The sequence below is a fragment of the Puma concolor genome, chromosome B1 (genome assembly GCF_028749965.1).
Source record: "Puma concolor isolate L17-30 chromosome B1, mPumCon1.1.hap2, whole genome shotgun sequence".
Classification (NCBI taxonomy): Eukaryota; Metazoa; Chordata; class Mammalia; order Carnivora; family Felidae; genus Puma; species Puma concolor.
This window is the reverse complement of record NC_141670.1, coordinates 147,681,304-147,743,139: the sequence shown is the minus strand read 5'-3', so window position 1 is coordinate 147,743,139 and position 61,836 is coordinate 147,681,304. Positions and strand designations below refer to the sequence as shown.

At 37.9% G+C, this 61,836-nt stretch overlaps 2 protein-coding genes across 2 annotated transcripts; both read left to right on the top strand.

Annotated features, from left to right (window-relative positions):
• The first annotated feature begins 8,324 nt into the window (after positions 1 to 8,324).
• AFP (alpha fetoprotein) lies at positions 8,325 to 29,048 on the top strand. Its single transcript, XM_025922043.2, has 15 exons — positions 8,325 to 8,456; positions 9,238 to 9,289; positions 10,220 to 10,352; positions 12,136 to 12,347; positions 13,211 to 13,343; positions 14,277 to 14,374; positions 16,989 to 17,118; positions 18,826 to 19,040; positions 20,643 to 20,775; positions 21,547 to 21,644; positions 22,460 to 22,598; positions 25,011 to 25,234; positions 26,824 to 26,956; positions 28,501 to 28,555; positions 28,901 to 29,048. The coding sequence occupies exons 1-14, from the start codon at positions 8,372 to 8,374 to the stop codon at positions 28,543 to 28,545; spliced, it is 1,830 nt and encodes a 609-aa protein (XP_025777828.1). The 5' UTR covers positions 8,325 to 8,371; the 3' UTR covers positions 28,546 to 28,555; positions 28,901 to 29,048.
• Positions 29,049 to 38,723: 9,675 nt separating this feature from the next.
• On the top strand, positions 38,724 to 61,337 carry AFM (afamin). Its single transcript, XM_025922292.2, has 15 exons — positions 38,724 to 38,883; positions 42,171 to 42,219; positions 42,749 to 42,881; positions 43,585 to 43,796; positions 44,592 to 44,724; positions 45,329 to 45,426; positions 46,191 to 46,320; positions 48,897 to 49,111; positions 52,595 to 52,727; positions 55,437 to 55,534; positions 56,786 to 56,918; positions 57,696 to 57,919; positions 58,766 to 58,898; positions 60,050 to 60,111; positions 61,181 to 61,337. Exons 1-14 carry the CDS (start codon positions 38,796 to 38,798, stop codon positions 60,074 to 60,076), a joined length of 1,806 nt encoding a protein of 601 aa, XP_025778077.1. The 5' UTR covers positions 38,724 to 38,795; the 3' UTR covers positions 60,077 to 60,111; positions 61,181 to 61,337.
• The last annotated feature ends 499 nt before the right edge of the window (positions 61,338 to 61,836 follow it).

The following is a 61,836-nucleotide window of genomic DNA, read 5'->3' as shown; positions in this document are numbered from 1 at the left end:
AAAATCCAGATATTTGATCCATTGCTTTCTTTCAGTGATGAAAGAATGGCTCTTCTATATTCAGAACAGTCTTGCGTAAGAGAGCTAGCCTTTCTAAGTTTGTGATGGGGTGGACCACAGATTTATTGTTTGAAACAAAGCTGATGCAATGCAAGAATGATTGTGAGGTATTGAGGATGGAAATAGAGGTATGCTCTGGCCCATTTTATTACTTTTCTCGTGACAGAAATTGTGGGGCCACAGTTTAAACCACTACAAACTTCTTATCTCCCACACAATACTAGAAACACGTAGCTCTTATGCTTTTTTAGGAACATCAAAAGCAAGAAGCATTTCCCTAAATAAAGAGGACTTGTTTAGAAATATAAAGTCTATGTTCTGAGAAGTAGTGTGATTTGCTTAAGAATAATAGATAATAATTCTAGTTTTTTTATTCCATGTATTAAAAAAATTTTTTTTTACATTCATTCATTTTTGAGAGACAGAGAGAGACAGAGTACAAGCAGGCAGGGGAGGGGAAGAGAGAGAGGGAGACACAGAATCTGAAGCAGGCTCCAGGCTCTGAGCTGTCAACCCAGAGCCCGATGCGGGGCTCGAACTCACAAACCACGAGATTATGACCTGAGCCAAAGTAGGACACTTAACCGACCGAGCCACCCAGGCTTCCCGTATTCCATGTATTTTCCAGGAGAAGAATGTATATTTACAGGGATTTGTGTGTGTGTGTGTGTGTGTGTGTGTGTGTGTGTGTGTTTTAGTCCACCTTAGCTGACATACAAAATACCATATAAAACTTAACTTGGGTGGCTTAAATAGAAATTTATTTTCCCATTGTTCTGGAGGCTGGGAAGTCCAAGGTTCAGTTTCAGGTGAACGCTCACCTACTGGCTTGCAGATGGCTACCTTCTTGCAATGTCCTCACATGGCAGGGAGAGAGAGGAAAAAAAAAGAGAACAAAGCTCTCTTGTGTCTTTTCTCATGAGGACACTATTCCCATGATGAATGTCCTACCCTCATAAACTTGTCTAAACCTAATTATTTCCCAAAGGCCTGTCTCCAAATATCATCACATTGGGGTGTAGGACTTCAACACATGAATTTTGAGAGGGCACAAACGTTCAGTCCATAAGAATTATATGAAATCTCTGGATCATGTAGGGGATATTTTCTAAATTTCCTATGAAAATAAGCCATCTCACAACCTTGCAAAGGAAAGAGAGTATCCAGTAATGACACTGATGAGGGTGTAAGGCTAAAGGCTCCCTTTGTTATGTCTCATAACCCGTCATTGCTATCGCAGGCAGGAAAAGAGGGGTCAGAAGTATTTCCTCATCAGAGAAAGTGTATGTCATTGCACAAAAAGTATTTAGAAAATGTTTTTTTCAACGTTTTTTATTTATTTTTGGGACAGAGAGAGACAGAGCATGAGCGGGGGAGGGGCAGAGAGAGAGGGAGACACAGAATCGGAAACAGGCTCCAGGCTCTGAGCCATCAGCCCAGAGCCTGACGCGGGGCTCGAACTCACGGAGCGCGAGATCGTGACCTGGCTGAAGTCGGACGCTTAACCGACTGCGCCACCCAGGCGCCCCGAAAATGTTTTTTTCTATACAAGTTATTGTATAGGACTTTTTGGAGATGCTCACAAAGTATGATTGTTTTCCTCAAGTAGTATCATCTGTTTGAGTATGTGGTCCAGTTCAGCTGTTTTAAGGACCTGTGCTGAACCTACCAGAAACAGCCGATCCATATAAGGAGAAATTCTGTTAATGGAACATAGGTTTCTACGAAATGTATTTCCAATCGACCCTTAACTGACTTCACCCTATCTGTGCTTGACTCATACTGATGTCTTCCTTCACCTTGCTGACTGACCTCATGACACTGCCGTCCTTTCAAGTTTGACAGGCAGATTGCCTGCCTTTTCTGATTCTGACCCCTCTCACTTTGTTCTTTGTGTAGGAGGAAGGAAAAAAATCCCCTCTAAAAACCAGAGGCAAAATCTCTTTGATAAAGGAATGAAGGAAAAAACTTTGATAGCTTCTTGGGGAGGGAGGGTGGGCAAATGTGAAAGCTGGCCTCTTCCCTCCAAAGCATAATTTAGACAGGCTCAAATTAAGCAAAGGGAGAGATGATATGCTCTGCCTGAAAACAGTAATAGGAAGGGGAGTGTAGGAGACAGAACAAGATAAGAAAAGATAAGAAATGAGGACTGAAGAGAGAACAAGAAAGGAGGAGGTTAGTCAGGGCTCAACGAGGAATCAGGTGGTATTGATAGAGCTGAAAAGGCCTTTTCATGTTTGATTTCAAGTTCTTTGATACAAACTTGTGTTGGGGGCTCTTTGAAAAAGTGATTGGGGGACATGCAACATGGGGTTCAGGGTTGGGAAGAGGCAAATGTACAGCAGAAAAGAGAAAGCACAGGTAAAGAGAATTTAGCAGCACCAGGAAATAAGAACCAGAGATGTTAAGGATAAATGCAAGCAGTAGTCCCCAGGGGGACTCAAGTGTAAGACTCCAGAGCTTTAGAAAACTGGGGAGGGCAGCAGTGGTAATTCTGGTTGCTCTCTGTAGGTGGGATCAACATGGGACTAAATATAATTAAATCTAAAGGGGCAAGAGGACCCAACTGGGGCTAGAGGACTTTGAAGACATTCATCCTACTGGAATGTGGGTTATGTCTTCTCTGTAGAGTTTGTTTCAATCTACAGGACTTGCAACCAGACTTATCAGCTTCCTCCCAAGACCCTCAGTATTATCGTCTTCTCAGATCTGTCCCAGGGCTTTTAGACTCCAAATATCAGAGAAAATATAAATGTAAACATGAGAAGGGTATTTGACTCAAACGAATGAGTGAGGGCAGTTAGTTCATAAATCCTGACGATGACAGTCTGACTCACTGCCTTTCATTTCATACTTATAAAGGTTCTGCTCTGTGCCGGACAATATGCTAAGCATTGCAGGAGTGACAAAGATGAGTTCTTGAATCCAAGAAGTCAACTATGCAGGAAGAATCGCGTAAACTTACCAACATGATATAAGGTAGAAAGAAGTACCATGTGAAAACAGTCTAAAGGGTGTTATAAGTTGTCAAACGTGAGAGAGTTCTTTTCTAGTTAGGGGTCATGGAAAATTATTTTATATAGACTTTAAAAGATAGATAAAGTTTTTACAAGCATTGGTGAGGAAGGGAAAGTGATATAAAAGATAAAAGCCAAATGTTCAAACAACTAGCCACTCAAACCAACAAATATGAAAATTATCCCAGAAGAATAAGAGAAGGCATTTTTCTAGTAAACACACATACAGTTTAACTGCTTGGAAGAAGAGTACGTCTCACACTTAACACTAGTAGCAATGGTAATCATGATGGTATTTATTGTTATTTAAAAAATGTCTTTTAGGTATCAGATACTTTAAGTACGTTACTTCTCTCTCTCTCTATATATATATATGTATAGTTCATATATGTGTATATATGTATGTATATATAATATATATAGAGAATATATATTATATAGAGAGATTTATATGATATATAAATATATATAAAAATTCAGGGTAAATATTATCATTTCATTATATATGTAAGAAAATTAAGGATCAGAGAAAGCAAATTATTTGCCAAATGTTATATGTCTAATAATTGGCACAATCAAGATTGGAATCTGATACCAAAATCCCATTTACCATGTTGCGTTGCTTCTGAGCAGTTTCACAAATTTATAAAAAGTAAACAGAATCAGAATCAAACCAATGGAAACGTGTTTGATGTGAACTGTGTACTTAGGGCTAAACTTTGAACAATGACATATAGATCAAGGATTGTTTGCAGTTAGTAGGCAAACTGTGGTTCAAAGCTCTTCTTTGAAACTTGGTGTTCCTCAGGGTACTTTTCACGACGGTCTCTCTTTCTCCTCCGATCACATGGCTACAATGACCCTCTACAAATTGACGATTCCTGAACCTCCATCTCCAGCCTTGATATTGTTCCAAAGGACAAGGAGTACTATTCAACCGCCCATCAACTTCTCCACTTGGAGGTCTTAAAGATACTTCGACATGCAAAACCAAGGTGCTCTGCTTAATAATTACACTAAGTCAACAGGGTAACACAAGGACTATTTGAGTAAACCGGCCACTCTATCTTAAGCTCGATATATCCCAAACTGATATATTTCATCTCACTCATATCACTTGACTTTACCTGCAACTGTCATTTCCCATTAGCACTACTCTTATCCAGGCTGCTTACTGGACCACTTTATTGCAAAAACCTCCTAAGTGGTCTTCACAATCGTGTTCCCATTTATGTTAAGACAGATGGTTTCAAAACACAAATGTGATTTGTATCAGCTCCCTTTTTAGTCTGCCATTCTCTTAGGAGGAGGTGTAAACTTGATGTAAAAAGTCTTTGAGACATGGCCTCTGATAACTGTGTCAGACATTCTCTTTAGAGAGCAAGTTGCCTCATCATCAAACTTTGTATTTCATTGAAATTGCATTTCTTCCAGTTCCTTAAATATGCCATGCTCCTACCTCTGGGCCTTTGCACTGTTCTGTACATTTGCCCAGCACACTCTTCCCTCTATTTGGTCCACCTCCACTTTTTAGTCTGGTTTCCACTGAGAGGTTACTTATTCCAGGAAGCCTTCCCTAACCCCCTTGAAAAATGTCACATGTTCCTCCTGACCCCACTTATCACTGCATCCATCATGCCATGTTGTGATTGTGAGCATAACTGTCTGTCTCCTGTTAGATGTAAGCTCCGTGAGAGCAGGGATGGTGCCTGTTACTTGTCAAGTAAAATTCCCATTCACTTGATGATTTCTGTTCATTTTCCACTATGTGTGGCCACCCTAGTTTCATTTCCTAAGGAACATGCTAACAGGAACAGTCCTTGCTCTTTACTCCCAAGTGAGAGGTTTTGCTGATTATTCCCATCAAAGCACAGTGTCTCGTATGCAGACTTCAACTTTTTGAATGAATAAATAAAACTTCCATCTATTAAGTGCTACTCTGCCCAAGACCTTATTCTGAGCCATTCACATTCATTAATTTATTTTATCCTCGTCTAATCATGAATGAGGTATTATCACTATCCTCATTTTATAGATGATGACAATAAAGGTCGGAAAAATTAGCTAACTCACTCAAAGTCATGTAGGGCTAAGTGGTTGGGCAGAAATTCAAACGTGGTGCCTGAGCTCACATGTTGAACAGTGACACTTTACTGCCTTTCTGATCACAGGGCAGGGAATATCAGAGACTTGCTCCATAATGGAGAATATGGAAGGAGATCAAAGGATGGCACAAAGCCAATTTATTATCAGAGGAAAGATTCAAATAGGACCTGGGCTGATGAGACAGGTTGTTACTCCTGGTTTAGGCTTGTCAGCAGCCTGATCAATTGGTGGCTGACACAACACGCCTCAGCCTGATGTGCACACAGTATTTGTAGTTATGTGACTATTTATCGTATTGAAATAATTACACTTTAGTAAATGCCTACTACTTGCCAGGCATTTTGCATATGACCCTTCTAACCTTTTGATGAAATAATGACATTAGATTGTCCAGCCATGCAGAATATATGCACACACACACACACACACACACACACACACCCCAGCATAAAACTTGAAATATGGTTTGTAAAGTTACAACGATCTCAGAGCTTATAGAATCTGAGATTTCCCAAATGCACTGTCTTCCTCCACCTTAAATTCCTCTCTGAACAAATACATTCAGCATTCATTCAGTTAATGTTACTAAGGGTTAACTATGGATCTGACGCTGTGAAAGGTTTTGGGATATTTTGCCGCTGCCTAGCAACACTGTTTACAGTTTGTTCCATAAAATGGGGTTAGTTCTTCATAATTAATGCTGTTGTTTTCGTATATTTGAGTTAAGATTCCTCATCAGGGATAGTAGGAGAGTGGTGACCCACCCATACTCAAATGGGCAGGCAAGGTCAGCAATGCCTCTCACTATGGAGTGAGGAACGAGGTTTGTTCCCATTAGTGTGTTCCTTAGGAGGCAAAACCTAGTGTAGCCACACGTGGCAGAAAATAAACAAACATTATCAAAAAAATGGGAATTTTACTTGACCAGCAAGCAATAAAGAACTTGTCGATGCTATGCCAAATCTCCCAGAAGGGCTAGAAGTTTATGTAAAAAGGCATTGATAAACCTTTGCCTAAATGGTTGCCCTAGTGAGTTGCATTGTAATTCATTTATTTATTTTTTAAAGTTTTTATTTTAATTCCAGGTAGTTGACTTACAGTGTAATATTAGTTTCTGGTGTACAATACAGAGATTCATCACTTCCATACATCATCCAGTGCTCATCACGACAAGTGCACTCCTTAATCCCCATCACCTGTTTAACCCATTTCCCCACCCACCTCCCCTCTGGCAGCCAGCAGTTTGTTCTCTACAGTTAAGAGTCTGTTTCTCCACTTGCCTCTTTCTGTCTTCTTTTCCCTTTGCTCACTTGTTTTGTTTCTTAAATCCCACAGATGAGTGAAATCATATAGTATGTGTCTTTCTCTGACTTAAGCCGTATTATTTATTTTTAAAAAATACACTCAATTAGGGGCGCCTGGGTGGCGCAGTCGGTTAAGCGTCCGACTTCAGCCAGGTCACAATCTCGCGGTCCCTGAGTTCGAGCCCCGCGTCAGGCTCTGGGCTGATGGCTCGGAGCCTGGAGCCTGTTTCCGATTCTGTGTCTCCCTCTCACTCTGCCCCTCCCCCGTTCATGCTCTGTCTCTCTCTGTCCCAAAAATAAATAAAAAACGTTGAAAAAAAAATTAAAAAAAAATACACTCAATTAGTATTTTAAATTTTATTTTTAAATCACATATTCAAACTTTCATTGAACAAGTTTTGAAAGAGAGAGGGAAAGCGAGGGAGACAAATTCACTTGCAATCCCACCACCCAGAGAAATCCAGTGTTGTAACTTTGTCATCGACTATTCCTGTCTTCTACTTTTTTTTTTTTTTGAGCAGGAAGGAGGAATTACAAAAACTGAGTAATTTTACACCTGTTTTTTTACTTTGTGACTTACTATGAGCATATTTCCATATCATTAAGTATTCTGCCACAAAATTACTAGGGTGGGTGAATATCACTCCACTTAATGAATGCACCATATCAGGGTGTCCAGGTGGCTCAGTCGGTTGAGCGTCCGACTTGGGCTCAGGTCATGATCTTGCAGTTTGAGAGTTCAAGCCCCACATCGGGCTCTGTGCTAACAGTTTGGAGCCTGGAGCCTGCTTCGGATTCTGTGTCTCCTTCTCTCTCTGCCCCTTCCCCACTCATGCTCTGTCTCTCAAAAATGAATAAATGTTAAAAAAAAATTTTTTAAATGAATGCACCATATCTATTTATTTCCTACAGTAATTAATTTATTTTTAATCTTAACTTTAGAATAGTGAATAATCTGTGAAGATTTTAGAAAATAGTGATGCCTAGATCCCACCTGCAAAGATTCTGATTTAATTAGTATGGGGTTCAGTCAAAGCAACAGGAATTTTAAAAGTTCCTCCAGTGGTTTAACAAGGTGAACCCCTCCTAGAATCAGGTGGCATTTGTAAGTGCTCCTTTGTTAGTGTTAACAAAATCATTTTGAGTTGCTGAATGAAGAGTGCAACTGACCCACTTCAGTTTGGCATACATGCAAAATTATTTTGTAACAAACAAAATTATTATAGGGCTTGGTTCATCAGAGTTTGTGCTCTAAGTTTTCTGTTAAGCCATACACAGCATACTAAATACTTAACAATGGACTGTAGTGGCATGAAATTAGGTGAAAAGGATTTTTGAGTTAATCCATATAATAATCAAGCAATGAATGTATTCTTCAGTGAAGTTTGATTTGGTCAAATACTGTGTCCAGTGCCTGGCATATTATAGGCATTCAATTAATATTTTTTAAAGGAATTAATGCATTTAGCTGAATTTCATACAAAGTCTGGAGTCTTCATCTTTATGGCGCCATTAAATTTTTAATTTGAAATATATTCATTATTGTGCAATTCAGGAAAAAAAACATTTCTTTGAATACTCTGTAGATTGAGAAGAGTATTTGTTAACACTTGCAACATGGGATGAATTTGCAAATTTTTTCCCCCTTTTTTCCTTTGAAAAGAGGTCTGTGTCCTTGGACATAAAATGCAAATAATCCCTGTGCTGTTAATTATCGACAAGTTGTCCCATTTGCAACCTAAGGAAATAAGGTAACACATATACTGATATACTAACAGAAGATTACTAATTAACAGGCGTTGCTTGAGAAGGGTATAAAAGAATTTCAGCATGATTTTCAATACTCTCCCCCCATCATTGCCAAAGAAAAAATAACTAACAACCATGAAGTGGGTCATATCAATTTTTTTAACTTTCCTACTAAATTTTTCTGAACCCCGAACAATGCACAGAAATGCATATGGAATAGGTAAGATATTTTGTTTTCTTTTTTGTCTTTTCTCTACATCAAAATTCTTACATTTGAATTTATTCATTTGTCCTGATTTATTTATACTTCCTGCTCCACACAGAAGAAAAATATTTAATGGGGAATATCTTTAAATGTATGATAAACTTGTAGCTTTACAAGAGGTTTACAAAATCACGGCAGTGCTCCAGATTATCTACGAATGACTTATACATTCCATGTTGAATTAATGTTTTGTACATTATTTATGTAATTGGCATACATGCTAACTTTGAAATATATTTATATTATATCTCTATATATGAGTGTATAATCCTGGCTCCTTCACATATAAAACCCCCTCAGACTGATAAAATAAGTAACATCTTTATCTTTACTTCAGAAAAAATGGATCATTATTTGACTAAAGAAGAAACTGGGATATAAATAAGCTGGGATATAAATAAGCAAGCAAACTGTGATGCAATCATGTTCAAAAGGAGGTCTGAAACGTATTTTTAATCCTTTGATTTCCAAGCCAATTAGAGCATCACAGTACAGGGGGAAACCAAACAATTGAATTTTAGTGCTAGGTCTACTATAAATTATTCTTGTTATCTTAGCTATTCCTTAGTTTCCTAGCTTTCTCAAGTACAAAGTTAAGATGTTTGGATAGATGCTCCCTAATGTCTTCTCAGTTGTGCAGTTCTAAATTAAACATACACATTTACATGTAAGAACGATCACTTTCCTGGTTGCAGTTGAAAACACCATTTCTCATGGAGTTTCTTTTGCTTTCCAGCTTCCATATTGGATTCTTCCCAATGTTCTGCAGAGATGAATTTCGTTGACCTGTAAGTTTTGCTCATAAATGCATTCAAATATGCAAAGCAATCATCATTTTAGTTAGGTAATTAAATGAGGCTGGATAGCCCTATGGGTTTTGAAAAGTACAAAAGCTAATTGAAGAAGTTATTTATATTGGATATCAAATGGATATTGAAGAGGTTGAAATGTTGGTCCATGCCTTAGATTAAATTAACCTCTAGAGTCCTTGAAATTCCATGGGAAAAACCAAATCATATTTTAGAAACTGAAGATTAGTATCAGATCAGTGGTAACCACAATATATAAATGCAGGAGTTTTTCACATCAATACCAATAGGATGATATTACAATATTCTGTATTCTGAATACTATGTAAATCCTAGTAGCAAATAATAGGAGGTAAAATATTCTACTTTGTTATTTGTAGAGAGTATGTTTTTCTTTTGAGTTCTGTCTATTCTATGCTTCTGAAGTTTCTAATAAGGAATTTAAAATAGTGTTTTATTGCTACTGCTTGTACCCAGAACCCTATTAAGACGATTCTTTGGTCAATCCATGAATACCATCTTGGATCAGATCTTGATCAACTAAGAGTAGATACAGGCAGACGTCTAATGACCAATTCTTTGCTTAAATTTGAAAGGCACTATAGAATATAGATACCCTCAGCTGTAGGTTCACTGCAGTGGATGGGTGACCACAAAAGCAGGAACCACTCTTAAGGAAAATCCACTTTGAGTTCTTTAATAGATATATGTATACTTTGGGGGTACGGGGCAAGAAGACGGACGTTTTTTCTGGATGACTAGAATCTAATTTCACATAATTTTTTTTTAGCAAAAGTCATCCCCTAAACAAGTCACATAACAGAAAACAAAAACAAACGAAAACTACATTTGAAGAAAAGCAGCTTGACATGTCTATTCCTTAAGCATTCATATGTATTTTTGTTCCAGAGCTACCATATTTTTTGCTCAGTTTGTTCAAGAAGCCACTTACAAAGAAGTAAGCAAAATGGTGAAAGATATACTGACTGTAATTGAGAAATCCCCGGGCAGTGAGCAGCCTGTAGGGTGTTTAGAAAATCAGGTGAGTGAATAATGATAATAATAATAATATTATCCCACTATAGTATTTGACCAAAGTTTAGCAGGCAAAAGAGCAGATACAGGGATGCCATGAGAAATACACTTAAATATTTGAACGCTTGTTGGATGAAAGACGAATTGGATTAATTCTGAATTGTTGAAGAAACAGCAGCGAGTACCTGTTGTAAAGAGACAATATAAACATGGTGACTAAGAGCGAAGGTTCTGAAAGCTGAATATCTGGGTGACCATGAGCATGGTACTTAACTTCTTCGAGATTTAGTTTCCTTATCCGTAAAAAAAGGAATAATAGTAGCTTTCAGTTCAGGTTTGTCATAAAGACCGATATAATAATAACAGAAGAAGTCACTTTTTATTAATCACACAATGTGACAGACATTATCCTAGGGAGTGTTACATACTCATCGATAATAAAAATATTTTATGACATGGAGCATAGCACTGATGACTCAGATGGATGTCCAAGTGAGCCAAGAAGAACCCCTCACTGGGGTTACTGGTTACTGTTAGAATATCAGCTTTGCTTACAAACATTAGTTTATTAAATACTTACAATAATCCTAGGAGGTAAATGCTATTCTTCCAGTTGAGGAAGCTGAGGCACAGAGAGTTTGAGTAACTTTTTTTGAGGGAGTCCAGAACAAGGATTTAAACTAGGCCGTCAGGCTTTAAAATTAACACCCTTATTGGCTTCATTACACTATACTCTACACTGTAGTGAAATTGAGGCACATACTGAGGGTTGCCAGATTTAACAAACAATAACAAAATATGAAACTCATTTATAATTGCGTTTCAGTTAAACAATGAATAGTTTTTTTTAAATATACCTTAATGTAGAAGATCAATAAATAATAGTTATTATTGCTTATTTTATTTCAATAGAAAAAAAAAAACCTAGGAACTTTGTAATGATTAGAGTTACCCAATTATGGAACAAAATGCCCAGAGAATCTTCTCCCATGGTGGGATTGATGAATGGCCAAAAGTCAATGTGTTTGGAATATTTTAGAGGAGATGCCCTTTTAAAGATATAAAATACTTTGCAACTCTGAAATTGATGATTTCATAAAACTCTCTGTTTTGCATCTCTATTTTTGGCTTGTCCTGCTAATGTAAAAATTAAGCAAAATACATTCCATATTGCAACTTTACGTCCAGTGAGAGGTTCACGTTAATGTTACAGATTGGCGGTTTATCACTGTAAACTTAAAGGCATGATTTTTATGTGGATTGAGAATTCAAAGTCTTGCTTAAGAGCTGTAGGATTCTCTAAATATTAGCAGTTATAGAAGCTATATAAAATTTGCTGAGATGAATGAAACATGTATTTCTAAGGCATTCTTAGGACTATCGGTCTCATCATCCGATGTTGGTAAAATTAAGGCAACAAAAAAAGTGGCTTACGTATTTTTAAAAGGCTCATAGATATCATGGAGCCAAACTGTTGATAAAATAAGAGGGGAAAATGAAATATTTCAAATATTTTTTTCTGGGGGGGGATAAAATATTGCATGGTGTTTTCCCGTTTAAGATAAAGTAATTTAATAGTCATGTGTATTTCTCAAGGTTGGACACAAAAATTCCACTTCCCAAAAGACATGAGAGAAAACTCTCATCTGGCTGAAACTAAATAAAGTATATTGGAATTTGTATTTTTAATTTGTAGTTCTGATTTTGGGTATTAGAAAACTTCTCATGTGTTTCACAGAATTTCAAAATACAGTTAGTTGTCTTTCTTTAAAAACAAATATTTCCTATAGCTATCTGCCTTTCTGGACGAAATTTGCCATGAGAAGGAAATTTCTGAAAAGTATGGACTCTCAGATTGTTGCAGCCAAAGTGAAGAGGAAAGACATAACTGTTTACTGGCACACAAAAAGGCTACTCCGTCATCCATCCCACCCTTCCAAGTTCCAGAACCTGTCACCAGTTGTAAAGCATATGAAGAAAACAGGGACATGTTCCTGAACAGGTAAGGATCCAATTTAAAGGTAGATTAAAACCCCAGAAGGAGAGTAGCACCAAGCGTTATCTAGTATCTCTGCAATTTACAGAGGTACTCTAAAAGGCAGAGAAGTGGCAATAATTTTGCACCAGCTGAGGTCCTGCACTAGGAAATCAGGCGGACCATTTGGAGTGCAACTTTGTTTCCATAGCATGCTAGGTAGATGAGTACACAACACTCACGGGACCCAACAGTTGTGAGATACACCTTGTTGTGTTTTGTTTTGTTTTGTTTTGTTTTGTTTTTCCTTCCTTCTAATCTCTCCATTTTAGTTTGCCCAGGAATATTTTAGTACCGCACAAAGTGGTTCCTTCTGGAGCCAAATACTTGGTGTTTCGTGTTCACTGAATTACCTGGAAATAAAAAAAAATTAGAGATTCAGGAATGTTTAAGATACGTTAAACATGGCTAGCAGCTATTGAACACTTAGGATTTTGTAGGACCATGTTGTGCTTGGCATGCGTGATCAGATTAGTGCTCACTACCTGCCTTTGAAGCCTGTCCTTTTTCACTTCATTCTTCTTCACATTTTGCAGACTAGGAAATTGAAGTTTAGAAAGTTGAGATAATTGGCTGAGGGCACAGTGCTAGTACATTCCGAAGCAGGGATTTGAACACAGGTTCTCTGTTAGGGGATCCTATATCTAACTCTCAATCACTTCTGCCTTGCATGCTGCTGTCTTGCATGTCTAAGCCAGAGAAATAGAGAGCCTGCCCTTAGACCATCTTTGCCATGGGGACTGTCAAGGTGGATGATTCCAGATTCCAGTTCTAATGGTTGTCCTAGTTTTATATGTTTGTAAATCTTACAGTGCCTTTTCATTTCATAGGTACATCTATGAGATAGCAAGAAGGCACCCCTTTCTGTATGCACCCACAATTCTTTCTTTGGCTACCCACTATGGCAAAATAATTCCACCCTGCTGCAAAACTGAAAATGCAGTCGAATGCTTCCAAACAAAGGTATTATATTTGTACAGATATCTGAACCAACCCTTTAATCTGGCTATGGCTCATTAAAACGAAACAAAGTTAAAAATGGAAATACGCTTTGTATGCAGACTACCATTTTCAGAATAGAGCATATGTTAGCAGTCTGATATTCTTTGGGCTAAAACAGCTGGATTTGCTGTTTTGTATTCATTCCTTTGGCCAACAAGTGTTATATGACTAAGGACATGAGTCTGGGGTGGGATAAAGGAAGACAGAGGTACGGGTCATAACATAAATGAAAGAGAGGAATAGGAGGTGGAAGGAGGTGCGGTAGAAGGAGCAGGAGGAGAAAAGGAGGCACAGAAAGAGAGAGGAAAAAGAGAAAGAAAACCATGACAAATACTTTACGTTCATTATTTCTTTTGATGCTAAGAACAAATTTGAGGTGTAAACATCATCATCACCTAATGAAAGGAAATGTAGGTTTGGAGACGTGAGCAGCTTTTTTGGGTTTGGAGAATGAGAATAACGTCCACAATTAATTACTTGCCACAACAAAAGTCATACAACAAAAATTTCCTAAGGACTGTGACTATTCCCAGAACGTCAGTCTGTGACGCGATCTTATCGTTTCTTTACTTTTGTGTGTGTGACAGAGCAGACGTTTAAGAAATCGTCAGGTTTCAATTAGTTTAATAAAAGTACAGTTGTGCACTCAGTATCCCAAGTATGAAAGTTATAATGTTCTTGTTTTAGAGTATTTTTAATAAATCTGTCTGGCATAGATGTATATAAACCAACCTAAAAGAAAGAGTAAATGAAGTTCTGTAAAAATGTATCATGTTTGCAATTTTCATAATATTCCTTATGGTCTCATGCTTTCCTTGAAGCTGTTGGTTTTCTAATTAGCACCTGCAAAGGAAAATACATCCTTTCTTGACAACTTGTTTCTTGTATATCTAGACAGCCCTGATTACAAAAGAATTAAGAGAAAGCAGTTTGTTAAATCAACATATATGTGCAGTGATGAGAAATTTTGGACCCCGAACCTTCCGAGCCATGTAAGTTTACGCCCTATAAGTAGGGAAGAGGGTGATATGTGCAAAACCACTATTTTTCAGTTTGAGCTCATTTTTCTCATTGTTTCTGTTGTTGAGAATGAAGTTTCCTTTGATGAGAGCTGATGCGATTAGAATCCTGAAATCCCAGGAGTGGAAGGAAGCTAACCCATAGTCTGCTGCTTAACTCTTTGTAAAGCACACTTAATTTACCTCTGTCTCATATTCTGTCTTTGCTGTAAGGATACTGAGGAAGACAGTCCAACCTCTTCATTTGTACATGGGAATAAACTGAGACCCAGAGAGATTAAAGCAATTTACCCAGGACCCCACTGTGAGTCTTCAGAGCCCAGTGTTTCTACGTCCTGATCGTGATTTATTTTCCTGATTCCTATTCGTCTACTAGGCCAGTGATCTCGAATTGTCTGTATCCTGACAGTTGAGACTTTGGCATCAGATGTAAGAATCAGAATTACCAAGGGGTTAAGGCTGTGCTACAGGGCAAGGCTGCTACTGGCCTCATGTAGCTCCTGACCGTTTCCAAAATTGGCTGATGTGAATGAGGAACTGTGCTCCCAGTGTACAGACTGAGTATGAAAAAGAGAATGTATAATATCTTCTTAATTGGTTTTTATGTTAACTGCATATTAAAATATTTTTTTAAATTTTTTTAACATTTATTTATTTTTGAGACAGAGAGAGACCATGAGCAGGGGAGGGTCAGAGAGAGAGGGAGACACAGAATCTGAAACAGGCTCCAGGCTCTGAGCTGTCAGCACAGAGCCAGATGCGGGGCTCAAACTCACAGACCATGAGATCAGAACCTGGGCCGAAGTTGGATGCCTAACCGACTGAGCTACCCAGGCGCCCCTAAAATATTTTTTTAAATAATTTTTTTTTATTTGCATGTAGTTGACACACAATGTTGCACCAGGTTCAGGTGCCCGACATAGTGATTCAACTTCACTATACATTTTGCTGCGCTCACCTATAGAGATGTAGTTACCACCTGTCACCACACAACGCTATTATAATATCATTGAATATACTCCCTATGCTGTGCCTTTTATTCCCTGTGACTTATTCATTCCATAACTGGAAGCCTGTATTTCCCTCTGCCTTCACCCATTTTGCCCATCCTCCAACCCTCCTTTCCTCTGGCAGCCACCAGTTTGTTCCCCGTTTTTATAGGTCTGATTCTGCTTTTCTGTTGGTTGATTCATTTGTTTCCTTTTTTAGATTCCGCATATGAATGAAATCCTATGTTGAAATGGCATCATTTTTTATATATTGGGTTAAAAACATGTTATTAAAGTGAATTTAACTTTTTCCTCTTTACCTTTTAATGTGGCTACTAGAAAATTTTAAACTACATGACTGGTTTAAAGTGCTCTTCAACCTTTACAATGAAGCATTTCTAGTGTAGGAAAATATTTGAGATGCTAATTGACGAGTATCAAATACATGCATTCAAAGTTCATTAGTTTGTGTGCTTGTTAAATGACACATTTAAAAATTATTATACATAGTGGAGACCTAGGTTAAAGTTAGTCATGGAGTTAGTTCTAAAATGTTTTCTTAGAATAGGTCAGATTTTGCTATAACTACCTTCCAACTCTAGTTATTAGAAGCTTAGACTGATTCGTGAATTGCTTCAATTTTTTCTTACTAATAAAATATAAATTAAGTTATTATTATAATGGTTGTATTTATTATTTGCTATCCGTAAGTGATTAAGCTTAAATGTTATAAATTTATAAAGAAAATCTATCCTTATCAGAAGCAGCAACACCAGTTGCTCTAGGGGGTAGTGGTTTCATCTAGACGTCTCTTAACACTTAAGGAAATATGTAGAAGGAACAAGCTTTTTTACTTCTTATTTCCCTTCTGGCCACACTCCATTCTTGGTATGCTGACATGTCTGAATGTTCAGTGGGCTCTACTTTCTTGTCTTGTTTCATGTATTTGCACATATATGCCCCTTCTGTATTCTCAGAGTATTTTTTTTCTCCCAAGTAAAAAAAAAAAAATGATTATTATTTTCATGGAATTTTCCATTTCTTAATTGTTTGTCCTTTTAATTTTTTCCCACCCACTCACTATGGTGATTATAAGCACTCAGCATCACGGATGAGCAGCAAAAAGATAGATTTCATCCCAATTCACAGGAAAGGTTTTAAAGACAAATAAATCATATCCAAAGTATTTGTGGGGACGGGTCACTTTATAGAACCATCGCCTTCAAAGATTGGTTGGAATTGACAAGACTTCTAATGCTTTCCCTTTTATTTTTCTTTTATTTTTTTATGTTTGTTTATTTATTTTGAGATAGACAGAGTGCAATCAGGGGAGGGGCAGAGAGAGAGAGAGAGAGAGTGACATGGAATCCCAAGTAGGCTCTGGGCTTGATCTCATGAACTGTGAGATCATGACCTGAGCCTAAAGCAAGACCTGAGCCTAAAGCAACCACACAGGCACCCCTCCCTTTTCTTTTCAAACAGCGAAAGCATTTCAATTCTTTCTTTTTGGAACTGCAACTATATTAATATTCTCTCTGTATTATTTAATTTTGGTAGATAATCAGGATTGATTTCTAATTCCTTTCCTTCCCCTTTAGAACTGTTACTAAATTGAGTCAAAAGTTTTCCAAAGCGAATTTTACCGAAATTCAGAAACTGGTCCTGGATGTGGCCCACATACATGAGGAATGTTGCAGAGGAAACGTGCTGGAGTGTCTGCAGGATGGGGTAAAGAGTCTTGCTTCCCAAAACAGAGATAATTCCACTTCATTTTCTTTCTTTGGCTCTCCTTCTACATGGGAGAAGGCTGTTGGAGTTGGTCACAGGGTAGGGTAGCTAGCTGGCTGAGTCAAGTCACAGACTTCTTGACAGTAAAACTGAAACTGTGTTTTGTTAACCCTGCCTTTCACTTAAGAGATACTCTCCTCTCGTGACACCAGGGCCCATTCTTTCTTCTGAAAATGATCATAAACTCCACATAGAATCTTGGGGGAGAGACTCTTTACTTTTAACCAATTGGTTTTTCTAGCCATTTATCATTTCATTTGGCACATATATACGGAATACTTTCTGTGTGCTAGACACTATGAAGAACACTAAGGCAGAAGCTTCGCTCAGGGAATTTACAGTCTGATGGGAGAGATGAGGCATGTAGGGCCTGTCTTCTGTTTGCTGTTATCTCCACAGGCCGGCTGCACGACGCCTGGGCCACAGAAGGGGCTCTATTATATTTATGATATGAATACAACAAAATGACACAAAAAACAACAAAAACAACACCAGAAACTGTTCCACAAGATACAAAGCCACAGAGAGAGGCGTGGATAAAGGGCTCTAGGAGAATTAAAAACCAAAAGAAAATCCCCCAAACAGAATCCTCAAACGTGCCATAGTTAGTCGCCATTTTAGCAGCATGGCATTCATCTATTCTGGGCCAACTTTAGGCTTCCTGGATACTGTACAAGAGGCCTATCTATCCCCAAATTCCTTCCTCTCTGGTCCCTGGTGATACACCGTCTTCTCCAAGAAGGCTTCAAACCATTACTCTTAGATATTCAAAAGGCTTAGAAACTCAGGCTTGAACCTGGTTTCCAAAGGGTTGGATGTGGAGATAAAATGCTCATTTAAGTCAGTCCCATGGCAGTTTGGCTGAAAGAGGCAATCTCTGAGCAAAGGCAGAGGTCCTGGTGTGAAGAGCTGGGGAAGATTCCCAAAGACAGATTTCCTATTTCATTTATTTTTCCTTTTACAAATTTTTACTTGCATATTAGAAAAATTACTTTGTTTTTCTTTGAAGTTAGTTGTCTTGGTTTTAATAGACGATTTTACTGATTTCTATAGGCACTTAAATTATTTTTCCATTTTTGGAACTCATTACCACCCTTTTCCTTTAAAGTGGAAAAATTAATTTCAACATGGTATGTCAATTGGTTTTAATGGCTGAATGATGGGTTCTAATTGTTCTTACTGAGAAGGCTTGGATTTTTAGTCCCGTGACAGGGATATGGAAGTTCTGTTCCATTCTTAGATGTGCTGAAATTTCATCATCTATAGCCTGCCCTCTGGAGGTCATAGTGGGTCACTGCAGATTGATCTGTTAACATGGAGCAGAAAGTTTGCTCTCCATGATTAGGACATCAACAGCAAACGTTGTCCAGTAGCCCATTTTAATAGGAATAGAAAGATATATACCTATGTGCATGTCATTTGGTTTGAAGAGTATATTTCTATCTTGTTTTTAAAATCTTCCTAATACAAAATAGATTTTAGCTGACAACTATGAAAAGAAGAATTGAACAAATGGGTAGGTAGAAAGGAGTAAGGAAAAGCAAAGTAGGGAGAAAGCACTAACATTAGAGACAAGGTACAATGTCTTCTATTTCTTTTTTTTCTCTCCTTCTCTCCCTTCCTTCCTCCCTCATCTTCCTATTACAGGAAAAAATTATGTCCTACCTATGTTCTCGGCAAGATATTCTGTCAAGCAAAATAGCAGAATGCTGCAAATTGCCCATACTTGAACTTGGTCAATGCATAATTCATGCAGAAAATGATGACACACCTGAAGGATTATCTCCGAATCTAAATAGATTTTTAGGAGACAGAGATTTCAACCAATTTTCTTCAAGGGAAAAAGATCTTTTCATGGCAAGGTAACACACTCTGTAAATGTATGTTCACATGAGTAAAGATTAGTATGTAGCTGACAGTTTTGTGTTGCTGAAATGGGGAGTGATGGTTACAGGTTTTGAACTCAGTATGTTTGGGTGATGCTAGAATGTTCTGAACCAAAATCTATTTAAGCAGATAAGTAGGGAATAAGGAAATGAAATCTATCTTACACTGATGAGACTTTCACTATTGCTGCTACTAACTGAAGCTATATTTTATTTTGTATCAATTTCTCTGGGATCAGAAGCACTGTCGTCTTTGTATGGATTACTCGTATGAAGACTACTACTGAGCTTCCAAATAGGATATGGATATTTTGTGATAATAAGGGCTAATGGTTATGAATGTGCTTTTTCACTGTGCATGTTTTCAAAACTTTCCGAAGTATAACTCAATAGATAATGGTAGATAGAAGGGCTTTTATTAGAACAGTTTATTTGCTATTTATTTAATATGTGTTTTATTTTTGTAAGAAAATAAAAATGTGTAGAGATACTTGCAGTATAGTACTTTATTGTAATATAACTGATAGGAAGCAAGCAGCCAAGTTAATACATTTTCCTTTATTGTACAGTGTATATCTATGGACACTATTCGAGGAGGGATTTGTGTAGCTCTTAGGATTTCAGGCTTAATGATCTCCAAGGGTCTTTATAAAATTAAAAGCCTGATTCTAATGTAATAATGAAAATAATGGCCCAGTTTTCTCTTTCATATTCCCTAAGGATATCACTCTATACTTGTATTCAGATTGGACATACATAATTTGCATTCAGATTGGACACACATAATTTGCACTGCTAAATAAAATTACACACACAAGAACAAAGTCCAAATTGAAGAAACCCACACTGACAATTTATTGGTGGCAGAACTAAATATTACTTATATCTATGACTTGGAAATACAATTAGTAAATTCAAGAATTATCTTTAAACTTACCCACCCACACATCCAACAATAATTGTTTATCTAATAGAAGCACTTCTTCAATTAGAAAGGTTCTTTGCAGTAGAAATTTTCTCAGCTGAGAATGATCTTCCTCCAGGTACTTGTGTAGCTTCCTTCACTCAGGGTTCTGTTCCAAAAGAGCCACCCAAAGAGACATTTCTTGACCAATGCTCTAAATTAAGACTCACTCCCCCCACATTCTGTCTTCCTTTATTTCTCTTCACTCATTTATCACCACCTGAATTCGATGACCTAGTTTTGTTTATTCATTTCTGTCTCCCTGTAATGTATGCTTTTGAGAGGTCAGGCATTTTATCTTATACCTTACTGAATCCTTACTGCTGAAAGAAATGCTTGCATAGAGTAGGCACTGGAAAAATATTTGTTGAATAAATGACTGTAAAGCTCATAATTGAAAAACCCAAGTGAAGAGTGCAAAAGAAAACAAAATAGCATTTTAGAACAATTGGATGGATTATAATTTGTATTAATAGTTTTACTGTGCATATAGTTCAAGTCATATTTGATTTCCAGGCTTATGCATTTGAATTTTAACATTTGCATGCCATATAACACAGGAATAAATCGTCTCTTAATTGCAACAACATGATATTTTTTCACACTCATTTCAGATTTACCTATGAATATTCCAGAAGACATACTAAACTTGCTGTCCCAGTAATTCTAAGAGTGGCTAAAGGATACCAGGAGTTATTGGAGAAGTGTTCCCAGTCTGAAAACCCTCTTGAATGCCAGGATAAAGGGGTGAATTGCTCTTACTTTTTAGGGAGAGTCTGAAAAACTGCATAGAAATTATCCATTAAAAATGCTGTGTCTATGAAAGCATCTAGTTATTAACTAGTAGTTAGCTAGTTACATCTACTAAGTAGTCATCTAGATATTAAGTAGTTATTAACTAGTAGTCAACAACCAGTGGCCTACTGTAGGAAGAAAAATGGCAACCAAAAGTTCTTTGACACACAGAATAACAATAATACTCATTTTTGAACAGCTCCAGGAAAGCAAGAATTTGTACAGAAAGAACTGTAATCCTTTATCCAAACATTGAATTCTGTCATCACATAGCTTGGTGATTCACAGTTTTAAGCTTAATCTCCCCAAAGTCCATTTGTTTTTATTTTTATTTTTTTAATGTTTATTTATTTTTGAGAGAGAGAGAGAGAGTGCAAGCAGGGGAGGGGCAGAAAGAAAGGGAGACACAGAATCTGAAGCTGTGGTTCTAGGCTCTGAGCTGTCAGCACAGAGTCAGATGCGGGGCTTGAACTTGTGAACCATGACATCATGCCCTGGGCCAAAGTCAGACACCTAACTGACTGAGCCACCCAGGCGCCCCGGTCCATTTGTTTTAATTGTCACAAGTCACACTCTCATTATCTTTAGTATTACAAAAAAACCCTCTAAAATTGGTTTTTCTAAGATTGGTGTCAGAATAATATATTATTGGTCAATTTTTACATACAAAGTTATGTGTCCCGGAAGAGAAGAAAATGTACATAATAATGCTTGTATTTTCAGGAAGAAGAATTGGAGAAATATATCCAGGAAAGTCAAGCATTGGCAAAGCGAAGCTGTGGCCTCTTCCAGAAACTAGGAGAATATTACTTACAAAATGCGTACGTTTTTAAAAATTTTTTCTAATGTTTACTTATTTTTGAGAGAAAGACAGAGTATGAGTGGGGGTGGGGCAGAGAGAGAAGGAGACACAGAATGTGAAGCAGGTTCCAGCCTCTGAGCTGTCCGCACAGAGCCCGACTTGGGGCTGGAACTCATGAACCATGAGATCATGACCTGAGCCGAATTCCGACACTTAACCGACTGAGCCACCCAGGTGCCCCAACGTGTATGTTTTTTTAAACAGCACTTTTAGTGATTTCAAATTTTGTAGTGTGAGGGAAATATAAACCTAAATTAGTCACCCAGGGCTACTCTAATTTCAGCCCCTATTTCATATTGGAAATCAGTGTAATCCGATCACCCAATTTCCCTTGGGAGAAGGTACTCATCCCCATTCCCCTCTTCTAGAGAGCAAGAAGAATGGCTTATAAAAGTCTGATATTGGTACTTCTCTGGGTTCCCCAAATCATGCAGATTTTTGCAGAAAAGATATTTATTCTGTTGCAGTCTGTCAGAGTGGAATCACTGAATAGATCAAAGCTAGTATCAGTGAAACTTCGGAGGTTGGAATAGGTGTCAGTCTACTCTCCAGAGTTTGTTTCCCCATTGTGATATGTCGCTATAATAGAAGTATAGGGAGTGGTGGTTAGAGCAAATGCATCTTGAAAGGTGGTCCAAATACCTTGTTGGTAATACAAATGAGCTGACATCAGGGCTTCTGATACCAAGAGAGGATCTTCGAGAACGAGTGAGGAGTCAAAAACTCATGAATGGCTCAGCAGGATTTGGTGAAAAAAAAAATTGTTTCTTTCAGGTTTCTTGTTGCTTACACAAAGAAAGCCCCTCAGCTGACCCCACCTGAGCTGATGGCCTTCACTAGGAAAATGGCAACCGCAGCAGCCACTTGTTGCCAACTCAGTGAGGACAAGCAATTGGCCTGTGGTGAGGGAGCGGTGAGTGTTTTGTTTAGTCCCATTGTGTTTCTGCCCCGTTTGACTTGAAATGGTCTCATAATTCCCATTTAGGAGAAATGGTAAAAACCACTGTGGAGATGGTTTTACTAGACTTGTTTGATTAGTTACAGTTGGAGAGGGCATGAACTCAGCTCTGAACAGTTGGGCATGTGGCCAGGCTTCTGGTCCTTCTAGAAAGGCTGGGGGAGTGCAACCAGTTTATCCAAAGATGTCTAAGCAAGCTTTATGAACCGGAAAGAGAATAACCAACACATCATTCAATTCAATGATTTCCTCTTTTTGCTCACGAAATACTTTAATGTTAAAAAAAGAAGACAAAGAAAATCAATTTTGAAATGCCCCGTTACCGTCTTCATTTTATAGCAAAATGAGGCTCAAAGAAATTACATTAGTAATTACTGATTAGTAATTAGTAATTACTACCAACATGTCCCAGGTAGTAAATGGTGAGGCTGATATTTGAATGCATATGCAGCTCTTCCCAGAGCCCAGGCTCCAACACCCAATGCCATACCTTCTTCACAATTTCCTTTCTGGTTGCACATGCCTCTACTGCTGCTGTGCTATTATCCCACTGCATCTAGTTCACACATAGATCTTAGTTACTCCACTGTGCATCCATAAGCATTGAGTTTGGTCTAATGGACACAAGGGAAAAAAATGTGAATTGAGTTAAAAAAAAACTTCACTTTTGATAGATGAAAGTAAGTCATTTTATTTATTAAAATTTTTCTTTTTCAATGTTTGTTTATTTTTGAGAGAGAGAGAGAGAGAGACAGAGCATGAGCAGGGAAGGGGGAGAGAGAGAGAGAGAGAGAGAGAGACAGAATCCGAAGCAGGCTCTGTGCTCTGAGCTGTCAACACAGAACCTGACTGGGTGCTCAAACACACGAACTGTGAGATCATGACCTAAGCCGAAGTTGGGCACTCAACTGACAGAGTCACCCAGGTGCCCCTATAAGTCATTTTATTTTTAGTATACTTATATTTTTGCCTTTTGTAGTATAATCATCTTATCATATTAGGGACATTCCCCCTCACCCCTTTAACAGGGTAAAGAGTTTAGAACAGGGTAAGCTGAATAAGAAAATGACTTTCTCGTTAGTAATGCCAATCATCTTTACTTTCTAATGTCACTAGTGTCATAAAATGACAGGCTGATTTTTTTCATTATTTTTTCCCTTAAGATCATAATTGTGAACCAAATTGTACATTTATCGTTTCCCCTTTCCTCTTTCGGATGCCAAGGACTTATTTGCTAGCTAGTCTTCATGTCTTGGAATTTTCCACAAAAGGTAAGAGTGGAAGGAGAATTCCTGTGATTAAGCATCACCTTTATCATTGATTGAATCCCACGTGCTGAGAGACTGCAGGGACAGGGGCTGTTGTAGCAGATTGGGAGTGTAGGTTCTGGAGGCCTCCTGCCTGCATCCCCGTCCACTGTCACCACTGAAAAGCTAGTTATAGCACTTGGCTTGAGCTTTCTCATCTGACATTTGGGAATAAGAATTGTACCACCCACATAGGATGACTGTCTTAAATGAGGTAATCCCTGTAACTCGTTCAGAACTGGCTGGATACATAGTATGCACACAAAACATATTGGCCATTATTACAAGTTATTACCAGGTATTTAAGAAATATCTTTGAAGTGTGGAAGGTAGGAGGACTCTACAAGAGGAAAGCCTTAAAAGACACACACACGTGCACACATACACATGCTGGCCTTGTTTCTTTTCAATTAGGATTATCCACACACATATACATATACATATGTATATGTATATACACATATGTATATACATATATACATATGTATACACATGTATACATATATACATATATGTATACATATATACATATATACATATATACATACATATACATATATGTATACATATATACAGGTATACATATGTATACCTGTATGCATGTATGACGTGTGCAAGTATGTATGTATATGAAAGGATGAGGCTTGTGAAATTGTACCTTCAGAAAGCGATTCTCTGGGTCCCAAAAGGAAAATGGAAAGTTCCACTAGATAGATATACATGAAAAATTTAAACCATGGATTTAAGCCATCAGGGCAGATAATTTTTTGCCTTTGGAAGTATGTATGTGACTGGAAGCGTATTTCAAATAACTGAAGGGACTGACTATCTTTGACATTACCTATGAAATATTTGCCACTAAATGTGAAGTTTATCCCCAACAATGAGTGAAAAAAGAATCCACAATGTGGCAACATATGATCCCAGGGAGCAGATTTTTTTGGTAATACTGATTATAAATTACTGCCTTAAAAACTGCAAGAATTTTCTGGAAGCCTGAGTCAACATAGCGGCTCATGCTGAATCTCCTTGCTTTCTTCTTTCCTGTTGTCCTAACCAGGCTGATCTTATTATTGGGCAATTATGCATCAGGCATGAAGAGACTCCTGTAAACCCCGGTGTTGGCCTGTGCTGCACTTCTTCGTATGCCAACAGGAGGCCGTGTTTCAGCAGCTTAGTGGTGGATGAAACATATGTCCCTTCGCCATTCTCTGCTGACAGATTCATCTTCCATAAGGATCTGTGCCGAGCTCAGGGTGTAGCACTGCAAACAATGAAGCAGCAGTAAGAAATGGTTCTTTGCTAACAGGGAGAAGACCAACAACACCAAATAGGAGTGGAGATTTCTACCTTACATACCCAACAATCTTGGGTTTATTAGGAGAATGTTATTGCCCCAAAGCACTTACAGTGGCTTTTAAAATAGTTTTGTCTCAGTGCCTTCACAGCCTCATGGGAGCATAGGCCTGGAAAAATTCACTAGGGCAGACAAGTTTTTGTTTGTAAAAACAGTATCCTCTCTGTTGTGATACATGTTGGGACTGAGAAAAATGGCAATCTACTTTGGGGAATTAGGATATGTCCTTGCAGTAAGTTTGGGTACCTCCATTCCAAAACACTGGGAAAACACTATTGAAACTTTTTTTCGCACTGTTTACTTCTTGAAGAGAGTAACCATAATATTTGAGTCAACCATGAAGTATGGGTGTTATGAGATGGAATGCACATTTCAATTCATTGTGGGAGGCATTCTGTAATAGTGATGTTAACACACGCCAGTGGAACTTATGTTCTCCAAATTCCCATGCATTTTAGTACTCACTTGCTTTGTTTTAATATTTGTTTTTTTGTGTATTTATTTATTTATTTTGAGAGAAAGAGAGAGAGAGAGCAGGGGAGGGGCAGAGAGAGAGGGAGAGAGAATCCTCACAGCACACAGCCTGACGCAGGGCTCAATCTCACCAACGAACCATGAGATCATGACCTGAGCCAGAATGAAGAGTGGGTTGCTTAATCGACCGAGCCACCCAGGTGCTCCTACTCGCTTGCTTTGTAAATTGTCTTCCTGCATTTTGGGAAACCTGTCCTTCCCTTTTTTGCTGTCACAATCTGTGTCATGCTTCAAAGTACAGTAAGAATGCTGCCTCCTCTGGCAAGTCTTCCCTAGTCCCCGGTCAACATTGGTTCCAACATGAAAGTGCTGCTAGGGGCGCCTGGGTGGCGCAGTCGGTTAAGCGTCCGACTTCAGCCAGGTCACGATCTCGCGGTCCGTGAGTTCGAGCCCCGCGTCAGGCTCTGGGCTGATGGCTCAGAGCCTGGAGCCTGTTTCCGATTCTGTGTCTCCCTCTCTCTCTGCCCCTCCCCCGTTCATGCTCTGTCTCTCTCTGTCCCTAAAATAAATAAATGTTTGAAAAAAAAATTAAAAAAAAAAAAAGAAAGTGCTGCTAAATGAGTAGTGCAGGTGATTGGTGGGACCGATGCTCAGGTATGGGTGTGGTAATTATGAATGGCAGGAGCTTGGAATTCTGGGTCTTTGAGTATTGATAGGATATACGTTAGACTGCAGAACTGGAAGCATATTCCAGGCAAGTAAGAAAAAGACTGTATCTTACTACATATCAGTATGGTGGCACTATAAAATCATGTTTCATCAATCATCTGCACAAATCCAGACTAGTGGGATATCTACCCATTTCTAGCCTCAGTATTTCTGATGAAGGCGTTAGACAGAGTGCATGTTGTAAATCTGGTGATGGGTTGATGGAGTGAGGATTTAGGGGGAGGGTTGCTAGGACTCTCAAGACTCTGCTAGGAAGTCTTTAGAAAAATACCTTTGCATAACAGATTTCTCTTTTATTTTGTTTAAATTATAGATTTCTCATTAACCTTGTGAAGCAAAAGCCTCAAATAACAGAAGAACAACTTGAGGCTGTCATTGCAGATTTCTCTGGTCTACTGGAAAAGTGCTGCCAAGGCCAAGAGCAGGAAGCCTGCTTTGCAGAAGAGGTATGTGAAGCTCATTTTCACACTCAAAATACTTGGGATGGAGTTTTCTGTAATGAATAACAGAAAGAATATTCCACTCATCTAAAACTTTAAAATAATGCCAGAGAGATTTAAATGTATTTAGAAATAGGTTGAAGGAATTTATGACATTTAAGAAATAATCAGTTTTCTCACTAGTATTAGAATGAAGCATAATTTTAGAATATGTTAAGAAAATTAGTAAATTCAACTTATTTCCTGATAGAGGGAACTATAAACTGAATATATAACTAATTGATGATAATTTAGACAGTTTCTGGCCTAGAACTGATCGCTTCAGCTAAATGGAGTAAAAGGACTTAACAGCAAGTTAATTGTGCAAACAAGATATAGGGGGAATATTTCTTTTTTTTTTTAATATATGAAATTTATTGTCAAATTGGTTTCCATAGGACACCCAGTGCTCATCCCAAAAGGTGCCCTCCTCAATACCCATCCCCCACCCTCCCCTCCCTCCCACCCGCCATCAACCCTCATTGGGGGAATATTTCTTTTTTTTTTTTATTTTTAAAAAAATTTTTTTTTCAACGTTTATTTATTTATTTGGGACAGAGAGAGACAGAGCATGAACGGGGGAGGGGCAGAGAGAGAGGGAGACACAGAATCGGAAACAGGCTCCAGGCTCTGAGCCATCAGCCCAGAGCCTGACGCGGGGCTCGAACTCACGGACCGCGAGATCGTGACCTGGCTGAAGTCGGACGCTTAACCGACCGCGCCACCCAGGCACCCCGGGGGAATATTTCTAAAAAATATTTTTGAACTCATTTGGGATCATGCCTTTGTATATCAACAGACTAGTAATTAGGAATTATCTTAAACTTATTATTTAATAATTTTAAATGGGTTTGTAATTGCCTACATTTTATAGGCCTTTAGTTTAGGTTACTAAATATATTTGAATATAGCATCATTACAATTTTGAAAGATATTTTATAATTCAGCCTTTTTGCCAGGTGTACACTTATCAATATGTGTCTGTGCTTTTAGTAGAGAGGGTGGAACACAGATAACCAAATCAGATAAAACAAAACTGATAAAATAGTTTTGATGTAAACCTTTTCTGATGAACATGATACAAAAAGATAAATGTCGCTTGATATGGGAAGACATTCATTTAGATGTAGAGAACATTAACACGTAGCAGCTATACTTTCTCTGCAGACCTTCCAATTTCTATGAGTGATTTGTGGAGGAAGGTGAGGGGTGTGGTGGGGCTTGGTAACAATTTGGAGATTGGTGTAGGAGAACAAGCTATGTCTACTATTGGTACAGGTGGATTTTTGTGTTCTCTGGCTTCCATGGTCCCAGCTTGCTAGCATCAGAGGTGTACTTGAAATTTGAAAACAAGTAAGCGTGCAAGTCAATCTTGGCTCAGGTTATGATCTCACGGTTCATGAGTTTGAGCCCCATGTGAGTTCACCCCTAGATGGTGGAGAGTTAATGGCAAAAATGGCAGAGTCATCCAACTCTTCATCTGATGATTCTTATTTGCTTTTAATTTTCAGGGTCCAAAACTGATTTCAAAAACCCGTGCTGCCTTGGGAGTTTAAATTACTGCAGGTAACAGAAAATTCAGACAAGGATAAATCTAATGGTCATTCTCCCAAAATATTGATCCATAGCAAAATACATCCTGAGACCTACCATTAAAATGCTTTTTTAAAAAATAAATGCAATTTAATACAGAGTTTATTTTAGAAATGCTGGAACAAAATTGTGTCCACAATGTTTAATCAGTGACTCAACAAACTCAAAATTCTCTTAGGTTTTTTCTAAGGTTTCAGAGAATGCCATCAGAAGATCTTCCCATCTATTTAGTACTTCCCCGATGCAAAATAATAGAACCAGTTACCTGCTGCACCATTCACTTAATTAGTACTTAACATATTTTTGTTTGTATTACAGGGGGAAGAAGAAGACAAAATAAGTCTTCATGGTTTGGTGTGCATCTTTTCCTTTAATTCTAACTGAGATAGTGCTTTTTGTGAATTAATGAAATAACGACTTTATTATGAGATTTCTCTGTCATATAAATAAAGTATCTTCAAATGTTTCCTTTTTCCTAGCCTGCTTATTTATGAAAGTTTATAAATGATTTTAAAAAACAATTATGTATACCACTGTCTGAAGCAGATTCTGATAAAAAAGCGGTGAGTCTTAGTTGTTGTAGGAGATTAAAACAACTCAAGGGTGGATTTACAACACTGAAGGCTATGGGGTGCCTGGGTGGCTCAGTCAGTTAAGCATCCGACTCTTGATCTTGGCTCAGGTCATGATCTCATGGGTTCGTGGGTTTATGCTCTAGGTTGTTAGCACTCCCCATCCTCCCTCTCTCTCTGCCCCCACTACCTCCCTCCCTCTCTCTCTCTCTCTCTCTCTCTCTCTAAATAAATAAATAAATGAACATTAAAAAAAATGAAGGCTAGATTACTTGGTGCCCTAAAAAGTGTTCAAGTTAAGCCCTGTGTTGCTGCCAGGAACCATTGTTCATTAAATGAACACCTAAGTATTCTAACAGATACACTGGAAATGAAAAAGAAATTCTTATGTTTTTTGGGGAACCATCCAGGATGATGCTACTCAAAATTTAACATCTACTTTTTTCTCTCAATGCTGTTCAGTTCTCTATTCACAGACATTTAAAAATGCAAGTGTTTATTGTAGTTATTTTGATTGAATATAATTAATATTTTTAACAGTTGATTTTTCCTTATTTCACAAGTATTTATTGAGCACTCACTGGGTACCAGGTCCCGTTCTGGGTGCAGTCACTGTCCTCCAGTAGAGAAGGACACAACTAATAGCAATGCAACAAGATTATGGACACTATAGAGGTGGCAACAAATTATGGAGTGAGTCAATGGGTAGATGAAGCCTATTCTGACTGGGGGAAATGTTCACCCTGAAAGAGGCAGACATTAAAGAAGAGCCTGAGAAGATGAGTGGACATTCATTAGTTCAAGTAAAGAAGTCCAATTCATTAAAGAGGAAAACATAGCCTATGACAAAACATGATGAATGGCTTGGGGGTGTACAGGGTGAGTAGGGAGGGTATAGATACAGAAGATGAAGCCAGATATAAAAACTATGAAGAATTGAGCAGGTTCTCATGAGTTTTATTCCAAAGGGTGTGGACAATATCTTATAACAGAATACCAAAGTGAGATCTGAGCAGAGAAGAGTCATCATGGTTAGTTTTTAGGAGGATTAACTCATGAGATAAGGAGTATGGGGAGTGTGCTCAGGGGAAAGCAGAGGGGCAAGATCAGCAAGTGATGCAAAAAGATCAGCCCACCAGTAGGGGGCCTGTTTATCATATTAGCTTTGAATAGAAATCTAAAAATTACATTCATGCTTTGCCCTCTGCTCCAGGGCAAAACAATTGCTCCAGAGCAATAAAATGAGCTTTCAGGTCTAACTCAGTTGTTTTGCACTTTACATTTTTTTCTTCAATTCTGTTGTAACATCTGGGGACCTTGTCTGATTTTGGTGTAATTCTAAAAGGTAACACAGAGATCACAATAAGATAAAATAGAATTCAGTATAAAAGCATTAAATGGTAAAAAACATTTTTTATTATTAAGAGGAAAGTTTAATGAAGATGAAACTATTAGTAAAATCTATGAGTCAAATGACATTTCCCTGATATATATAAAGAACAAAAATGATCGGAAACACAAGGATAGAGTATCACAAATATAATAGTACATTGGGGATGTTAGAGCATTTCTACTTTGAAAAAACAAGTTACGCAAACATTAAAGTGGAAGCTTCTCTAGTCCAGTTTATGGATGACTTCCATACTGAAATCCAGGGGTCAAGTCTCAGTCCTTAGCTTACCTGGATTCTCTCAGCACAGTTGACACAATCGATCACTCCTTTCTCCTTGAAACATTTTCCCATTTGGCATTTACATTTTCCTCCAACATTACTGGCTGTATCTCCTTGGTCTTCACTGCATTTTCCGCAACTCTTTAACCTCTAAATGTTGGAGTGTCTCAGAGCAGCTTTACCTGAATCTAAATTCGCTCTCCAGGGGATCTCATCTGGACTTAGCTCATTGATACCATTTAGGAGTTGACAACACATATTTATATCCCCACCCTGGATTTCTTCCTTAAGCTCCAGGCTCCCATGTCAGTTTCTCTCTGACATATTCATGTTGATAATGCAGACACAATTCAAACATAGCACTTCCAAACTGAACTCTGTCCTGCCCCAACTTGTGTCTCCTTCTGTCTTGTCCATCCTTCTTGTTGCTCAAACCAGAAGACTTAGAGCCATCTATGGCTTCTCTCTTCCATATCACCCCTACATTCAACCAATGAGCAAAGCCTGTTGGTTCTATTTCAGAGGATATCCAGAAGACGACTCTTTCTCCATACCCTTAGTACAGGCCGCAATAATACCACACATGGATTATTGCAATATCTTCCTAATTGGTCTCCTTCAAGTACCCTTGCCCCATCCCCAGCTCTGGTTTCAACCTAGTAATTGAAATCATCCTTTACATCTAAGTACATTACACCACTTTTCCACTTAAAACCTCTAATGGCTTCCCATCTTGCTCAGAGTAAAAATCAGTCTGTGCAATGACCCTACATGATGATACCTTTCTGCCCTCTTCTCTTGCCTCTTTTCCATTGGATTTTTTTCCATAGGCACAATGGCCTCTTTGCTATTCTTCAAATTACCAATTAATTTCCTGCCCAGAGTTTTGCCCTTGTGATTCTTCTTGCTTGGAAAACTGCCCTCAGATATGTGGGGCTCACTCAATCACCCCCTTATGCTTCTATTCATTATCATCTGCTTGATGGTGTCTTCCTTGACTGACCTATTTTATTTTTATTTATTTCTTTTTTTAATATGAAATTTATTGCCAAATTGGTTTCCATACAACACCCAGTGCTCATCCCAACAGGTACCCTCCTCAATACCTATCACTCACCCCCCCCTCCCTCCCACCCCCCCATCAACCCTCAATTTGTTCTCAGTTTTTAAGAGTCTCTTGTGTTTTGGCTCCCTCCCTCTCTAACCTTTTTTTTCCTTTCCCCTCCCCCATGGTTTTCTGTTAAGTTTCTCAGGATCCACATAGGAGTGAAAACATATGGTATCTGTCTTTCTCTGTATGAGTTATTTCACTTAGCATGATGCTCTCCAGTTCCATCCATGTTGCTACAAAGGGCCATATTTCATTCTTTCTCATTGCCACGTAGTATTCCATTGTGTATATAAACCACAATTTCTTTTTCCATTCATCAGTTGATGGACATTTAGGCTCTTTCTATAATTTGGCTTTTGTTGAAAGTGCTTCTATAAACATTGGGGTACAAGTGCCCCTATGCATCAGCAGTCCTGTATCCCTTGGGTAAATTCCTAGCAGTGCTATTGCTGGGTCATAGGGTAGATCTATTTTAAATTTTTTGAGGAACCTCCACACTATTTCAGAGCGGCTGCACCAGTTTGCACTCCCACCAACAGTGCAAGAGGGTTCCCGTTTCTCCACATCCTCTCCAGCATCTATAGTCTCCTGATTTGTTCATTTTAGCTACTCTGACTGGCGTGAGGTGGTGTCTGAGTATGGTTTTGACCCCGAATAGCCAAAGTAATTTTGAAGAAGAAGACCAAAGCAGGAGGCATCACAATCCCAGACTTTAGCCTCTACTAAAAAGCTGTCATCATCAAGACAGCACGGTATTGGCACAAAAACAGACACATAGACCAATGGAATAGAATAGAAACCCCAGAATTAGACCCACAAAAGTATGGCCAACTAATCTTTGACAAAGCAGGAAAGAACATCCAATGGAAAAAAGACAGTCTCTTTAACAAATGGTGCTGGGAGAACAGGACAGCAACATGCAGAAGGTTGAAACTAGACCACTTTCTCACACCATTCACAAAAATAAACTCAAAATGGATAAAGGACCTGAATGTGAGACAGGAAACCATCAAAACCCTAGAGAAGAAAGCAGGAAAAAACCTCTCTGACCTTAGCCGCAGCAATTTCTTACTTGACACATCCCCAAAGGCAAGGGAATTAAAAGCAAAAATGAACTATTGGGACCTCATGAAGATAAAAAGCTTCTGCACAGCAAAGGAAACAATCAACAAAACTAAAAGGCAACCAACAGAATGGGAAAAGATATTTGCAAATGGCATATCGGACAAAGGGCTAGTATCCAAAATCTACAAAGAACTCCCCAAACTCCACACCCGAAAAACAAATAATCCAGTGAAGAAATGGGCAGAAAACACGAATAGACACTTCTCTAAAGAAGACATCCGGATGGCCAACAGGCACATGAAAAGATGCTGAACGTCACTCCTCATCAGGGAAATACAAATCAAAACCACACTTAGACTTACCTATTTTAAATTGTATCCCTTTACCCATGTTCCACACCACTTATCACCATCTGATATACACTAGATTTTACTTGTTTATTTTCTGTCTATCCCCCTCTTGTAAGCCCCTGAGGAGAGGGATTTTTGTCTGTTTTGTTCACTTCTGTTATCCTCAGTATACAGAACGGTGCCTAGAAAATAATAAGCATTCTATAAATATTCCTTGGATATGTGGGTGAATCTCACATGTCACAGGCTATATTTTTATTATAAGGTGGTGAACAAGAGAGGTTGCTAGCTTCATCTTCTCCAAGTCACATCAGAAAGAGGGAGAAACATAGATCTGAGAAATTTACATAAAAACATGAGAAACCTCTGAGGAAGTTAAAGACTCTTAAGATCTGGTGTGTGGGGGGGCACCTAGGTGGTTCAGTCAGTTGAGCATCTGACTCTTGATTTTGGCTCAGGTCATGATCTCATGGTCGTGGGATTGAGCCTTGTGTTGGGCTCCATGCTGGGCATGGAGCCTGGTTAGGATTCTCTCCCTCCCTCATGGGCACACTTTCTTTCCCTCTCTCTCTCAAAACAAACAAAAACAAACAAACAAACAAACAACAAGAACAACAACAAAAACAAAAAAAAGAAAAGAAAAGAAGAAAAAAGATATGGTGTGAGTGGTAGTCCAAGGTAGCTATCTTTCATGAGAGTTTATAGGTATTGGGAGGGATAGATTGTATTTATTTATTTATTCTTCATATTTTTATTTAAATTCCAGTTAGTTCACATACAGTGTAATATTAGTTTCAGGTGTAGAATTCAGTGATTCAACACTTACATACAACACCTGGTACTCATCACAGCAAGTGCACTCCTTAATTCCCATCACCTATTTAACTCATCCCCCATCCACCTCCCCTCTGGTAGCCATCAGTTTGTTCTTTATAGTTAAGAATCTGTTTCTTGGTTTGCCTCTCTTTCTTTCCCCTTTGTTCATTTGTTTTGTTTCGTAAATTCCACTTATGAGTGAAATCATATGGTATTAATCTTTCTCTGATGGACTTATTTTGCTTAGCAGAATACTCTTTAGTTCCATCTACGTTATTGCAAATGGAAGGATTTCATTCTTTTTTATAATGAGTAATATATATATTGGATATTTATATGTATAAATATGTATTTCTAATACATAATAGGTACATATAAATATTTATATGTATAAAAATATATACATCTTCTTTATCCATTCATCAGACAAGGACATTTGGGCTCTTCCCATATTTTGGTTATTGTTGATAATGCTGCTATAAACTTCAGGGTGCATGTGTTTTTTTGAATTAGTATTTTTGTATCCTTCGGGTAAATACCTGGTAGTGCAATTGCTGGATCATACGGTAGTTCTATTTTTAACTTTTTGAGGAATCTCTATACTGTTTTCCAGGGTTGCTGCACCAGTTTGCATTCCCACCAAGAGTGTAAGAAGGTTCAGGGAGGATAGATTTTAACTCGTGCTTTTGTCTGTACACTAAATTGCAAAGAAGTCTCGCTTGCCTCATCGCCATAAATCAGAAGCAGTAACCCAGACTGCCTGTTGTCCATAGCAGAATATCAAGATAGGCCTAAATTCCTGTTGGGATGACAAACTGTTGAAAGCAGGTGAGCACAGGCCAGTCTGAATTAGAGATAAGGGAGATTCCGGAAAATTGCTTGATAGTATGGAATTATATTGGTAATGGATAATAATAAGATCTCTGGAAATACCAAAATGCTCATGAGCTAAATAATACACTTCTAAAGAACTCATGAATAAAAGAAGGAACTAAAAGGGAATTTAAAAATATTTTGAGGGGCCATCTTGGTGGCTCAGTTGGTTGAATGTCCAACTCTTGATTTTGGCTCAGGTCATGATCCCAGAGTTGTGGAACTGAGTCCTATGTTAGGCTCTGGGCTGAGTGTGGAGCCTGCTTAAGATTCTCGCTTTCTCTTTCTCTCTCTCTTCTGCTCCTCTCCCTGCTAGTGACTCTTTCTCACTCTCTGAAAATAATAATTAAAAAAATATTTTGAACTGAGTGAAAATACACAGCATATCAGAATTTGTGGGATGCCAGTAAAACAGTGCTTAAAGGAAATTTACAGCACGAAAGGTACTCTGTTTTATAATTTGTAGCACTCTGTTATCTTCAGGTAACATATATTAGAAAAAAGGAAGATCTCAAACAGTGAACCCAGCTTCCACCTTCAGAAACTTAAAAAACAAAAAGAGCAAATTAAAACAAAGTAGGTTGAAGAAAGGAAATAATAGAGATCAAAGCAGAAATCAACAAAATAGAAAACAGAAAAAAAAATAGATAAAAATAAATGAAACCTCATGTTGGTTCTTTGAGGAGACCAATAATATTGATAAACTTCCCACCTGACTTATCAGGGAAAAAAAAAGAGAAAAGACAAATTACCAGTATCAGGAATGAGAGAGGAGAGAGACATCACCTTAGCTACTGAAATGCTAAGGGGCTAGTTTGAAAAATATTTTGCCAATAAATTAAATAACTTAAAGGAAATGGGAAAATACCTTGAAAGAATAGATAATCTGATTATTGTTTATCTATGAAAGCAATGGAAATATAGTTAAGGTCATTCCCACAAAGAAAACTTCAGGCTGATGTTCATTGAAGTCTACTAAACATTTAAGGAAGAAATAATACTTATTTTACACAAACTGCTCCGGAAAATTAGAGAAAGAGATTATTTTCCAGTTCAGCCCATGAAGCCAGCATCACCCTGATACCTTCTTTCTGCCATATGAGGTCTCATACCAGCAGAAAACAGAAGTCTGTGGCCCACAAGTGACTGCTTTCACCAGAACCCGACCCCACTGGTACCTTGTCATAGACCCCAGCCTCCTGAACTGTGAGAAATAAAATGCTGTTGTTTATGACCCACCCAGTTTATGGTATTTTGTTATAATAGTCCAAACTGACTAGACATTATTCTTTCTACTCTAGTCTCCCCTTTTCCCTTTCTCCTATAAATAATAGCTTTTCTTACTTCTCAGTTTAATCATTCTGTTCTTTATTTTTAATATCTCAGCAAATATGTATATAAATATATTCCTATTATACCACTCTATGTTTATTCCATAAGAGGTTACCCATTCCATATACTGTTCTCTACCTTGCCTTTTTCACTTGAAAACATAGTCTTGGCAATCACTCCATATTACGCATATTTTTTCCTCAATGTTTTTAAATAATTTCATAGAATGTCTTTGTGTGGATATGCTATAGTCTATTAACCGACCTTCTATTGGTGGCCATTTGAATCCTTTCCAATCTTTTGCTATTACAAATAGTGCCACAATGAATAGCCCAGTGCTTCAGTCACTTAGAAATATTGGCCGTGTATTTTTAGGGTAAGTACCTATTAGAAAATTTGTTGGCTCAGGGGACAAATGCGTATGTTTTTAGATATTGCCAAATTCTCTTCCATAAATATTGTGCCACCAATCTGCGTTCCCACCAGCCATGGATGACAGGAACTATTTCCCCCACAGTTTTACCCTCACAGTGAGCTGTCAGACTTACAGATTTTTGCCAATCATATAGGTGAGAAATGCTGCTGTGGTCTTTAGATGTGCATTTCTCTTATTAGGAGAACCTCTTTTTTTTTATGTTTAGAACCCATTAGTTTTTTTTTTTCTCCTTGTGTACTCTTTGCTTAGATCACTTTATTATGTTTTTATTAGATTTTGGTCTTTTTTTTCCTCCTCAAATTTCCAGAGCTCTTTGTATGATATAGATTGCAGCTATCTTTTATCAGGTTTTCCTCTGTGTTTTTGACTTTGCCTAGAGTATTTTTCCATGAGAAGTCTTTAACATCTCTGTATGTAGTTGATTTTATAACTGTTTCTGGATTTTGTACTGTAGTTAGAAAAAATGTTCCCACTTTACTTGTGTTTCTTCGAGTACTTTTATGTTTGTTTTTCCTTTTTGCATTTGGATGTCTGCCCTATTTGGAATTCTCCTAGTGTATGGATAGCTATTTGAATCTGATGTATGTTTATCTCTCTTGATTGTCCATAACACACTCCTCCTTCTCTCTTTCTCCCTCTGTCTCTCCGTCTCTTTCTGTCTCTCTCTCCTCTCTTCCTCCCAGTCTTTTTTTCTCTTTCTCTCTCTCCCTTTCTTTTGGTTTAATAGGTCTGTTCACGTTAGCACTTTCTACACATAACATAAACAATTTTAGATTCTACTCTTTCTCCAAGTATTTTGTAGTAAATATTTCCTGTTATTATATATTCCTTATATTCATTAGTTATAAAGGCCAAGGGTAACCTGCAGAGTGATTAGCTCACCATTTAGTGTTACTATGGTGTTACAAACAGTGATGCTTTGCTTCCAACTACATTTATTAGTTGGCATTCTTTTGTAGAGAAGAGCTTTTCCTTTCCTTACTTTTGTTTTAATTTTGTATTGGTAGAGATCCATAAATTCTTATTAAAGAATGTGATGGGTGATAATGCATTGCTGTCATCATTTATGTTGTCAAATTGTCTCATTGTCTTCTGCCTTTTTTGCACTTGATCCCGTCTATTTTTGAGCACTTCCTCAGTTGCTGGCACCATGTTCTCAGCTCATCTTATGCTTTTCATGTCCCAGCCCTGAAACTATTCATTTCTCTAAGAAGCCCAGGATCCTTGTAGTAGAAAAGAGTGTTTAGAACCCCCAAATGTGGGCACTAAATGCCTTTGCTACTTGGTTGCTGGCCCTTTTAGTGGACATAAATAAAAAATAGATTTCCTGTTTATCATATACTTACAAATATTTCCATATTTAAGGACCATGCTTTCAGTATAGATTCCCAGAATTTGAGTGATTGGCTCAAATAGTATGAATATTTTTAAGACTATTGGTCCTTATTATACACTCGTTTTCCAAAAGCCTTGATTATATGAAACTTTTTTTTTACTATATGTTTACCTGAATTAGACATCTTAATTGTTTTTTTCTAATTATGTCAGAAGTATAAAAATATACTTTAAAAAATTTAACTTCCTCTGATTTCCAGTGAAACTTAGCATCTTTCTAGTTGTGCTTCTTCTTTAGTAAATTATTTATTCTAGTCCTTTTTCCTTTAGCATTTGCAATGTTTCAAGACTTTTTTTTTTTCCTTTGGTTGTCTATTTGATTAGGTATTGTGCATACTTAACCTGTGGACTTTTTTTTCTAACTCAATAGATTTTTCCAGTAAAACACAGAGATAATTTTTCCTAGTTAATAATTAGCAAAAAAATCTGCAGTGTGATCAAATAAAAATCAAACGTGAGGTATATGAGAAATAGGTTAAACAGGTTACTTTTTTACTAATAGTGTCAAAGAATAATATAAAAACTTGATCTTCCTCAGTTACATTACTTTCTTTTGTGAATGTGATTTCTAAAAAAAAAAAAAAAAAGAAAATGAAACAGTTAAAACTTACAGGTTTTGTTATTTTCTTGTTCTTTTTGACTGAATCCCTAACCCTGTCCACAAAGCCTCAAGATGTAGGTAAGAAATTTACTTGTATCTTAGCTAAGGAATAACTAGTTGGGATAATTTCTTATTTTCTTACCTTGTTTCATTTCCATTTAATTTTTCACCCTTCCCCCCCCCCCCCCCCCCCCCCCGCCATGAGTTTATATGTACTGGTCAGATATCCTGAACTAACTTTCCCAGATTTTGTATTTTTGTGGCCATATTACCCAATTTTTAGACAGAGATGGTAGTTATCACACTTGGGAAATGGACACCAGCTTTATGGCAGTATAGAAAGTGTTGCTGAAATATGTAATTTGGATTTGAAAATATTAGTATTGCTTGAAAACGTATATCATGTATGGTAAGAGTGGAACATCAAGTATGAATTGGGATTTTTCAATAATCTTTGGGTGTCCAACATATCTCCCAACTAGGTGATAAACACCTTTAGGGCATGCAGAACACAGCTTCTTCCAACTAACTGTACAGTTTATAAATATCCTCAAGTCTGTACATACCCATAAACCTGGCCAACACAGTGTCAGTTTGCAGGGAAGGGTGACATACTTTTTCTCCCCAAAGGGGAAACATTTTGAACTTCATTTCTTGAGAAAATGTGTCTTTTTAAATCCCTGGGGCAAGGAGAAAGGACTTTTTTGTAACTTGCACAAGGGTGCCAGAAGCATTGCATTGGCCCTGAAAAATGTGGATTGTGTCTTACTTTCGTCCCCCCTACATACTGTAGGGGGGACGAGACCAGTCACAGGATTGAAGAATGGTCATTCCTGAGTTTGTCTCCTTTGCTCTTTTTAAAGACTTCTTCAAAAATCCTGTTGATTTCTGTCTCTTCAATATCTTCTTCAATATCTTTTGCATGGACGTTCTCTTTTGCATTTCCATTACTCTTAACAAAATTCATGTCTTGCTAATTTCTCAACAGAACAATTACAAAAGTTTTTAATGGGCTTGTGGGTCTTGCTTTTTGTGTGTTGTAGCCATTCATTCTTCCATCCATCTAATTTACAAATAGTTCTTGTCACTTTCTATTTGTCAGGTACCGTGTCTATTTCTAATTCCCTGAACATTATATATACTACTACATGGCTGGTATGTCTTAACATATAGAAATGATCATATTAAGCGATACTTCATTGTGGTTTTGATTTGCATTTCCCTGATGATTAGTGATGTTGAACTTCTTTTTGTATGTCTGTTGGCCACTTCTATGTCTTCTTTCCAAAAATGTCTATTCAGATCCTCTTCCCCTTTTTTTTTACTTGGATTGAGTTTTGTTTGTTTGTTTGTTTGCTTTTTGGTATTGAGTTGTTTAAGTTCTTTATATATTTTGGATAATAACTCCTTACTGAATATAATATTTGCAAATATTTTCTCCCGTTCAGTAAGTTGCTGTTTACCTTATTGATGGTTTGTGTCTCTGTGGGTCTTTGGTGGTTGCATATAAATTAGACAAAAAATAACAAGTGTTGGTGAGGATGTGGAGAAAAATGAACACTTGTGCACTGTTGGTGGGAATATAAAATGGTCCAGCCACTGTGGAAAACAGTATGGGGGTTCCTCAAAAAATTAAAACTAGAAGTGCCATGAACCAGTAATGCCTCTACTGGGTATTTACCCAATGAAAATGACAACACTTATTTGAAGGATATGTACCCCTATGTTTATTGCAGCATTATTTGCAATAGCCAACATATAAAAGCAATCCAAGTGTCCATCAATAAATGAATGTATAAAGAAGATGTGGTATAAATACATACAACAGAATGTTACTCAGCCATAAAAAAAATTAATAAGATCTCGCCGTTTGTGACAGCATGGATGGACCTAGAGGGTATTATGCTTTGTGAAATTAGTCAGACTGAGAAAGACAAATACCATATGATTTCACTTATATGTAGAATCTAAAATAGAAAACAAACAAACAAGCAGAAAACCCAGACCCTAAATACAGAAAACAAACTGGTGGTTGTCAAAGGGAAGGTGGGTGAAATAAATAAATGGGATTAAGAAGTGCAAACTTCCAGTTATAAAGTAAATAAATACGTCATGGAGATGACAAGCACAACATAAGGAATACAGTCACTAATATTGCAATAATGTTTTATGGGTGACAGATGGTGACTACATTTATTGTGGTAAACGTTGAGTAGTATATAGAATTGTCTAATCAGTATGCTGTACAACTGAAACGAATACAGCACTGTATGTTAATTATACCTCAATTTAAAAAAAGAATAATCACATTACTATTCTATATAAACATTTTTAACGGATCTTCATAGCTTCTAATTGAAGCCCAAACTCCTAGGCTTTATATGCAAGAGTTCCAAAATATGGATCCAAGTCCTTTCTATCGTAGTTTTTGTTCTTGATGACCCACTCTTTCATGAAAGTAAATTAATTTACTTTCCCCACATATATCTCAAAATCTCTTATCTTTGTAATTTTACTCATCATTTTCTCCACACAGAGAGAAGAGCGTCCTCATTTCACTGCTATGTGCATTTTTTCAGACTCAACTCATATGCCACTCTTCCTATAATCCTTTCCTGGTTTCTCACCCAGGGATCATAAAGCATTCTTGTCATATACTTACCCACATTACTTTAGAATATCATGTACATTCTAAACTGGATTATAGTCATGTTTGTAAGTCACGTGCACAGTGAGTACTTAGAAACCTGAGGTCCAGGGGAGATGTCTTAATTATTACTGATTGCCTCATAGTGTCCAGCACAATACCTTGCAAAAGTAAGGCCTCTATAAAAATAGGCTATGTGGACAAATATAAGTGTGTTCCTTGGGAGGGAATCGATGATTTTAGATTGGTCCAGAGATGATCTAAATATCTGTGTCTTGCTAGCATTATAAACTATATTAACTACTAGCACACTATGGTATCTTTTGTTAGGCCCTGTGGAAGCATTACATCACATATCATTTAACCTTCATATGACTCTTCTAGTCATACATGATAGACACTTAGCATGGACATGGTGCTTGGATTTGGCATTTGTGGCTGAGGAGCCGTCAATGGCAAATCCGAAGTCTGGACCCAGATTTGAAATTATGTCAAGTCAATTCAACTTAATGGATATGTCTGGAGTATGTAGTAAGCTGTGATAAAGATCTTATATTTGGTTCATATGACTTTTCTCCTTCTTGTGAAGTATGCCAAATTATTTTCTACAATGAGTTTTCCCTTTTATACTTTATAAATTTAGATATCATGCAGTTATTTGGTGGGAAAATGTTTAAATACCAGGATACATAATAACCTAAATATTGTTGCTTTTCAGATGATGTCAGTATTACTCAGAAATTTATAGAGGAGAATGTTGGATATATGTGAGTTTCTCTAAACTATTTTTTTAAATTTTATTTATTTATTTTTGAGAGAGACAGAGGGTGGGAGGGTGAGGAGGGACAGACAGAGAGGGAGACAGAGAATCCCAAGGAGGCTCTGAGTTGTCAGCACAGAACCTGATGTGGGGCTCGAACTTGCAAGTTTTGAAATCATGACCTGAGCTGAAACCAAGAGTCAAACACTTAACCGACTGAACCACCCAGGTGCCCCTCTCTAAATTATTTTTGATGATGATGGTGTTTATCATGATCTTATCTGATATATTTCAGAAATGTCAATGCTTCTCAAAAGTAATTCAATGCAATAGAAAGCCATATTTAAAAAGTAAATACAGTATTACTCACAAAATTCAGATGAGGCTATTGAATTGTCAAAAATTATAAAATTTATGGCCCTCAGACATTGATAATGTCCTGAGACTATTCAGCAAGTTAATGTTTCTACAAGTTTTTGTTGGACAGAAGTGGAGATCCTTCGGGTGATCATTGTGTACCCTGTGGACTGTTACAGCACCATCATCATATTTGCTCAATATATTCAGGAGGCCTCCTTCGAAGAAGTGGAGATGTTGGTAAAAACCATGACAGAATATAGAGATAAATGCTTGGCTGACATGACACTCCCAGAGTGTTCCGAATTAGCTGTAAGTAAATTGTCTGTATTTCTTAAACAAATAAGCCTATTTTTCAAACAGAATTTTTGGCTTGAAATATAAAAAAAGAGATGCTCTATGCCCCATTATATTTTTAGTTTGCCTGACTTTGGAATTTAGGATAAGGTGTTTTCCTCGCAGAGATGCAATTCTGCATTATGATGCACTTGGCTATGAGATTGCAGCCATGCCATATGTATGTAGGCAAGGGGGGCAACCAATAGTTTGACAAAGTGCACAGAAGTACGGAGGTACCCTCCTTAGATGCCTCTTTCAACGTATGCTTTACCATCACACCCCCTTTTTCTTAGCCTCTGCCAAATAGAGTCACCATCTGCATTTCTAGAAGACTATTACTAACAACTACTGCTAATACTTTACCGATACATTCACTCTCCGGCCTTTTCACCTTAAGAGTAAAGGAAAAAAAAAAAAGCTGTTATATAAGGGAAATGTAGGCAGCAAAGAAGGAGTAAGAGATTAAAGGGCCCCAGGATAAGACAGAGAAAGTTTCCCCAAGTGTGGGATGGCTGTCAAAGGTGTGGGTAAGAATGCTTTGCTAGTAATTTTGGGAAAATTGGACTTTCCTTCGCAAAGGGTGACACTCATTAGTCACTGTATTTATTGTGTCATCTCAGAAAGCTGAAAAACTTTACAATGAATAAAAGATGCCCTTTACTTTTTTGTTGTCTAGAATGATGTTTTACTGGAAAATATATGTGCTTTGGAGGGACTTCCACAAAAGCATAATTTTTCACACTGCTGCAGTAAGGTCGACTTGGAAAAAAAACTTTGTTTCTTTCATCATAAGAAAGCTGATGTAGGATTTCTGCCCCCTCTTCCTACCTTGGATCCTGAAGAGAAATGCCAGACTTATAAAAATAACAGAGAATCTTTTCTGAACAAGTAAGTTTACTTTTAGTAGAAGAATTATCTAATTGAAGAACTATTCTCAGGCAAAGTCCAATACCTCTTCCAAAGGAACATAGCTTGTTTCATTGAGGGATGAAACCATTCAACATGTGTTGTGTGTCAGATTCTGTGTCCAGTGTTCACGGTATAAATATGAACAAGATATGCAACCTACTTTCAAGATTCTTTCAGTAATGATATACATTTTTCAGTGTGGCAAGTCCTAGGACAGAGTGTGTGCGTGGTGCCAATCTGCTACTGGAGGGAATAATCTGGTTTTCTTAAAGGGAAGGTGCAGCTTTTACTGAGGGTAAATATTAAATCAGTGGATATCTACCAAAAATGGGTTTTCAATAGTACAGTAATTGCAGAAGCAGAGGACTTTTTTTCCTGGAAAGCTGGTGTGCTCATCAAAACTTAAATTATAAGTTTATTTGAACATAAGTAAATAAATCCCCAAATCTCAGAGTATACACAAGTAATTGCCCTTTGAATGTGGAAGGAAGAGCCGCTGACCATCTGGCAGCCGCAGGAAGGAAGGAAGGACAGCAGCCTTAGTTCAGTGTTCAGGATGAAAACTAACCATCACTCTGATTTTGAAGTTTGAAACTTAATTGATAAAACTTTTATTGGAGACTAGATAATGTTGCTTTATATTGAAGGCTTACCTTCAGTTTTACAACTTGATATTCTTGTCTTTCCCTATCTTTCCATCCCTCATCTACCTTTTTTTTTCATTTTTATTCTGTGTTTTTCCCTTTTCCTTTCCTTCTCTTTTTTCTTTTATAGTTATATATATGAAGTTTCCAGAAGGAACCCCTTTGTTTTTGCCCCTACCCTTCTAACTGTGGCTGCTCGTTTTGAGGAGATGACTAAAACATGTTGTGAAGAACAAGACAAAGCTAACTGCTTTCGAACAAAAGTGAGCATTGCATTTATGTCATTAAAATGGTAAGGGGTGACCCCAAACTGCAGGTCCTCACTTAAAGGTAAATTATAGCAAAGGGTTGTTTATCATTTATCAGTCATTTCCTTGCCACTTCCACTGGTTTTTCAACCCTTTGGCCACTGGCTGCTGATTTAAATTTCTTACTACTTGAGACCTTGAAAGACAATTGCCTATTTCCGGGGTCTTTCTTCTGGCATTGTCTTCCATGTAAATTGGAAGAAAGCCCTAGTGAGTGAATATCTAGGGTAAAGGTGTCATTTTATCATCTATCCTGGGCATGTCCTCTTTTGACTACCTATAAAATTTAATCATCCCAATAGAGGTGGACAAGCTCACAGCACACTGCACCGCTTACCTTCCCATCAAGTGTAATTCAGTCATCAGGAAGACTGGCCTAACTTTTATAATGTGCCACAAATGCATATTTCTTTTGATATATACACTTATCAGGATAAAAATCCCATTGATTTTCTGTTTCTGAGCAAATTTTGGAAAATGTGATTGACATGTAGTTAAGAAATAAGAGATTGGTGGGATTTTGCTTTTGCTTCAATAGAATCTTCTCTTTTTCCTTCAGGCAGAACCTGTCATACAATATTTAAAAGCATCATCTTCTTTTCAAAAAAATGTCTGTGGGGCACTTATAAAATTTGGATTGCAAGTCTTAGAATCTATGTGAGTTTTACAATATGTATCTTGTCTTTACTTATATTTTCTCCTCTGTGTCCCATTTTTGTGAAGTTGTTGATGGCTTTTGATTTTTACTCCTCTCCAGGAGTGTTGAGGTGGGTCTCAGTCCACATGGATAGCTCAGTTAGGTCAGAATGCAAGAAGACCTGGGAGGTGGGACGACCCCAGAGAGAAAGAAGGTTACTTCTGAGATATTCTTTGGTTAGTTGGAAATCTGAATTGGTCTGGGAGTTCCCAATCAGGGTTTTAAAGCCTCCAAGTGCTTTAGATGTGATGCGTCCATCCATCTTTGACTCTAATGACTAGGAGGCAGCCTTATAAGGATAAATTTTATCTCAAGTGCTCATCCTCACTAATTAGTAATGGTGCTGTTGCATATCTTTAGAAAAATTCTGAGATCTCAAATAGATCAGCAGGAAAGTGTTCTGTGACGGGCTATGCCTGCCATGAGCTCGCCACAGGAAGCGGTGGTCTTTACAAAATGTGTTTTGCTATAAAAATATGGAAGGGGGAATATCTCACAGAACTTTTTATTCCAGTCCTGGTCCGGGACTCGAAATATCAGCCTAGGAGTTTCCAAGTGATCATGCAGGCTGTACAACATATAAACAGCTATTTGGTAAAGATATCCGTGAAAAAACAAGGGTACTAATTCTTACTGCAGCTATTTATACTGTATTAGCAAAGAATTCTCTCTTATTTTACTTGATGTTCAAGTTGTTTCCGTGGTTCCTCATTTTTTTTCCCAGAAATGTTGCTATACTTAGTCAAAAATTTCCCAAGATTGAATTTAAGGAACTTACCTCCCTTCTAGAAGATGTTTCTTCCAAGTACCATGGATGCTGTGAAGGGGATGCTGTGCAGTGCATCCGTGGCAGGGTAAATATTTTCTAAAACCAAGTAAAAATAATGATTGTGGGCAGCCATTTTTAAATTCTGAAGTTGTCCTAGGTTTGTTGTGGCTACTTTACCACAACAAAATCAGAATGTTGATAAATTGTTAGATAATAACAAAATAAATAAAACAGAAAATGATATATCAACAAATAAGGTCAAGTAATTTTTTTTTTAATACATGGGATTGATTGTTGTTAGATTACTCAGCAGATTCTATTTATATGGCTAAACATCCTTGACATAAACTTTAGGAATTTAGAATTTGTGAACATTCACTCAAGGCAGACTAAAGTGTTCTTTAATATTGTGACTCTTCTACTCTTAAATACAGAAAACAAACTAAGAGTTGATGCGGGGGGTGGGGGGGGGAAGAGAGGAAAATGGATGATGGGCTTTGAGGAGGGCACTTGTTGGGATAAGCCCTGGGTGTTGTATGTAAGCGATGAACCACGGGAATCTACCCCAAAAAACCAGAGCACATTTTTCACACTGTATGTTGGCCAATTTGACAACAAATTATATATATTAAAAAAATACTTTTCAAAAAAAATATTGCAACTCTTCTTTTAGAGATATTAGAAATTAAATAGTAAAACTCAGAGAATGGAAATACCATTGTATTTTTAAGAATGGCTTCCTCTGAGTTTCCTCCAGCTATTTAGGAGAAGTATTTTCAAATAAGTGGATATGTTAATTTGAAATAACTATTACACTATTCTTCAAAGTGATTTTCTAAAAGTCTGGATTTTTAGAATATATTTACTGGTAAACATATTGACTTAGTTTAAGTTGTTCAGTAAAAGTTTAAGTGCACATAAAAGTAACACAATTTTATTAAAAATAATCCTGCCTTCTTAGTTGAAATGAGACTTTTTCTCAGTGACTTTTAATTAGTTTTACTGTTTTAAACTCACAGTGAAACTGTATGTTAATTAATTAACTTGAATTTTAAAATATAAAGATATATACACTTTATTTCAAGCAGGGACAACAGATGTCCCAAAGAATTATTTTGTTCTTAATCAGACTCCAATTAAAAGCAATCTCACTCACTACTTAGTTTTGTATTGTTTGTTTATGGAAGTATGGGTTTTATAATATTAAATATTATATACTAAATTAGAGTATAATTTAAGAGTTTTCTGTGAAGTATGAAGCTGAAATGAAGAGATCATATTATGTCCTTAATATCCCTTTTTAAAATGCCTTCATGGAGAAATAAGAGGAATTAAACTGCAGTTTATTCAAGACAGAAGTGAATTCCAGACATTAAGAGATGTGCTGTCCAGAACTGTGATGGCTTTCAGTGAGATGTGTAGATATTTGCAAAGATTGGCTTCCTGGTTCTGTATGGTTTGTTGGGGACATGGTACCAACAACCCCCATTCCATATTTCAATTCAACCCAGAGCTTCATCCCATTCCTCATCTTCAATGTTTGCCAGAAGAAGATCCTGGGCAGAAGGAACAGCTTGAGTAAAGTCAGAGAGACCTGGAATGGCCTGGCATTTTATGGAACTCAGCATAGTACATGTGAAGCTGGAACAGAGAGGAGGAAGAATGTGCAGGCTCACACTGGAGAGTCTGGAGAAGGGATTAGGGACCAGATCAGTTTTAAAAAACTATCCAACTTGGCAGAGCCTGGGTGGCTCAACTCTTGATTTTGGCTTAGGTCATGATCCCAGGGTCTTGGGATTGAGCCCCATGCCCGGCTCTGTGCAAAGCATGGAACCTCCTTAAGATTCTCTCTTTCTTTTCCTCTGCCTCTCTTCCCTGCTTATGCACTCTCTTTCTCTCAAATTAAAAAATAAAAAGAGATTATCCAACTAATGTGTAAATAAGAAAACTTCACCTTCTCTCTTATTCTCACAATTTCATGTAGGGGTCATAATCGGGATAAAGAGGAGAGACAGTAAGGTTTTCTGTTTTGTACACTATTTGATAATTTGAACAGTTTCCAATTAGTAATAACCATAGGAAAATGATAACAATGAGTAGGAAAGCTTCTTATGTTTGAGAAGTCTTTATCTGGTAGTTGCTACAGTAGTTCATTTACTTGCCATTTTTTCATTCGCCTTTTAAATATTTATTGAGTTTCTACTTTATGTTGGCAATATAGTTTCAGGCCACGAGGGAAGAAAGACATCTAGTATTATAGATATTATAGTCGCATGTCTTTGGTGGCCTTCATTGAAACACAGGTGAAATCTTATGGGAAAGAAACAACATTTAGAATTTAAAATGCCAATATATCACACGAATAAGAGTAAAGTATTTTAAAGATTAATATTTAACAATAAAATGTAAATGTATAACGGAGTCTATTTTCATAATTATCATTTAAAATCTTGAGAAATAAAACTTGCATTCATATGAAAGCTTCATGTGCGCTAAATGAATACAAAATTTAAGTAAATATTATTATCAAATTATCTGATGGAACAACTCCAGATGTCATGCTCATGGTTGGTTTTGCATGCAACCATTTCATTGTGAAGGAAAATCTGGCCCTGAAGAAATTAGTAAAATAAATTAATTTTTCACTCTTATTTTGTACAGAGCAAAGTTATGAGCCATATTTGCTTAAAACAAGATTCCATCTCCAGCAAAATCAAAGAGTGCTGTGAAAAGAAAATACCAGAGCGTGGCGAGTGCATAATTTCCTCAAATAAAGATGACAGACCAAAGGACTTATCTCTAAGAGAAGCAAAATTTACTGAAAGCGAAAATGTGTGTGAAGAACGAGATGCTAATCAAACGAGCTTCATGGCTGAGTAACATAAGTCTATACTGAAATTTATAAGGCAAACAGAAACTTATGATTTGACCTATTTCAGCTAATTTGGGTGGGAGGAATGAGAACCATTGAAATCATTGGGCATCACATAATTTTTAAAAATCCTGGCTACAGATTACAGTATTTTCACATGATTTTAAAAAGATGCAACTGTGTTATTACAGGGATGGCTAACATTTATTGAGTGCTTGATACGTGCCAGACAATGGGCTGACTACTTTATGTAGAGTATCTATTTTAATTCTCGTAGCAGTCATGTAAAACCAATACGATTACCCCCATTTTTTTTCAGACAAGTAAACTGAGGTACAGAGCAGTGAAATAACTTATTGAAGATTCATAGCTAAAAGCTGGCAGAGTAAGGATTTGACCTGAGGAGATCTGGTCTTAGAAGTTCCAGGCTGAACTGCCATGCTATACCTTTCCATAGCCGTCAAAGGGAAACTAGTGGACGTGGAACCAAAGAGACTAGATTTGAGTCCTGTTGAATCACTAGAACAAGTTAACTTCTTTGTGTTTTACAACATCATATATAAAATTCATGTAAAGATATTCATTCATTCATTCATTCATTCATTCATTCATTCTAAGTTTATTGGTAATGAAATATAATTCAGGGACTATAGTAGGTTAGACAGGACTTTTATCCTCGGTAAGCTTTCATCAATAGGGGATGTGATGGGGGAAGAGACAGACTTATAAATAAATGAGTGCAAGACATGCTTTTATTTTCAGTAGCACCATGTACTATGTAATGTGGGCACAGAGGAGGAAGTGGTCGATTGTACCTAAGAAACCTGGGAAGGCTCAGTAGGGAGGAGGTACTTAAAGAAAATTTGGTAATCTAGACAGAAGGGGTAGATCATGGATAAAAGTCTAAAACCACTTGGTGCATTTGTGGCTTTGGGTAGGGTATTTGTGGTGAGAGTCGAGGGTAGCGAGAAGTATACGGGGTCAGATCACACAGGCATGCTAAGTAACAAGATGCCACTAAAGGGCTTTCACTGAAGAATAAGGAAGGACAAAATCACTTTTGTTTTTTAGAAACTTCATCTGGAATGAATCCCAGTTTGGGGCTTAGGTGGTTGGGTAAGTAGTTTTCAGATTCAATGAGATGGGAAGTATGGGTTGAAGGTTCTGTGGGAAAGAGAATATGTTTGGATCTGACCGCACTGACTTTGAGCTATCTGTAGAGTAATTAATTAGGAAGGTCACAAGACAATTTTTTTTAGCATAGTTGACACACAACTTCTCATTAATTTCAAATGTACAGCATAGTGATTTGACAATTTATACGTTATGCTAGCTTCATCACCAAGTGCAGTTACCATCTGACCCCATATGTCACTGTTACAAGACCAGTGACTATATTCCCTATGGTGAGTCTTTTATTCCCATGACTTATTTATCCCATAACTGGAACTCTGCATCTCCCACTTCCCTTTACTTATCTTGCCCATCACCCCCCACCCCCCTCAGCAGCCATCAGTTTGTTCTGTGTATTTATAGGTCTGATTCTGCTGTTTTTGTTTATTCACTTGTTTTTAGTTTTGCTTTATTTTTTTTCCCACTCATATATATTTGTCTTTTGCAGTCTCACTACTTTAGCATAATACCTTCCAGGCCCATCCATATTATCTCAAATATCATGAGACAATTTTATATATGAACCCAGACCTCTGGAAGATACAGATTATGGAAAACTTATCAAATTTTAAGTGCTTCTCATCTACTAACCAATTTAATTTTCAGAACAACCCTTTATGGTTAGAACACTTTTACCATCCTCATCTTACAGGTAAGGAGACTGAAGCACAGAAGTGAAGTAACTTGCTCCCAAGTCACACAGATATTACGGGGTGGAGCCAGGACTCAAAGGCGAGCCGTCTGGCTCCAGACTCCTTTTCTTATAAGCACTGTGCTCTATTGCTTCTCATGAGTGTATTAACTCAAATTAAACTTAACAAAATGATAGAGGTAGTTTCACTTGTCCTGACACATGTGCTCACCAAGTGGAAGCAAGTTTTGCATCATCATCATCATCATCATCATCATCCAACATAGTGTTTGAGGAGAAATCACAGAGCAACAGTGAGCACGCTGAGCCAGAAACAGAGTTGTAAGGAGTAGTCTTTCTGGATGTAAACATTTGACACAAGACCTCAATGGATCTGCCTCAAGGGTAGGCTTCTAGGAGTTTTTGTTTGCAGCATTTTGGTTGGGTGTTTTTTTAGGTGTGGTTTTATTCCTGGAGAAGGGTCCTGGCTTACATCAGATATTAAAAGGAAGGAGTCCTCGATTCTCTGAAGGTTAAACACTGTTGCTTTAGGGTCTGGGAATATATTCCACAAATAAGGTTGAGAAGGTGGATGGAGAAGCAGGAGAGACGATGTCAGAAAGACCAAGATTAATCAAGGAAATCAAAGGCTGCGAAACAGAAAGAGATATAAGGAGTTGCCTGGAATTGAGAAACTTTTGTGAGGTGTTGCTCTCACAAAGCATAGAAAGCCATTTTAACTTACTCTGAATGAACAGATAAGATTTTTTTTATGACGAAGATTGTAAATAGCACAGGTGAGGTGCTTAGAGAAGGTACCCCTCTCCTGCAAAGAGAGTCAACTTGGTTTGGAAAAAGAATGAAGTGGGCATCCTATGAAACATAGGTTCAAATGTTGCACTTCCATTAATAGCAAGGTACTTACCCCATCTGAGACTTTTCCTCAGTTATAAAATAGTACTTATCTTGAGGACTTAGTGAAGTTAAACGAGAAAAGTGTTTCCAGCAGCTAGGAAGCGTTTCTTTATCTCTTATGCCCAGAGCTTGAGCCAGTGCTAGCACCTACTAAGGGCTTAATAAGTGTTAGCCTCTTTCCTCTCGCTTTCCCATTTCTCCCCAAATCACACCGCCTATCCCCTCGGAGCCTCTCATTGGGGTCACGGAAACCATTGCCAACGACTTAGCGCTAGAGGGGTGTTTACTCCCATATTTGACAAGTGACAGGATGAAGTAATGGGCAAAGCTGTTTCCCAGTCTCTCACCGAGGTGGCCCTGGAGTGGGGAGCAAGCCATATTTCCACCATCTCAAGTTGGAGGTCTGAATGTATTTTCCAACAGAATTCTACCCCACATGTATTTTCTAAAGTATTGGTGGCATGATACACTATTTCTGATGTTTTATGGATTAAATCATTTTATAATTAACTCTGAATAACTCTAATCCTTCTATTCTCTCAAGTGAAAACAGTTAGTGGAGAACATGCTACAGAAGAGAATTTTGCAAAATAGATCTCCCGTAGTCAAAATACCCTCTTAAATCACTGCCTGAGCAAACCTGAGGAAGAAGTTAGCATCTGAGAGCAGACTCAGTATTACGAGATCTGACTAGCTTAAAAGATGGCAGGATTTGGTATTTTGTTTTTTCTCTAAGTTCTAATGTTCAAATTATTTTACACATCACAGGTTTCTCTATGAATACTCAAGGAGACATCCGGAACTGTCTACACCAGAGCTTTTAAGAATCACTGGCGTGTACGAGGATCTTCTGAAAGAGTGTTGTCACACAGAAAACCCTCCAGACTGTTACCGCCACGCGGTAGGTTCTACTGTTCTGGGCTCACAGAACTAAACAAAACAAAGCCAAACAACAAACACTTCAAAACTGAATCAAAGTTTTACTCTAGTTTAGGGGGTAGAAATGTGCTTGACCAATCTGAGTCTACTTTAATTTTTTTTTTTTATGTTTATTTTTTTTTGAGAGACAGAAACAGAGCACAAGCAGGGGGATGGGCAGAGAGAGGGAGACACAGAATCCAAAGCAGGCTCCAGGCTCTGAGCTGTCAGCAGAGAGCCTGTCGCAGGGCTTGAACTCATGACCTGTGAGATTATGAGCTGAGTCGAAGTCAGACACTTAACCGACTGAGCCACCCAGGCACCCCATCTGAGTCTACTTTAAACTCAGTGAAGGACGATCATTGGGAAGATTGACATCATGTTAGGTTTCTGCACAACGCTTTGAACTACTAATTCTGGGTATTAATGCAAAAAAGATCTTCCCATTAAATATTTTACACTTATATCTTTATTTATGTATTCTGCATTTTATTAAGCCATATTGGATTTTTTTTATGATTGTAAAAGTAATAAATGATTATTGATGATTATTAGGAAAATCCCCAAAGTTACAAAGACAAAATATAAAAACTGTGATACTGTCACTGAGAAATATCTATAATTAGCATTTTCTTTCATCTTTTCTATGCAAACATGCATATATGTGTGTGCATGTTTAAAAATAAGATTGGAGGGGCGCCTGGGTGGCTCAGTCGGTTAAGCGTCCGACTCCCGCTCAGGTCAAGATCTCGCGGTCTGTGGGTTCGAACCCCGCGTTGGGCTCTGTGCTAACCACTCAGAGCCTGGAGCCTGTTTCGGATTCTGTGTCTCCCTCTCTCTCTGCCCCTCCCCTGTTCACGCTGTCTCTTTCTGTCTCAAAAATAAACAAACGCTAAAAAAAAAAAAAAAAAAAAAAAAGATTGGAATAGTACTTTCTTAAGAAATGTTTGCATCTAGGGCGCCTGGGTAGCTCAGTCGTTTGAGCGTCCAACTTCAGCTCAGGTCATGATCTTGGGGTTCATGAGTTCAAGCCCCACATGGGGCTCCCTGCTGTCAGCCTGTCAGAACAGAGCCTACTTCGGATCCTCTGTCCTGCTCTCTCTGTCCCTCCCCCACTTGCGCTCTCCCCAAAAAATAAATACATTTTTTAAAAAAGAAAAATATTTGTGTCTATTTTTTAGTTACTATCACAGCAAATTTGTTAGGTCATTAAACGGACTTCAAAATATACTTTATTTTAAATGATGGAATTTCATCATAGTAATTTATTCAACTGACCTCCTACCGTGTAGTGGATGTTTTAAACATTTGACTAGGTTTTAAATTTTGTAAGTGCCCCTGAAGTGAGTATCTCATTTCATTCATCTTTATTAATATTTATGACTCTTGTCCTAAGTTAGATTATCAGAAGGGAAATTATTAGGTCAAAATATATAGACTTAAAAAAAACACATTTGATCCAAACGGTCAAGTTACTTTCTAGAAAGTTTTATCAGCATACAGTCCTACAACAGTGCTTGACAATACTCACTTCACCCCCTCCCCGCCAATCTCCCAAACCCTCATTGTCACCATCACTGCACATGGAAATTAACTTTGCTAGATTTAAAAAAAATAGTGACTGTGTTTTAAGCATTTATTTGATTTTTAAATGAAATTAGGTCTTTCCCATCTGATTTTAGCTATTGCAGTTATAAATTTCTTTTGAACAAGTTATTCGTGCCCATTATCCATTTTCCTGTTGAAATTAGTGTGTTTTAGTATCAATTCATAGTCATCCCTTATGTATTACAGAAATTAATTATTTGACATTTCGAATTCGTTTCTCATTCATTTGATACGTGCTGCTTTTTTGCCTTATTTAAAAAATTGCTTCCACCTGCCATAAAAGCCACCTTACATCCATTCATATTTGAGCCCATTCATATTACACCCATTCATATTTGAGCCATGAAACAAGAAGGCTTGACTTCCAGTCTAGCTTTGTCCCTAACGAGAAAGTCTGTTCCTGACCTTCGAATGAATGAATCATAGTGCTAGAAAATTCTGGGGTTTTTTTCATATGGAGGCACAATTTGTCCCACAGCATCCATCCACTGGTGTGTAGTTTTCTGTCTGGCCACTCAGTAGATATCCAATTTTATGCTGCACGAGATAGAGTTTGTCAAATATTGAAGACAATTGTTGGAGTTTTAAAGTTCCAATTCTAAATGATGGAAAGGAGGGTATAAAATAAAGATAAATGTGATGTAAAATGTTCTGTAGCCACACTCACTAGCTGGGTCATTCTAAGGCAAGTCATTTGACTTCATAAGAGGCTAATTTCCTTTATGTAAAAATGAGAGCTTGCTCTGGCCAGTTGAAAGTGATAATCAGTTACGCTCATTGTCAACATAAGATTTGAATTATACTTTGTAAACTGGGAAGCTCTAAAAACTGTACATGATGACGAAAAATTTGCAGATTTCAAATTTTAGCGTAAACCATATCTGTGTTTATAGCTGAGAAGATTTCAGTACTGACACACATGGATTAAAAAAAAAAAAAACTACTCTCAATTTAGTGAGCAATGAGTGGTAATGATAGTTTGAAAATACTATGCAAATAAAAAAAGCTATTTGTCAAGTTGACACGAAGCTTGTGTTTACATTTTAGATAAAATGTTCCTGAATATGATTGTTCTTATTTTTAGGAGCACAGATTCAACGAGACAACTGAGAAAAGCCTCAAGATAGTACAACGAGAGTGTGAACGTTCCCAGAATTTGGGGAAAGAGGACTTGAAATACTAGTAAGTTGCTTGCTTACAAGTAGGTTGGCACTTGTGACCAGGATAAAATAAAGAGTGCCACAAAGTTTCAAAAATTCAACTCAGTCTTTCAGTTATAGCAAGTTCATAAACTGGGAAAGAATAAAAACACAAAAGTCAAGAATGCATATTGAGCTGTCATAGTAAGCCTTTACCAGGAATGACGCTAGAAGTTAAAGAAATACAGGATTCTATGGGGCGCCTGGGTGGCTCAGTCCATCAAGTGTCCAACTTTGGCTCAGGTCATGATCTCGCAGTTCGCGGGTGTAAGTCCAGGGTTGGGCTCTGTGCTGACAGCTCAGAGCCTAGAGCCTGCTTGGGATTCTGTGTCTCCCTCTCTCTCTCTCTCTATCTCCCCTGCTCACACTCTGTTTCTCTCTCTCTCTCTCTCTCAAAAATAAATAAATATTACAAAAAATTTTTTAAAAAAATACAGGATTTTAGAAAATTGATCCTATAATACTTTAGTTTTTGCTTGGTCTTGCTTTTCTCAATCCCAAAATAGAATCTCTGGATTCTGACCTATTTGGGAGGGCAGGAGAGACAGCGAACTTCAGATTGTTACAATTTCCCAGGCAAAGATGGTTTGCCCAGAATTTGAGCCCACCTTACCAAGTTTACAGAAATAATTCTGGTTTTGCTTAACATCTTAATATTTATTTTTTTAGTGTCCTTGTTAGTATTTGTGAGCAATACACAGTTTATTCTGGATTTTCTGAATTAATTACCAGACTAATATAGTGTGCATTTAAACCAAGCATCTTCAAATCAAAACAGTTTAAAAAATACGATTTCACTGTCGCTTCAGTGAAGAGAAGTCAAACTCAGCCCATTAAAGATACTGGTTTCCTTCATCTCTGATTACCCTTTCCAACATATATCTATTAAATTCTCCCTTTAAAATGTTTACTAATCATGCAGATTTCAAGTAGTATTTTACACACTAGCCAAAGTATTTGCTTTCAGGGAGCTCCTATACCCACAGGTAAGACAGGATGGGCAAATCTGAGACTTTCTGAGAATACCATGAAATTATAAGGAAGCCAAAAATGCAGAGTGTGGGAAAAGAGGGAGTAAAGAGACAGTTATCTATCATTTTATGGGAGAGCTGTGGTTCACATTGCCCTTACATTGGTTGTCCCTAGACTTGAAGAGTTAGGGTTTCAAGTAGCTAGACAAGAGAAAACGGGTATTCGGTTTTGTTTAGAACCAATTAGACAACTGTTCTTTCAGCTACCTTATCAAACTCACAAAGCTAGCCCCCCAGCTCTCCACTGAAGAACTGACCTTTCTTGGCAAGGAAATGGTGACAGCTTTGACCACCTGCTGCACACTGAGTGAAGAGTTTGCCTGCGTTGATAATTTGGTAAGCGTGGCGCGTGTACCTAATTATTCCTAAAAAAGAAAAACAAAAGGAAGAAAAGAAATCTGCTGCACTAATTGATTTATAACCATTAGGCTGTTATCTACCTTTCTTCATTGTTTCAACATTGTTAAGCAAGGAATGTCAAAGTTCTTTGGGGAGGCTCACTGCATCACAATCCTAAGAAGCAAGAGAATGTTTTAAATATTTTCTTGGGGTTCTCCAAATCATCTCTCTTACTTCTTCTTATTACTAATTTCTTATGTGTAATTTGTTAGGGCAAAAGGCAGGAATAATGACATTGCTTCAGAACAATATAAGAAGCTTTATAATTTTAAGTAAAGTTACAAATTCAGTCTTACCCCACAGTGTCGGTAAGAGACTTGATGCTTCCTGCCCAATCACAACTTGGGTGTATCTCTTTAGGGTTGGGATGGAGACTACTCTGGGAAACATCCGAGGAAGAGAATAAATCTAAGGGCCACAGTGTTTGGCTGTCATTTTCAGTTGGCTGTTTTGCAGCTCTTTGTTCACAATTACAGATTTGTATATATGCTAACAAGAAATTAACCTATAGGCATTTGAATTACAATGGCTTGAAACTTTATCATAATGCAAGCTTCTATTTTGCTTCGCATGTAGTGTTATGTTTATAAGTGCATGGGTTTTTCTGAGTACAGTTAATAATCACCTTAGGACAATCTAACGATTTATCTAACCGTATTTCAAAACTATTCAAGTTTTAAAGTTATATTTGAATTCCATCATTCGTTGGCACAGATGGATTTAGTTCTTGGAGAGTTATGTGGAATAAATGAAAATCGGAACATCAACCCCGATGTGGACCACTGTTGCAAAACCAACTTTGCCTTCAGAAGGTCCTGCTTTGAAGGCTTGGAAGCTGATAAAGCATATGTGCCTCCATCTACCTTTCAAGGTTTATTTACCTTTCACACAGACTTATGTCAGGCTCATAAGGAGGAGCTCCAGAGAAAGAAAGACAGGTATAAGCATTCTCTTCCATTCATCTTTTCTTCAGCCTGAAGGCACATAATGTATTAATGGGAAGGTGTACTATTAATGCATATGTGATTTTGGTGTTATAATCCTATCCCTTGCCTCAAATTGTCCAATCTCTCCCATTCAGAAAAACACTGGAGCATATTTATTGCCATTGCTTATAAGTCAAAACCTAGCTAATGTTTTCTTTTGCTAGACTTGGAGTGTCTAATACACTACGATTTGCAAAGGTGAGTTAGGGCAGCCAGCATAAAAGCTCATGAGCAAGTTCATAATGAACTGGACTTTCTTGAGGGAATGGCATAGATGTTTGCCTCGAGAATCTTGCTTAATGTTTGAAAAAAGGAGAGGCCCAAAAGGGACAAGAGTGTTAGTTTTGTTTGCTCGCACAATGTTATAAATGCTAAAGAATAAGGTTTTTTCGGGGAGGGGGAAGGAATTAGGTAGTGTCTCTATCAAGTTGAGTGGAAACAGCATTCAGCTACTGAGAAAGAGGGAATAGAGGTTGTTTTGAGAATGGATTTTCTAGAAAGATCAAAAGTAATCACGTAATCTACAATTCTGTGCATAATGAAGACCTAATATATGTTTACATTTGATATCATTTTGTTTATAATTACATAACCTTCCAAAGAATGTTACCATGAAATCCATCCCATAAGTTGAGCGGGAAAGTTTCAGAAAATCCCTTCAAAGTGGAATATCTTAACTTCTTATATTCATCCAAATCAAGACCCCCAAGACATGTGATACTGTGACAAGCATTTAGGAGAAGGAGAGCTTAAGAAAGAAATCTTTAATGAATTCTATTTGACATCTTTGGGTCACAGGTTTCTTGTCAATGTAGTGAAGCTAAAGCCTGAGCTTCCAGATGCAGAGCTGCGGTCATTGCTTACAGATTTCACTAATGTGGTGGTCAAGTGTTGCCAAGCAGAGGGGCCTGAAGCCTGCTTTAATGAAGAGGTAGTCCTATTTCTTTTTCATTGAAATTCAGCTGGTATTCGTGGTCAAATAAAATAAAATGGAACTCCCAATGGGACCTTGCTTCCTCTGTCTCTGAGGCCTGAGGGCACAGTTCCCGCAAGGCTAACACGCGGATGTCTCTGTGGAAGGACTTTGGCACTGTCTCCTTGGTGACAACATGGTGTAAGAAAAGATGTCAGGAGAACCTGGGTTCTAATTCCAGTAGTCCTGGTCATGTAACTGAAACCAAACCGTAGTTCATCAACTATAAATGAGGATGGTAATAATTATCCTTGAATTTACACCATTGGCCCTTAGTCTTCTGTTTTCCATCATGCATCAGCTAAACAAGACAGATAGCCAAACTGACTTGCAAAGGAAATCATCATCAGCTCTGAAGGGAGGGGAGCAGTAAGGGTATTAGTATGTGAATTCTCTCAGGGGGTGGCTGTCTCACCTTCCTGGGACCCCTTATCCCAGGAACCCCTCCACTGGCAATACATGTGTGTGAAGTGAGGAGCTGGGGGGTGAATGTAGTGAGGGGGAAGAGAGTAGAAGTGCTCCTTGCTCGTCCTCCCTCTAGTGACTGGAGTCTCTCACCAACTTGCTGTGTTCCAGGATTCTCAGGTACCTGTGAATACCAGCCCCAATGGATGGCTGCTTAGAAGTGTCTCTTCACAGATTTCCAACTTCCTTTCTCACTATTTCTTTCCCGGCAATTCCCACTTCACCCTAGACTCACAATTCACGCGCGCACACACGACTGGCACCACTTGTGCCCTTCCTGCATCCTCACAGACACGGACTCGCACGCAGCTTTCGACAGCCCTCTACTTTGTCCAAATGGGTGCTTTGTGGGAATGTTGTGTGTGTGCGTGGTGCAAATCGTTAGCTTAAAAAATACGTTTAACGTAATCAGAGGTTCTTAACAGCTGGCATTTACTTGAGTGAGTGTGTACATTGAGGCCATGGAAAGGGAGGGATGAATTCACTGGCAGTTCATAAAAGGCACTTGAAGAAACGGTGTTCATTGTCTCCCTGTATAGCTTTCGTTTTTCTTTTCAAAATTCAAGGGGACATGCTTCTCCAAATTTAAATAATAATGTCTTAAATTTTTCTATGTGTTTTTGTTTCTTTTTCCCTCCTCTCAGGGCCCCAAAGTGGCAGCCAAATGCTAGGCTGCTTGAGAAATACAAAGTAAAACCCGCCAAAGGTAATACCTGCTTATTTCAGTCAAATGCCAAATGTATTTGTAGCCGGTTTGGTCCACCGGGGCTTCTCCCTTCTCATGCTTCAGTGTCTATTTCTGGTTCGTCCCATGTGCCTTGGACCTCAAACCCCACCTTCATCCTCTAACGTCTCTCTGGGTGTGTTTGTGGTAGCACCTTCTCTCACTGTTCAAGCTTTCTGAGTAGCCTTTCTTCTTTCTCTTCCGCCTTTTTCCCGCCGCAATCTGCTGTCTGGACCAGAACAGAGAGGCGATTGAAAGTCTGAATATTGACAAGAGGAGGGGTTAGGATGGGCAGACAGGGCTGAGAGAGAGAGAGAGAGAGAGAGAAGGTGGGGGACGGGCAGAGAGAGAGAGGATCCCAAGCAGGCTCCACACTGTCAGTGCAGGGCCTGACATGGGGCTCAAACTCACAAACCGTGAGATCATGACCTGAGCTAAAATCAAGAGTCTGAGGCTTACCTGACTGAGCCACCCAGACGCCCCCTCAGTAAACCCATTCTATGAGTCTTACTGCAACAACATGTACATAAATGCAAAGCGATATATTTGTGATTTCACAAAGATATGTAAAGGATGCCCTCTCCTCCGCAGTTTATGTAAGACTCATACACAAACTTCAGGAACAAAATGATGTTCAAGTGTCGGGGAAGAGAGACCTGGACAGAAAGTAGGTTTGGATTTACAAGAAGCACAACATAGTTACCACGCACAGTTTATTTATTTATTTATTTATTTATTTATTTATTTATTTAAAAAAATTGTTAATGTGTGTTTATTTTTGCGAGACAGAGAGTCAGACAGAGCACAAGCGGGGTAGGGGCACAGAGAGAGGGAGACACAGAAACCGAAGCAGGCCCCAGGCTCTGAGCTGTCAGCACAGAGCCCGACGCGGGGCTCGAACTCACAGACCGCGAGATCATGACCTGAGTTGAAGGTGGATGCTTAACTGCCTGAGCCACCTGGGTGCTCTACTGCGCACAGGACTTCCCATCGCCCAAGTTACACTATTTCACATTCTTGTGCCGCATAAGATGCTATTTTTTCTTCCCAGGTTGTGCGGAAAAGAGGAACACCGACTTGACCTGCTTCCTATCTGTCCTGTGGTGGATTTTACTTTCTGAGAAGAACACAATGAAACGATTCTTCTGTAACCTTTACCTGAAATCGTGTTATTGTAGCAAGCAATAAACAACAAAATCATCAAGTTATTTCTCAAAGACTGATGTCATGTGTCAACTTGATAACAAAATTAAACAATCAAGATTCACTCATTCCATCAGAATCTTTGGCTCAATGGTACACAGCTCCAAGGGACATGGGGCTCCAAGACAGCAATGGTGTGGACAGAATCCTCACAGATGCTGTTCTTGCTGCTACTGGGAGAGAAATGGGGAGCTGAGGGCAGGAAGCATTGCTGTTGCTGTCGCCCATACTACCAGCTGGCACTGAATGTTTTCAGTGTAGCCAACATTGTCCTGAGTACTTTTCATGCATTATCTCATTTAATCCTAACAATTCTATGCAGGAGATATCATTTGAATTCCCACTGTACAAATAGGCAACTTGAGTCTCGGGGGGATAAACGAATCTGTTCAATGTCATACAACTGGTAACTGGCAGAACCAAGGTTTGAATCTGAGTCCTCTAATCCCAGAACTATATTTTGTACACAGTACCTCCTAGGTGTGGCCATGTGGAATGACAAAC

Coding starts and splice junctions, on each gene's coding strand:
- AFP (XM_025922043.2), top strand. CDS start 8,372: ATGAAGTGGGTCATATCAATTTTTTTAACTTTCCTACTAAATTTTTCT. Junction 20,776..21,546: donor TTGAATGCCAGGATAAAGGG/GTGAATTGCTCT, acceptor TTGTATTTTCAG/GAAGAAGAATTGGAGAAATA. Junction 25,235..26,823: donor CTGCAAACAATGAAGCAGCA/GTAAGAAATGGT, acceptor TTTAAATTATAG/ATTTCTCATTAACCTTGTGA.
- AFM (XM_025922292.2), top strand. CDS start 38,796: ATGAAACAGTTAAAACTTACAGGTTTTGTTATTTTCTTGTTCTTTTTG. Junction 38,884..42,170: donor CACAAAGCCTCAAGATGTAG/GTAAGAAATTTA, acceptor GTTGCTTTTCAG/ATGATGTCAGTATTACTCAG. Junction 49,112..52,594: donor CAAACGAGCTTCATGGCTGA/GTAACATAAGTC, acceptor TACACATCACAG/GTTTCTCTATGAATACTCAA.